Source organism: Amblyomma americanum, chromosome 8, assembly GCF_052857255.1.
Source record: "Amblyomma americanum isolate KBUSLIRL-KWMA chromosome 8, ASM5285725v1, whole genome shotgun sequence".
NCBI classification, from domain to species: Eukaryota; Metazoa; Arthropoda; class Arachnida; order Ixodida; family Ixodidae; genus Amblyomma; species Amblyomma americanum.
The window spans coordinates 43,543,710-43,615,798 of NC_135504.1; the positions used below are offsets into that span (position 1 = coordinate 43,543,710).

A 72,089-nucleotide genomic window follows, 5' to 3' on the forward strand; every position below is an offset into this window, starting at 1 on the left:
CAAAGCAATGATTCAAAATCTACTCAAATACGCTATCCTCACTAAAGAAAGATCATATAAGGAGGGACTATGAAAACAAAATACATAAAAATGGAAACAACACTTATTAGAAATGGGAGTTAGTTGGGAAGGTTTTAAATCTCTCTGAACAGAACATTAGTATATTCGATGTTAATGGCGGTACGCGAAATTTAACTAGCTCTACGGAGATAGCAAATGCGTTTAACTCATTTTTTTCGCAGCTTGACGTAAAGCTTAACGTTGAATTTTTGCGGCCTGCTCGTTGTCATTACTCGTTTCATTTGCGTCCAGCATCACCGGAAAAAGTTATAGACGTAATAACTTGCTTAAATGCACCGGGTGTATAACTTTACACTCTATTCTTCCATCTGAAACTAAACTTTTACATGAACTGTCCCCCGTTCTTACTCATGTTATCAATGAAATATTTTAGTCAGGTAACTTTACAGATCAGCTTAAAAATCGAAATATCATTGTTATATACAAGCGAGGTTATTAACACAGTTTGTCTATTTATCACCTCTTAACTATTCTCCGATTTTTCAACAAAATAATCGAAAAACTCATCGCTGATCATCTGATGAACTACTTTACAAAAACCTTCTGATGTCTCATCAATTCACATTGCGCCCATACTATTGCTCTGAGCTCGCATTGAAAGAACAGGTTGATAAAACCAAACACTTCATTGATAACGAACTTTTGGGTGCCAGCTCTATTCATTGAAATTAAGAACGCATTTTGTAGAATCAATCATCATATACTCCTTTTAAAACTAGAAGCACTGAGAATTTGTGGGCCCAATCTGAGTTCACTACGTAATTTCAGCACTAATAGCACTCAGTTCGCTCGAATATCGAATACTTTATCCCAACCAATTAAAGTCATTCAAGGAGTTCCGGAAGGATCTGTTCCAGGCCCCCTTTTGTTTGCAGTTCATATTAATGATGTGCATAAGTGCCTCAACACCAACTGCATTGTATATACTGATAACAGTAAAATATTTTCTTCTAATGAATAAATAAGCGGCCTAAAATAAAAAATTAATGCTCAACATATAATGCCCTGTTGCCGCAAAAATTCTTTAAAAATAAACCCAACTAAAACGAAGCTAGTGATATTACACGACAACACAAACAATTTCTCATCGTTCCGGACGTGTGCAAAATTGACTACATCATTATCCCATCAAGGTCTGTAACATTCCACGGCGTGACACTTGATCCATATTTAGAATTTAACCTCCTCTCTAAGTGCATTGGCAAAAAAGGTGCATTTGGTATACGCGTACTAATGAGAAAGTGTTATTATTTTCAACAACACATACTTCGTTGACTTTATTAAGCATTCATTCATAACCACCTCAATTACTGTTTATCATAGTGGGGTAAACACACATTACAGCCATCTTTCTTTTTTATGTCGTCTTCAAAAGAAAACATTTAGAATTAATGACACTCAGCTCATACACCGCACCCAGTGCTCCCGTTTACATCGGACTCAATATCTTGCTTCTCCATTGTTCACTGCAACTGAAATAAGGTTTATTGTTTCATCGCGCCCGTCACAATAGCATTACTATCACTATCTTAACAGCTTCTTGTTTGAATGACGTCAATCATACTAGATTCGCACAACATACTCTCTTGCTTCCTAAAGTCAAAACTAATGATGGCAATCAGTCCGCTTTATTCGCAGCAATCACTGTCTGGAACTCACTAGCATTAATCATCAAGAAGCTCGTAGTTTTTAACTACCGCTATTACCATGCCAATGAACTCTGTAATATTGTGTTCGCCTTTTATTGCTTGATCACTTATCCATACTGCTGTGTTGATTTTTTTTTCATCGTGTTTCTAAATGTGTTTGTAAAATTGAGCATGCTGAATCAAATTTTGTATAGTGATTATTAATCCACAGACTGCGACATATTACTAGCGTTAAAATAAAAAGAACAATGAGCAGAAACACACAGGACAGACGCTAGACTTCAACTCAGCGTCTGCCAGCGAAGTCTAGCGTCTGTCCTCTGTGTTTCTGCTCTTTGTCCTTTGTATTTTAACGCTAGTAATATGTCGCAGTCTGTGGATCAAAAGCACAAACTAGCCCAACTTAATTATTTAATCGCGATTATTAATTCCCACTGCAGCTGCTATCTGCTATGTGGTTGCTATGGCCATATTTCAATCATGCGCCATATGCAAGTCATAAAAGAAGGTTCCCTTGACAGCTTCCACTTTGGGGCCTCCTTCTGTACTAATTAATGCATGTACCTCATACCTTTACTTCTTTTTTAATAAAGAAATCTAATTCCTAGGGTCCCATCAAATGCATTGCACTCAGAGCACGCAGAAGTAATACTGCACTATTTCGGCCTTTCTTGATTGTAGCCTCGCCACGCATACGGGCTCTTTTAAACATTCCAGTATCTTGGAGCCAGGGCTGAGCAATATTTATAACACTGAGGAGCACAATATTACATCGCGTTAAAACGACAGTACAGTTCAAATAAAATTTGCGACTTCGAAAAAACTGAACCAGCAGTGTAACGGATTGAGTTGCTGCCACAACGTCCGGTGGATAACATTTTCTTTGGACTGCGGTAGACCCAACAATGTTTCACGAGAGCAACTGATTTTTTTTGTACTGGTCAGAGAGTTTGTCAGTAAAATTCGTTTAACTTTGAATATTCCTTTCTGGCAGCGGTGCACATAAATTATATTCCCAACTTTTATTTTCCTATTTTCTGACAGTACAAAGTAATGTTTTGTGAATTATTTTGCCAGGAAACGCAAAATTTGCCAACAGAAGCTTTTTTTATGTTTGATTTAAAACAGAGCTCTACGAGCAACTCTAAGGTACTCTGCAAGAAGCGAATTTATTTTATTTTTGTGTCAATAAGTTGTACGCACAGCACGCTGAAATCGCCTCTATTTCCGCTATAAGAAAAGTGGTATAAATCTCGGCCTTTACCGCAAAGCGCCTGTGCTCGCTTCTAGCCGGCATTTCCACTTGTAAAAAGCATTACTCAAATTTCTTGTCGTATTTGCCATGAGGCAATGATTTCTTTGTTAAGGAATATTCTCTCTTTTGAGACCTTTCATTGACTGCATTGAGTATCCCCTGGCTGTATACGCAGTTTCTCACTTATAAAAAGCGGAGTAATGCAAAATATCACTACCATGAAGGCCACTTGTGTATAGGCGCCTTTTTTTAAAGCATGTGTTAAAAATACGTTCTCAAAAAAAGCACCTTGCAGTTAAGGCGGCAATCAACACACTGGAATCTGTACAGCGTTCTGCAGTTCAGAATAGTGTGAATGAGCGATGGAAAACTTGCCCTCTGCCGACGTCAGAGGAGCTCGACACCAATGCTCTCTCCTCCCGAACTTCATTGACTGCTCTTTTGCAGGCGCTTGTAATGCGCTGATGAACGCGGAGATGCACTCCGTGTGGGCGGTGTTTCCTATGACGACGGAAATATCAATCTTTTTTTTACTGCAGTGGGAGAAAAGTCATCGCGCTGGCAGTTCTTACATCAAATGCAAGGAACCGATACGCTTCAAGTGGAACGGCAAGGAAAGGTCATAGACATTTTGATGGTGCGTAGAAGAGCACATGACACTCAGAATAACTAGAGATGTTTCTTGGCGGTCAGTAAACAACGTGCCCTCTTGCAAAGGTAAAGTGCATTCTCAGAAAGAGCGTTTTCTTTCAGCACTTGTGTATGTTCTCCACTAGGCGCACAGAGCCTGTCTGCGGTGGTAAAAAGGTGAACACTGAAAGCACCGGAGATATCTCCTACGAGCATGCCACTTCGTTTCTGTAAGTGTGGATACTTATGTTTCAATAATCCCCGCATATGTGTCAGTATAAGGAGGTCTACAATGTCGATGTGAGCATGCCTCATTACGCAATATTCGTTTCGGGAAAAAAATAACGCGGAGTATAGCAAAGATCTAACGGCACGATGACAGCAGTGCTGTTGGCCGTGCTGTGCTATGTCTTCTTACCCGAATCTCCAGCCCTCGAACCCCAGCGGCAGCGGAACAACTTGACCAAAGCGGCAATCAGACCTGTGACGCAGTGGAGGGTGCTAAGAATCTGGCTCCGGGCACGGCGCCATGGGAATCTGAACCTGGCAACACTTATTGCTACAAGCTTATCCAGCGAAGTTACTTTAGCAATACTGTTGCAGGAACTGGCAAGTATTAAATGGGATGTCATACTGCTTAGTGAAGTTAGTATAGGGCAGATTAAGCGTATACTTTGTTAAAGAGTGGGCACGTGCTATGCTGTCATGGACAAACGGACAGGCGAGAACTAGGTATGCGATAGCTCATCAGTCATGATATAGCTGGCAACTTAGAGGAATTGTTCAGGTTGTTTCACCTAAGAATTTGCCCAATTTTTAAAAAAATGGTTTTTCAGTTAGAAGAGCGCTTTTTCGACATACGGTTGTCAGTGGTGTGGCACATCAGAATACATCCAAAATGTTCTAATTAGCAGACTTGCTAACTATTATTGAGTAATTAACATTTTAACTGTTTCTGCTAGGATCCTTAACTACTCAGGAGCGTGTAGCGCACTCTAATTAATATCCTTAGCATTTTCTAGAGTTTCGCAAGCGCGGTTCCAGTCTGAGCTGTGACCCAACAAATTTTGGCTACATCGAGCTTAAATGCATGCGCTTTCGAGGAACTTGCAGGCAAGGCAACCTCTCTAGTTCACGTAGCTTGCCAAACTAGCCAAAATTTGCTGGGCCACAGCGACGAAGGTGACCGCGTTTTCGAAATTCTAAAAACTGATATCGATATTAATTATGGTAGAAAATACGCTTCTCAATAATTAAGGAGCCTAATCATAATAGTTTGAAGTTAACTATTCCATAGGAGTTAGCCAACCTGCTAATTGGGAGATTACAGCCCCATTGTGATGTAATACTCCGCTGACAACGCTACGCCGAAAAAAAACACGGTTTTTAATTAAAAAGCCGATTTTTAAATATTGTGTAAAGCCTTAGGTGAAACACCCCGTATGCTGCTAACGGGAGGGTGGCAGCTATGGTAATCAAGTTTAATAAGAGGTACAGAGTGAATGTGGTAGAGGCATATGTGCCTGCATCTAGCTATAAGGACCAGATCATAGAAAGCTGCTGTGAAGGCGTGGTATTACTGGCAAAGCTATTAAAGTTATTCTATGAACGCAAAGCTGCCGACATAACGAAGTTGACTATTGAGAGATTCGAGTATACTCTGGAGAAAAAAGGCAGCCTAAAAGCGGTGAAGAGCAATCTAGGCGTAGGCAAAAATAAGATCTATTCGTTAAGAGACAAAGAGGGCATTGCCGTAAGGAATATTGATAGTAAACTCAAGAAAGATGGATAGGTGGGCGAGTTGGTAAAAGTTTATTGTGCATGGTACAGCGTGAAAAAAGATGAAAGTACAAAAGAAAGAGACACTGCAGACGACCGCTGATTCGCCAAAATATATACATTAAAGTCATGTGACATTACTGAGAATAGAGCACTTGCAAGAGCGCTTTCAAGGGGGTGACTCTTCAGGTAATCAACTGACACGCGGTGAATTCATACCGAAAAGAGCCTCCCCCCACACCCCTTCTCCGTTTACCCCAAGTTAAGATCAAGAATTGTCCAGAAACATAACTTCTTTGTCAACCAACAACAAGGAAGGCTGGCCTATACACTGTGACTGTTTTTTACGGATGAAATGTGCTTCCATTCATTCTCGGGTTGTCTTATCCCGGTGGCGAAGCAAAATCTTTTTGTTAGTGACTAAATGGTGGTATTTTTTTTCTTTTTCTTCTTTCCAGCAATCGCGGCAGTATTCTTTTAAATGGGAATATCTAGAACGTGATAGTGAATTAAGATGCTCTCGCAGACGTATGTTAATACAACCGCTAGCCTGACCTCTCTCTTGCATGACAGAGAAAGCTCACAAACAGCACAAAAAAGATTCAGCTTTAAGCAATAAGCCTAAAGTTCAAAGACAGGGAGAGGGCAGAGTAGGTCAGGGATGAAACACCGGTTAATAGAATCCTAGTCGAAATGAAGTATAAGAAATGAGCTTGGACATAGCATGTAATGCGAAGGCTAAGGGATCGCGGCAGGTGAAGGCAGAAAATTATATGGGTGGATGACGCTCAGAATTAAGTTTGCGGGGATAGGGTGGCCGCTGCTGGCACAGAGCAGGGTTAATTGGAAAGATATGTGAGAGGCCTTTGTCCTGCAGCGGCCGTACTCACTCTGATGATGATGATGACCCAATGTCTTGTAGTCACAATTGAGCGCCGGCTTCGCTGATGACAGCGGATGAATGTTTGTACAATTGAGAAAGCTGCGTGGCACATGTGATAGGTGTCACTCATATTTGGTGTTCGCGCTGGTGCAACAGTCACCGCACCGCCGCTCCATCTGTTCAGGGCAGAGAGTTTCTAAATTTTAATAGAGAAGATGTTTTCAGTGCTACACTTCACTGCCACGAGAAGGCGCAGGAATGCCAGGAAGACGAGAGTTCTTACTTGACATGGCTGCTGTTGGATATAAAACGTGGATTCAGGTGGGCAAATACGGCTCTTCTCGAGGCGAACCTCGTACAAGTGCTGTGAATTTTTTTCCTAAAAGTCGAATACCGAACTTTCACTAGCGTTATATCTGTTGAAGTGAAAACCACTACTTGCGTTAATTTGTGCATAGAGGAGAGTATCGCGACGCAGCTACCAATTTTGCGGTACAATCTACGCTTTCTGCTTAACATTAGCCAAGCCAAAGACAAAACTTCGTCTTCCCGCCATTCTCGCGGTGGATGAAGTGCTCTTTAAGAGAGTCGCTTGGATGGGAGTACCACCTTTCCTTGTAGGTGATATTTAGAAACTCAGCGGGTCAGGGGTCCGTGGGGCAGGACGCATTCAAACACTAATTCTTCAAGTGCACGAGTCTGCTGTAGATGGGTCGCGACTGTCGTCTGCGTGGTGGCGCCGCCCTTTCGAATCGCCCGCGTCTGCTGCTCTGATGCACGCCTCTGCGTTTTGTTTCACGGCAGCATCGACAAGCGGCGCGTCAGTGTGGCTATTTATTTGCAAGGAGAATAGCGAAAGGGGGAAGGCGATCACAGAGCCGCGTCGGCACTCAATTGCGAGCGGAGGGCGGGAGTACAGCGTAAGTCTAAGCGCAGCGTGCTCGTGTAGGAAAACCGCGCAAACCGAAGCAAATAAGGGGCGCTAGAGCATAGAGTTTCCTACTATTAACTAGAGGGAAAGCTGGCGCCCCGCCTATGGGAGTTTGCATGGAGCTTCCTCGAGACCACCTGTACCACCATGGGCGCTCTAAGCATCATGGCGCGGAGAGCTACCTACTGCAAACCTACAACTTTTGGCTCAAAAATAATGACAAAACGAACGTTGTTCGATAACTAAGAATGTCTGTCTTCTCATTCAATATCCTGTCCATAAACCGTAACAAACAAGCAGAAAAGCATGTAAATGCAAATTTTGCTCAAAATAAGCAATGGCTTGCTCTCCTATTGGCCAAGCATTGCAGACCACAAAGGCCAATATTTCGTGCTTAACAGGCGCACTTGTAAAAAGAAATATGTTTTTGAAAAAAAAATGTCACTTCAACATTTTAAAAGGATTTTGCGCAGCATTTCGGAACACAAGAGCCTTTTATTGGCCTCGTGTGCTATATCGTTTTCGCTACTATGGCTTTTGCACACTTCTTTTACGCCGAAATCGTCCGGGCGGAGCGCGCCGTGGATACGGAATGGGACATCTCAGTAACACCACCCTGTGTTCCTGAAAAAAGCCTACTGTCCCGCACCAAATAGCTCATCGCCCCATGATGCTTTGCGTGCCCATGGAGGTTCAGGTGCAGCGCCGCCAGCTTTCCCTCTAGTTAATAGTAAGAAACTCTATGCTCGAGAGTAGGCGCTCGTATTTCTCTTGCTCAGCCCCCAGGACTGCGACGGCACCAAATTGTTTAAAACAGCCCTAGATGATTTTTCCAATCCGGCGGCCTCCTTTCATATCAGAGGTTACAAACGTAGGCTCCAGCCTGAACAGCGACCTTTCCACGGCGAGAGCGTGCGTTTCTGGCATTTCTCGCACGTGCTTTTGTTTGCACTCTCATGTGCTTCCTGGTTTCGCGTTTGTTCCTGTGTGATATTTTCTTGTGCTCGGTCGTCTCGTCGCATAAAATGAATGTCTGTGCTTGTTCAAAACTTTGCATGATTGTTATAGCTGCCTGACCTACACGAAATGTAATGCATGAGAACACCACAAAAAAGAATGTCAACATATACATACGCTCGCGCCTAAACGCTCAAAGCTGGCCAAGATTCCCAGTATACATACCGCAGACGCTACGTACGTCACCGGCTTTGCTATGTTAATGTTAAGTGCTGTAGCTGCAAGCCTTGTAAATTATCTGAGGCGAAAGGTAGCTCTTTGCAATATTTATGTGTTGAGGATTTTGTCTGCGCCGAATGGCACGTTGAGCGCTTTTTGGGTGACATATGTAATAACCATAATTTTTCACGTTGGAAGTCATTCTTCTTTGCTCCTGAGCGGCCAGTGTTCGAAATACAATGTGCAGTTGAGGCTCTGGAGGTCTCCCAGGAAAGCGACCGCAGCTACATTTATTGGAGGGCTGCCAGAGAAGAGGCAGCAGCAGAGCGTCGGCGGCAGCGTCCGGCCTTGGCCAAGGCCCCGAGCGTCCCCCCCCCCCCTCTCTCCCCCCAGCGCGTGCTGGCGACACTTCGTCCTTTTTGCAGATCGCCACTGCCAGCCGCGCGGGTCGCTACAGCACCAGAGCTGCCAACGCTGGGTCCCCTTAGCAGCTTTTCTCACCTTCTGCACCTGCCTCCGAGCGTCCGTCGCCCCCCCCCCCCCCCCCCCACCCGAGAGCTCGGTCGCAATGCCACTGCCAGGGTCGCCCGCCTGAGCCTCGCCTTCGGACCCCGGGCGCCATGCATGGACCTTTTGACGCATATCGACTGATCGTCTAGGTCGAACACATCCCATAAGACCCTTCTAACCACGATGGCCGCCCTCGGCCCACTCTCGGCCGCAATGCAAGGCCACTCCTGAGGCACTCCTATTACCCTTTTTTTATTTTTTTCCCATGCCTAAATGATGAAGACTCCTCTCTTTGGCCCCACTTGGCACGCGGGCGTGGGGCCTTAAGGTCGTTTGTTGGCCCGCAAGATCGGGACCAACAAATCTCATTTTCGAGTACTCCTCTCCTTGGCCTGACTTGGCCCAGTCGGTATGTGTTAAAAGATCCGTGCAGGGCGCCCGGGGTCCGAAGGCGAGGCTCAGGCGGGCGACCCCGGGGGGCGGCGAGGGACGCTTGGAGGCAGGAGCAGAAGGTGAGACAACCTGCTAAGGGGACCCAGCGCTGGCAGTTCTGGTGCAGTAGCGGCCGGCCGGCGCATGAGGTGCGGCGCAGCAGAGAGAACCAGATGCGTCGCGGGTCCCGAGAGTCGTGCAGCTGTCGCCGGTCCGAGCAGCCCAGTGGTCAAACGGGCGGCTACGGGAGACGCAGTTTGGTGTGAGGCGGGGGAACCGCTGAGGTGGACAGCAGGAGGCTGCGGAGATACGCGCACAGCCAGCCGTGGACTGATTGGCTTCAACGTGGCGGCCGGCTGCCTGAGTGGTGCCCTTGCCAAAGGCTCCGAGTCGCTCACGAAGGGGAACGCTGATGAGGTAGAGGCAATCGGAGGTGGCTTCGGCACCACAACAGCAACAAAGGGCACGTCCGCTAGCCTGGTGAGCCTAGACAGCGCGCTAGACGGCGGCTGATGAAGCTGCAGCGTAGTTGGAATACGAATCTACAGTGGGTGAGGGGTTGTGTGCGGTGCACTCCCGTTAATCCAGCGTTTGGCGGCGGCCGAGCCACTGGTGTCAGGTTGCTTTGAAGGTGCGGACACCGTTGGGGAGTAAGAAGGGCCCACAGCGGTGGCATGGTTTTGCTTGAGGACAAGCGTCAGCACTGGTTCAAAGTCCTTCGGATGCAAAATAGAGCGAGTGAGAAACGCCATGCTTGACACTGCTATCACTAGTTTGGCCTCCTTAACCAGCGTCGTGGGACTTTTAGTGAGTTGCGGGCCTTTGGGATGAAGTAGCAGGCAGGCGTGGGCTTGGTCGAGAGCGCGTTAGGAACAGCTGGCCGCGGCTGGGACAGCGCTGCAGAGGCCTGTTGAGCTGTTGGCCGATGTGGCGAGGCAGAAGGAGATACCGAAAACAGTGACGCGCATAGCCGCTGCAGAGCGCGCCTTGTCGTCAGGAGGCAGTGGCGACAACGAAGGAGATCCACAGGTCGAAGAACCAGCCGGAGATATGGGACGCTCTATCTGTGGTACCTCAACCGGTAGTAGCGCCTGAGGAGTCACGGAAGTGTGCGAGGAGGCCTGGGCTGGAGCCGCTGTCGGACGGGTGCTTGCAACCGTACTTGCGTCCGTTGTAAAACTATGTGGTGCAGTGCTGGCAGCAGGATGATGGAGTGGAGCATCATAAAAGCGGAAAAGTGCTTCCTTCAGTCCATCGAACAGGTGGTCGTCCGGAGGCAGAAGGCCGAGCTGGTCGAAGACGTTGGCGGGCAGCTTCCACTTGACAAGGAGGAACCGCCAAAGCTGAGACGACACGCCGCTGACGTAGAGCCGGGCATCCACTTGCGCGAGCCATGCAATGGGGCTGTGCGTGCGGAATGCCATCAGCTGTATGTGGGACGGGTCCTGGGGTGGGATCGGGCGCCACTCATCTCACGGTAAGTCCATGGCGAGGCAGGAACTAGAAGGTAAAGCTACGGTGCTCCGAATGGGAGGGCGTTCGGGCTGTCCGAGGGCACCACAATGTAGAGGTCGCCCAGGAAGGCGACTGCGGCCACATTTATTAGAGGGCTGCCAGAGGAGAGACAGCAGCGGAGCGGTGGCGGCAGCGTCCGGCCCTTGTAGGAAGGAAGGGAGGAAGGCCTCAGACGTTGCTGGCACATACCCACTACGGTGGAGTGGCCAAGACACAGGCGGTTAATTGCTGGATACAGGAAAGTTTTGACGGGAAAAGGAGTGGTAATAGTATGTAGTCTGATAGATTGGAAGACGGAAGGACAGGGGTCCTGTTAACTTGGAGATCGAGGACGGGACAATGGCTTAATGTGTCAAGGTCCCGAGCGTACACCCCGCGCGTGCTGGGTACACTTCGTCGTTTTTTGCATTTCGGCACTGCCAGCCGCGCGGGTCGCTACAAAATATTGTAGTCCTTAACATGCCAAAAGCAAAACTTATGTGATACGGAGCAAAATTTCGCCACCCTTCTTCTTTATACTTTTTTCTTATTATGGCTATCTTTTTATTTTCTATCCCGGTTTTCACCCCACACAACTGACTGCTTTCAAATTCACCGTTATGGCTTATACCAAAAAACCTACTTTGCACTCGAACTCCTCCAAGTCCGCTCTAAAAAATTCTTTACAGAGGTCTAACAGCCGGAAAAGTTGTAGTTTTACTCAACCATTAAACCCCATTGCCTCAGCGGTAGAGCATGCCACTCCGTTTTACTGTACATAACTGCAGTGGTTTCGTCGTTTTCACGTGAGAGCTTGAGATGACTGAGAAAAAATGGACACACATGGCGCTGGTTCTAGAAATCCCTGGCCTGTGTCCGTAGCACTGTTTTATAACTAAGTATCAAATGATCAGAGCTGCACAAAGCCGTAGACGCGAAAAGAGGTGAGAGAAAGGGAGACGTCAACATCTTTACCCGCTTTGAATAAGTTTGAACCAACTCGGCGCAGCTTTCAGTTTGTTCTGAGATTACTTTATTTCTATTGCTGGAACTACCTAATATTGTGAAGCATCTCTTCTTTCTCGCCACTAATGTCGTAATCAACCTGAATCTCTTTTACAGATGCCTTCGTCTTTCTTTGGATATTCATGGTGATGATCACAGGTAATCTCAAAATATCTTTGTCCAGAACCAAACTGAAGAGCGGGGAGGTAACACTTGACGGTGCATTATATTGCGTGAAAACATGGCCCAGTCTGGTTTTAGGAACTCAACTCCCGGCGCTTACTGTATCATCAGACCCCACCCGGTATAAGTGGCAAACTACTTGGTTTTTTAAAATGCGCAATTACGCCTCACTTTGTCAGGAAATATAGCATTCGGTTTTTCATCCCGACTTCAACCAAAACATTTTAGGAGCTGGAAAATTATAGGGTTTTAGGCATCATCGCGAAATTCTGAGTGCAGCCAGGCATGACTTGAGTACCCCGGCGTTGACACTGTGGCTAGCCTCGCTTTCGCAGTTGTCAGTCACATGGGAGCCAGGCAGATTTTTACACACAAGGAATATCACATCTATATGCAGCGGTGGCCAAGTGAGTATGGTGCTCTGCTCCTGAGCCGATAGAAGCGGTGGTTGATCCTGGCTGCGGCGGTTTAATGCTTGAGGGCGGTTCGTGTTTCAGTGCGATGTCAGTGCCCGTTACAGGTAGTCGAAATTACCCGGAGCCCTCTACTACGGCGTCCCTAAGAGCTTCAGTCGCTTTGGCTCCTTTAATCCTATAAACCAAGCATGTGATGCCCATTCTCAGTGCAAAGCCTCCAAGCTTGAATAGAAATTTTTATATGGTAACGTCGGTTTTAATTCAGAATTTTACGTTCTATGATGTAGCACACTTTGCAGGTAAATTTTGGACTCATCTGTTCCTACCACCCCGAACGCTTTCAAAATTAAAGTCTACGTCTGTGGCATCTGAAATTCATCCTTCCATGTGGCCACAATGGCTTTGTTTACATGTACGATTTGCCTAATTTAATTGAACTAAAGGTTTTGACTGTTTTTGGCAGCCATGGAATCCGTTCAGTAGCACTCCTTTCCTTTTTACATTCAAGGTACAGTTCCGGAAATGTGTTTTCAGTGATTAAACTTGCTTAAGAGAACTAAATTGATAGAAAGCTGTACTTGCATATCTTATAGCGAGAAGGCCCAAAAGGGTGCCCTTCTATGTTTCACAATGTACTCCAGGGCAGTGTTATTTGTAGGTACCATACAAGTCGACAGTAGAGAAAGGAGCAGCTTCTGATCAAATCACTTCTTATTATTAACGCAGTCCACACATCAGCCGCTCTCAGCGGCGCCCTTTAGTGCACGGAACCGTTTTCTGGCGCCACTGACAAAGCCGATTTTTTTTATTTCAATGGCCCGGTTTCTCCGGCCTTTCCACCTGTCATTAAGACGTAGTGTCAGAATTTTGGTTCCTTTGCTTATAGGTGCACTTCACAACCTCGCCCACGATACTCGACTTAGCCCCAGCACGTCCTTCCTCCGTGTTTTCCTTGCGTAGAAGACAATGTTCCCTAGGAAGACACCTTCTCTTTTGACGCTATATTTGCTTTACGGACAAATTACATGCGTCGCTGCAGTCAGAAGCGCTGTTCGAAACAAGCTTTCGTATCTGAAGTTGTGCGTCTGCTGCATCTTAGAAATTGCTGCCGCTGAAGCAGATAGTAGTAAATTACGACCATCAGCAACAACCCAAATACGTCTACTGCAGGACAAATGCGTCCCTCATATCCCTCCGAATGACCCTGTCCACTGCCAGCTGCGTCCAAATTATCCAAGGAGTAGAGTGTGATTTCATTCGAAAGAGTGAACAAATCCTCATTAATTTACTTTTGCACAGCGCCATACCAAGCACTACGCACCAAAGTCGAACTTGTTCATTTAGTTGTGCTCGCAGGAGCTGAAAGAATAACAGAGCTTTTAAGGCCACTGCACTGGCAGCTCTTGCATGTGTGAGCTTTCATCCGTACAGATTGCTCTCGCTTCCGTTATTATATAGTAGGGTATGGTGTAGTGTGGCATTTTGCTGTTGCGTCAACTGCTTAACGTCCCGAAATGGCACACAGGGGGCAGTCAGAAAGGCCTTTCTAGATGGCTCTGCATATTAATACGACCTAGAGTTCTTCACAGGGCAACCTCTGTGGAGTTTATTTGACATACATGCATTTTAATGAAATGTTCACAACTGTTCTCCTGGATCATCTGATTTTGTGCGCGAAGTATCGCGCCAGTGTGGCGCTTGGTTCCTACGCCAAGAAAAACAGTTAGACTTTTCTGTTTTGCGGTCTCGATAAGGGCGATTTCTATACGTATTCCTGCGTTTTAGACGTCACGAGCTATGCGCCCATCGATTGATATTCGCCTTGAGAAAGCTGAAGAATAAATTTCGAGCTTGAATTTAGTCATTTCGGGCAAGTAATGATCGAAGCTACTAGTTGTAGGGACGTGTTTAGCTTTCAGCTTGCTCACAAGTGAGTAATTCTGTTCTCTATCGAGGCGCTACTAAGTTGCCCGAGCCCAGTTTTTGTTTCGGTGCCCTGGTTCTTGCTCTTCTGTAAATGTTTCGCCCCTAGTTTGAAAACCCGTCTCATCAACTAAGATACGAGGGTCCAAGAAATATCGTAGCGTAGTGAACTCGCATGTTAAAAAATTACTCCAGAATTGCCCTTCAATGAACAATGAGGTCACACAGCACACGAACACAGCAGCGGCCTGCGCAGCCAGCAATCTATTCTGCGTCCTTAGCTCAAACTTCGAATGCATTGAACCCTGCGCAAACGCTGCGGGTTAGCTGACGTTAATAACAGTTGTCTTAAACCTAAAGTTCATGCTTGCAGACCTTACACGCTCCCAAAGACATGACCTTAGGAAGTTCAACTCCCCCTGTTTTGCTGTTTTTCTTCTGCGCGGCACCTTTGAACGAAATGGCAGCAAGAAATCGGTGAACGCAAGTTTTAAGCCTGATGCGTTATGCCAGGCGAGGCTATCCGGAGTGTTGCGACTCTGTCGCCGGTACCCTATACTTTGGAGAATTTTGAAAGAAATGTTCAGGGCCTCCTAAACATATTTTGTCCCTTCGGGGATAATTACTACACATTAAGGTAAAGATATGTTTTTTTATCTTCACAATGTGGTTAGAAATTTTACTGGGCAATGCGTTCAAAACCAACCGTATTATAATGCATGACACTTATGCCGGTGATTGAATGTAAACATGAAAATAACGTCAGGTTGTGAAGGCTTATTCACCTTATAATGTGCCCTCAACATAGCAGCAGTATCGCTCTGCGCGGGAGGTTCAGACGCTCTGGATTTCAATCCTAAGCTCCCCTTTGGGGAACTACTTCTGTGATTCTGAGTACACTATGAATGAGTACACTCAGAATTACGGGCCCTGAATGCAGAGCAACAACATTACAGCCGTATCCTTGCGTCAAGGAAAATTAAAGTCACTTAAAGAAAAAACGCAACAAAACAGTTTGCTATGGTCACGGCTGTTAAAAAGCATGGCTCTGATCCACAGTACAATAAAAAAAACGAAAATGTGAAGGAAAATAAAGCTATAGATAAAAGCTAGTGTCCATTACACAGAGTTTGTTTGACACAAATGACCGGCCGCTAGAGCATTTGGCTGCTTCATCTTTTCGCTACCCCGTATTTGGCACCGTCTAGGCCATCCGCTGCAGCCACACGGCTTCTGTCAAGCAGCTTCCCGGGTTCATGATCAGTGCTGTTCATGGACGTAGCTCCTGATTATATGCGGGTATCACATAACGTTTGGATTACTCACCCTTAAACCGCCACTTCAATTAGTAGGAATTCATAGATACATTCATAGATACCTGGAGTCCTCATAACACTCCTGGTGCAGTGGTACACCGCTTAACCAGTGTGCCACTGCACCAGGAGTCGTATGAGGACTCTCAGGTTTTTTGAATGCTAAGTAGAGAAAGGCTAATTCTGCATTAATGGGCATTCACCCATTAGCTGTCGCGTCACACATACCCTTAGAGCGGAGTGCGGGCCGCGATACAGACGCGAATGCTTTCACCAAGTTATCGAGCAGATCAGAACGGGGTACGGCACCGCCACTGCCCTGGATTGGCAGGTGGTGCCACCGGTGTGACTTGTGCGATCTATGTTCTCCTCAGCAAAACACATAGCGGGGCAAGTTGATGCATCACTTCTAGAATTCAAGTGGAGCAAAGACAACACACAGAATAGGAGAATGACGAAACACGAACGACGGAAGCGCATGTCTCGTCGTTCTCCTATTGTGCGTGCTGTCTTTGTTGCACTTAAATTCCCGATTTCCCGAGCAACCTCGTGCAACGAATCCTTACTTTAACCGCAACCTGCCAGGTTGAATGAAGACGCCATATTACTGGGTATCATGGAGTGTTAATTATCAAACACACACACACGCACACACACACACGCACGCACACACACACACGCACGCACGAACACACCCACACACACGCACGCACGAACACAAGCACACACACACACACGCACGCACGCACACGCACGCACGAACGCATACACGCACACACACACGCACGCACGCATACACACACACACACACACACACACACACGTACGCACAAACACACACACACACACACACACAAGGACGAGTTTTCGCACAATGGGGCAATTAGGCATAACGCCTTAGATACAACCTCATACCGGCAACAGGGTGCGACAACGCACCTTCTGATCGAAACAGGATCTGGCCACACTGGCGTATTAATTCGCAAAAAAACACCTATATGAATGCATCATACATAGCGCGGGTGGTTACTTCAGATCCGCACCAGGAGAGTGAATTAACTAGAAGAATAAGAATGCACTTCAGTGCATTTGGCAGCCACTGTGAGCTGATGGATAGCCTTTTTCCAATATCCCTCCTGTCAAAAGCATCTAACGGCGAAATTTACCAATAATAACCGCAGTGTAGAAGAATGGTGGCTAGCATAAAGGATTCAATTTAAATTTAGGACACAGAGCGGCTTATGGAAAGGAAAACTTTCAATGCATCGTTACGACAGAAAGAGTGCGGGCGGCAAGAGAGCAAGTGCGAGTAAACGATATTCTTGAGAAATCAAACACACGAAATAGCCGCGGGCAGCATTTAATGCGAAATGAGGCTAACTGATGATAGTTCAGGGTAACACACTTGACTCCAAGGGAAGCCAATGAAGCACGGAGCACCATTAGGTCATGTCGAAAGTTAGGCAGTTTGCGTGGATAAGGTCGCCGTAGCTGGCACAGGCCAGAATTATTTGGAGAGAGACGTGAGCAGTCTTTCTCTTGCAGCGGACTTAGTTTTGCTGTTGAGGACGATATATAGCCTCCATCTGCTGAAAGAAAGCATTTTACTCAGTCGAAGCCACAAAGGTCATGCAGGCATTGCCCATCTAGGGTATAGTAGAGCCATGCGGTTGATCAGCAACCAGAGAGCTTCAAAAAGAAAGTGAAAAATGCCATTGAGGAAAGCTTTCAGGCAAGGAGACATGAGCTCCCCTGCGCTATTCACGGCGTGGTTATAGGAGATATTCAGCGGACGAACCAGAAGAGATGAAAAGGCAAGCTAAAAGTGAATACGTCAGCAATCAATGAGTTGCTGACGCCATTGTTCTGCTAAGTAAATCGAGGGCCGAATCTCAAAGCATGATTTTCGACCTTAGCACGCAGAGGAGAACGCTGGGTATAAACTATTATAAACAGTCTTAAAGCATTATTCATCTGTCTAGGATGGGAACAGCTGTTTAGGATAGACAGTGAAGCATTGGATCAAGCAAGGGAATACATCTAATTAGGGCATAGTAGGGACCACAGACCCTTTACACGAAAGAGAAATAAATACGAGAATAAGAATAAGGGTGGAGTGCGTGTTGCAAACAAGGTGATGTTGTGAATACTGGTAAACCAATATCCCTCAAGGGAGAAGCATACGGCTGTTGTACCACCGACCATAACCTATGGGAAAGAAACGTCGAAGATACAGCCTAGCTGGGTAAGGAAAGCAAAATGATATGTGCTACGTTGAGAGAGCGAGTGGAAAAAGCGAGTTTATGACACCCTAATCGAAAATAAAAGAATGAAACAGCCATGGGCAGGGCATGTAAAGTAAGTAAAAAATAACCTACCAGATTTTGGCTATAAGAGCGAATTCCAAGAAGCGCAAGCGTAACAGGGCTTAAGAGAGGATAAGAAGGGAAGGTGAGGTTAGGAAGTTTACGGAAATAAGGTGACCGAAGCTGGCACAGGAAAGTGTTCAGTGGAGAGATTTGGAAAGGCCCTTCTCATACTATGCATCTATTTACACATGTGGTGGTGATGATGATGATAATGAGACGGGCTTTAGCCTGACTGGATAACGTCAGTTCTCGAATAGAGATAGGTATATTACTGAAATCTATACAAAGCAGTAGACTACACTGCTGATTCTGATTGAGGGAAGCCTCGCGGCAGCGTACAATGCTTTGAACGCCGATGTTGCATTCCTATGCGGCCTATGTGCTGTGCCAAAAGCTGCATTCCTCCCACAATCGCCAGATACTAAGGTACAATTTCACCGCGAGAGCGCATAGGAGGCATGTTTGAAGTAGTGCAGTTGCACGGCACATTTGGCTTTAAGCATACACGACTCATCATTAAAAAGCCTATGAGAAAAAGGCCGATCTTTAAAAGTTATGCTACTGCTTCTTACAGGTGTGCACGGATCCGCGAAGACGCCATCTGGTATGCATTTTACGGTTTTTTTTCTTTCGAAGTACGCGACTTGAATCTATCATATCTTTTAATAGGATATAAGCGCGACGTAGTTCTCGAAATGCTTCTCTTTACACCAATGTTGTGCGCTATGCCCTGAAGGCAAATGAAAGCATCGCGCAACTATCACGCGGTCAGCATCGCAGAGTGTTTCAATTGGGCCTTTACGTAAACATTCAGCAACCAATACCCAGCAAGCACCATCCCTTATGCGTGGCATATTGAACAGCTCTTGGAATGCAGTCCGTCACTGGGCGTGATTTGAGAGTGTGCATATTCACAATTTCTCGGCGGATGCATACCGGTTTCCACTGACGGGCATTTGCGGCTGCGTTCTGAATTCGTACCCAAACACATGTCAGTGCAGCTGCGAGCATTGCACCTAGGTATTTCGCATTATGTAGATTTCATATTGTAATTTTGTTTACTATATACGATACAAAATGATTCTGCCTTTAGAGAGACGGAGACTTAGACCACTACAAATAAGACTTAGTGCGACGCGGACGAAGCAAACAGGCAGGGAACTAGGTGTAGACTACTTTGTTCTCCTTGGCGCCTTGTTCTGCGGAGCCGGCGCCAGCGCGGTGTGCTATCCGAAGCGGCGCAGCACAATGATGGCGATAACGCCGCTACAGGGCTCTCCCCGCAGAGATGAAGGAGAAGAATAATTGCGGTCAGCAGTGTGGTAACAAGCAGACATGCTTGTTGACAGCACCGACCGTGTAAGGCGAAGGACTTGGACTTGCTATTTCTGGTGGGGGGGTCGAAAGAGAAACATGCGCGATGAAGACGGGCTTTTCTCAGCCATTTGCGAAGATCTCTTCTCGCCCATCACTGGCCAGCATCCAGAGTTTTCTGACTGTGCTGAGAGACGGGGTAAGCACCATCGTAAGGAGTGGTCATTGAAGGCTTGACGTTGTCCTTACGCAGAAGGACATGAGCGGACGTGACGACGTCTCTTCTAACGAAGACTTCGCGAGTCGTGTTCCGGGAACAGGATGCAGGCGCCTGAAGAGCAGGCGGAGAGGTGTCCTCGGTTCGCGCAGAAAAGAAGAACTCGCTGGGCAAACGGAGGGTAGTCACATAGACCAGCTCAACCGCCGTGCACTGGTGTCATCTTTAAACGCTAATCGAAGGCTGAGCAGAACTAGTGGAAAGTCGTCGGGCAAAGAAGTGCGGGCTTCGCGTGCAACAAGAGTGGCCTTCGATCTGTGCCGTTCGCGTAGGTATGATAGGCGGTGGTGTGAATACGGTGCACGCAAAGCACGCAAATTTGGGCGCGAAACAAAGCGCACTCAGACTGGCGGCCACGATCCGCGCTGACTGCGCTGGGGCAACCGAAGCGGGAAACCCATAGACACCGTGATATTAGGCAGCGGTAAAGCTTCGCGCACCGGGTGTAATGGTTGACATACGTAACGAAGCATGCGGAAACCTCTTGATGTTGCAGAGGGCCTACACTCTGGAGGTAGACATTGTCGATTCGACAGTGGGAAGAGCAGTAAGGGTGGGCAGGCGACTTCATGTGGCGCGTCGTTTTCGCGCGCAGACAATCAAGCACTCAGGAGCCAAGCGCCGCACATCTCGGCTGACGTTAGTTCAGACAAACCTAGACGTCACGAGCCGCTGTGTAGCACGAATGCCGGAATGGCTAGCGTTATGCAGCCGTTCGAAGATTTGGCGGCGGAAAGCAGTAGGAACAAAAGGACGTGGAGTTCAGCTGGAAGGCGTCGCGCAGGGCGCTGTCTGATCAGAAGGGCAAAGGCATCGGCGAAATGACAGGCCGCCAAGGGTGCACTGGTGGGCCTAAAGCTCGCTGTTCAAACCATGTGCGGATCCAGCGCCACGAAGTCAAGCGCACCTGATGAAAGATCATCGACACGGAAGATCGCATCGGCGGGGCACTGTTCACGGACCCTTCGATGTATCAGATGTCCACCGTAAACTCAGAAATGAAGCTCAGGTGCAGTATCTGTCGTGCGGCCTGTGAGCTCAGATTTCCAAGAAATGCAAAGGCTAAGGGTTTTTGGTCTCTAAGCACAAGTAAAACGGCTGCTTCCAAGATGTCGAAGCCTCGTCATGAGACATCTTAGTCTCAATTAACCTCTCCCCACGGACAGCATGTATTGTTGTCCAAAATAAATAAAAAAATGCGGCGGAAGTGCCGACTGACGAGATGGGCAGTGGGAAATTTCAGGTGGAACATGCTGTAGCGCGTTCTTGAGGGCTTGAGCTTCTTGGAGAAGGACCTTGGCGGGCAACAGAAGTCCAGAAGGCACAGCGCATTGTCGATCGAGTCAAAACGCATGCAATACGCTAACCTGGGCACCGGTGTCCACCAGGGAGCGGCATCCCGAGATCCTGTCAGTGACGTAGAGCAAATTTCAGCGGCCGCCACAAGTGAGTCGCCGGCGCGTTTCCCGACTGCAGGAAAGGCTGTCGGCACTGGAGTACAGCGGTGCCGAACTTGTGGTGGTGCCAGCAGAGCCGATTACGGCCTGGGCTCGATCAATAGCTGGAACTCGAACGATGGCGCAACCGTCGATGAGAGGAACGTCGGCAGCGGTGAGGAATCAACGCTCGATGTGATGCAAAGGTGTTCACGAGCTGGTCGATTTTATCTTCAAGACTGGACTGCTGGTCGACGAGACTGGACGAGGGGGCGGACAGAAGTTCAGCCACATAACGCCGGCGGGAAAAGTCAGAGACACGGTGAGCCCATTCCGCGAGCTTATCCAAGATAACATCACCTGCTGCGGCCAGGATGACACAGGAGGTGGTTAGGCAGGTGCTAAAGGAGGAGCTCACGGAGTAGCGGGATGTTGACGTCCTGTGGGCGGTCGCCGACCAGCTGTCGCATGCGATGGAGGAGCTGAGATGGTCAACGGCCGCCAAGGTCATCAGCACTGCCGGGGTCCTAGGTCCGTAGCCTTGAAGTGGTCGTGTGGTGAGGAAGGGTCGGGCGTCTTCAAGTCATCGTCAAACTTGTCATTAACCTCAGCGTAGAGCGTCGACATGACGTGAAGATATTTCACTCGTTGTGAGGTGATGTGCCGAAGGTCCAAGACAGCCTGCAGCTGTGCGAACAACACGGCGAGGTTCCGAGGCCCAAATGGCGGCAGCATAAGGAGAACGCTGGCGATGTCCTCTGCAGCCGATGCATGAGGCGAGACCTCGGGCCTGGACGAAGACCATACGAGACCATACCAGCGGATCGGAGCTTCAACGCAAAGCACGAATACAGTGCGGGCTTCTTGCAAAATTTTATTCTATAATTCTTTCAGATTGTAGTGCATTTATAATCTATAATAATGAAAGTTTTTTTACCGCCAAATAATCTGGTTTGTTTCATCTGAATTCTGCTCAAATGAAAAAAGTCATTTAGAGTTCTACGAAAACCAGACTACTGCAAAGTTTTACTTTGGTATTGAACTTTTCAATTTAAAACATAGAAAAGAGATAAATGAACATTCAATTTATTTTTAAAATTGTGCATCAAGAAAAATGCTTATTTTTGTGGATGAGCCCGCCACATCTATATGTTTATTGAGCAGAGGTTGAAGTGCGCAAGACAAATTTGCAGTTACAAAATGCGGTCACAAAATTTGCGGTCACAAAAAGCGCTTGATGCATAAGTCGCCGACCTCTAGCAAGCTGTTGCCGACTAACTGCCTTCATTTCTTTGGAAAGCATGATATTCAGGTGCGGAACCTTTCTAGCATAGCGCTGGCTGCCTGTGCATTATCACCCGCTTAGGGTCGTTGCTTCGTTGAAATTCTGCCGTACATGTACGGCAACCGCGACATTAAACTTCGAACGCGAAAGGAAATATAACCTGTATTAATGAGTGATGGCTCTGTCTTCTGCGAAAGTTCAGCTGCAGTTCCATCACTGTTTAGTGCTCACGGACCACGTCATAAGTGACCGTTTCTTTGAATCTAGCGGGCAACTTGAAAATCAAAAGCAACCTTTTAGATGCGAGCTTCCACTTAAAAATTTGCGCTACGAACCAAGCACTTCGTATTTCTTGGTTATTCTTGCAGCTTTGGCGGTTATTACCGTACGAAGTTGTACGAACTGCTCTAAATACCTCTATAACGATTTCTATTGTGCTTAGTGATACATCAACAGCTTTGGCTAAAAAGGCTTCAGATAAACTCTGCATCACTTTCAATACCTCACGTGGACGCAGCATACTGCAGCAGAAAAACCTATAATCAACCCCAACAAAAATATTATTCACAAGCACACGCACACGAATAGTTCAGTTCAGCAAGAAAACACTGAAAGAGCCTGCCGAATATACTATGCATAAAATACAAACACCTAACTCTAGGCATTATTAGTCGTCCTGACCAAATGCATATATATTTTCCTATGCTGCACATGTCTACATTAACAAAGACGCAATTACCTAAGTTTATTCTTTAGCATCAGCGCAGAACTTTCCAAGAACACCACAAAAAGTTCGAGTAATGCCAATGTCAGTTGTTTTCTTAACAATTACTTGAACATGGCCCCTTTTGGAAGCCTAAAACAGAGCCGCCGGCGTGTAAAAGCTCTCCAAAGATAGTTAACTTCCGCGTAACGATGCTAGTGCCCTCTAGCTTACCCAGATTGGGGGAAATCACCTGAAAAAAGTTGTAATCCGTAAAGAAGCTGCCGGTTAAAGCGATGCTTATCGATGAAACCGAGCGTATTTTTATTTCATGATAATCCAGGTCCGGCATCGAGGTTTCCATGGAGGTTGGACTGAAGAAGTTATTGATCATAATTATCATCACCCTGACTGGTCCACAGGAGTGGAAAGGGCTCTCCCATATGTCTCCTATTAACCGTGTCCTCTGGCAGCTGCGGCAACCTATCCACGCAAGATTCTTAATCTCCTCCTTCCACCCGACTCTCTGCCGCCCGCTGCTACACTTGCCTTCTCTTGGAATCCACTCCGTTACCTTTGAAGAGCGTCAGTTCCCTAACCTTCGCACTGCAAGCCTTGCTCACGCCCAGTTATTTTTGATATCTACTAATAAGTCATTAGCCCGCGTTTCTTCTCTTAGCCACTGCGACCTCTTGTCTCTCTTAAAATTACACATATCATTTTGTTTTCCATAGCTCGCTTCGTTGTCCTTAAGTTGAATGCTTTTCATATCCTCCACGTTTCTGCTTAACATGTGAGGGCTGGGAAGATGCAGCTGTTACATACTTTTCTCCTGAGGGACGTAGATAAACTGTTGTTATGATCTGAAAGAACCTGCCTTGTACGCTCTACCTAATTCTTATTCTTGTTATTTCACTTTCCTGATCCATATCTGCGAATACTGCCCGCCCTAGGTAGACGTATTCTCTTACCACTTCTAGCACCTAGCTACTAACTGTAAACAGCTGTTCCCTTAGGAGACTGTTGAACATTACTCTGGTTTTCTGCTTAGTAATTCTGATCTACCGTTTTGCCCTTTGGTCTAACTCATTGATCATGTTTTGCCGTTCATCTTCTGAGTGAAAGAGCAAGGCAATGTCATCAAGGAATTGTATAAATTTTTATTCTTTTATTAATTTACATCACTTTCCGCCCTTTCCGGCTGTTAGAGCGTGGGAGTGAATGAAACAGGGAAAGGTTCGGAGGAAGAGTTTATAATATACGCTTCATTCAGAACAAGAATGACAGTAATACCTAGACAACCATTGAACTTAAAGGTACACAAAGCAGCATAAGTCTTATTTAACACACGTTTCTAATTTATACACAAAATTCTCTGCTCATGTAGTGTCAGCAAAAAATTGTGGCTAAAGATTATTCGAATCCCTTATTGTTTTGGGGAGAAAAGAATACTGAAAAGAAATCAACATGGTGTGTAGGTCATAACTGCATAAGGGTGATTAATACGAGGCGATAGTTTTCCTGGAGGTCTTAGATACAAGCTAGTAACAAGATTCAATTTGGTGTTATACAGTTGTGACACCAACTTTAGTCGGGCTATTTTTCTTCTAGTCCTAAGTCGTGGGAGTTGCGCTCAAGCGAGCGGCGCCATTGCCGATTGGTATCACTAGTAGGCAGAAAAAGTAAATCTGACTGCAAATCTTGGAATCCGTTTTAATATATCAATGAGGTAGTGTTAATTGGGGTCCAAGATTATGGCTGCATATTCTAATGATGGACGGATGATAGTTTTATGTGCTTTAAGTTTAACATCAGGTTAGCATTGTTAATTTTTGGTTAACGAGCTGAGTTTTTTTGTGCAAAGATACGGTTTACATGGTCACTCCAGTTTAGGTTTCTAATGATCGTGACGCCAAGGTACTGCAGCTTGCTGACGCGTTTTATTTCGGTGTTAGTCGTTGTATCTGGGAAAACTAGAGAGTTTTCTCCAATAAATCTTATTCGCAGCTGTTCCCAATCCAGGCGCCCGAATACCTGCTGTGAAGAGGCGGTGAATAGCATGTGCGAGATCGTGTCTCTCTTTCTGGCACCATTTTTAATTGGAATTTTATTGCTGACTTTAAGGACGACTATTGTACCGGTACTGCCGTTATAAATATGTTCCTGTGTTTTTACATCAGCCTCTTCTACATACTGAATCGTAAATTACTGCATGACTGCTGGGGTTTCGACGTAGTGAAATACTTCCTCGACGTCTGTTAAGGCTATATAAAGCGACCAGTTATGCTTCCCACATTTAGTTATCCTATTATCTATTTTCTTGTATCATTTTGCTGATCATTGGTTGATTAAAGTCTAAGGTTGTCTGGACTCTGCTGGCGATCACCTTAGTTAATACCATGTAGGCAACAGACAGTAAGCTGACCAATCTGTAATTTTTCAAGTCCTCGACGTCTCCATTCTTATAAATTAAGATTATGTTTGCTTTTTTCCAGGCTTATGGTACAGTCGAGGTCAGAAGACATTGCGTATACAGGGTGCCTAGTTTCTGAAGTAAAATCTTCCCTCCGTCCTTCAACAGATATCTGTTGAAGGTCGGAGAGAAGATTACACATATATATATATATATATATATATATATATATATATATATATGTATATATATATATATATATATATATATATATATATATATATATATATATATATATATATATATATATATATATATATATATATATATATATATATATATATATATATATATATATATATATATATATATCCTCGTACCTTTTTCTCCGCAGCTGCTTTCCCTCTCTGCACTGCTCCTAAGAATTTCGTTTATTCCTCTTCCGCTAATGGCGGGAAGTAATTGAAGCTATACCGTAAGACGACGATGGTGTGATCGCTCTCTAGCTCCAAAATAATGTTTTAAATAAACAAAATGCTCGTGCCATTGCGAAAGTATCGTTTCGCGTGATGGTTAGCTACAAATTAATTGTTATGTAATATCCTTGAAAAGCAAAAGCCATCGTTCAGGTCATGCTTAACTGCTTACATCAGTCGCAATATTATTTTCGCAGCAAACTTTCTAATAAGACCTGCACGCTGCGTTCAGCGGTGAGATTCATTTTGAACAACGCTACATAAACAACTAATTGGTTTGTTTCCAGGAAATGTTTGATAAAGTGCGTTATCGTCGAGCATTTTAGAAACGTACACTCCTTAACCAAAAACTTTTTGTCCTAGAGAGCCTGTCGGTTTGACCAAAAATAGTTAACATAATACCGGAATAAAGTTAGCATGGCTCTTTTCCTTGCACCAGTCGTGCACCATTCGAGACTGTCTGTTGACTGGAAGGCTAGTCGCACCTGAGGTGCTCCGTCGGTGAAGAGGTAATGACGGCTTGCAGCGGCGGTCGTTAACGAGACCATGAACTCAAGTTTAATACATGAGATTTACAAACTATACAGCATATTTACACAGAGTGGCGAATGAGATGGAGCTGTCTGACAGAGAAATCTTCCCTCCTCGGCATAGCCGAAGATGCATAACTTCTAAACTTAGTCCAGAACGACGGATTGCGCTCCAAGGCTTGGCTTTAAACCCTCGAGAGTCCCTTTCGCACATAGGAAGCATACAATAGCAGCAAGCCTCAACACTTTTGGCGGCTTGCTGCGTGCTCTCCACTTCCACTTTGACAATTGTTAACAACTCGTCTCTAAAACTCGAAATCTGAAAGGAAAAGTAATAAAATTATTTCCAAAATGCGATGCACACAGCGACCTCCACAAAAGCGATTGGCTCTTCGAATCGCGCGCCCCACACTACCACCTTGGTAGTGCACGCCAAACCCTATCTTAAGGTAAAAAAAGCAAGCAAACAAACTACATGGACCGCACAGTCCCTTTCCGCAGGGGTCAATCCGCGCCTTCCTAAAACAACCTCAGTTATGACCCCTCGTGCGCTTCCCATGCTTACGACATTCCGAAGAGTCGGAAAGGTACTGTTATGCAGTCTCCACTTGGAAGGGAATGGAGGGGGTTCTTTGTTGCGCCCCGTTGCTGCCAGCTGTTTCATTGAAGGGGCTGTGACTGGTCGAGAGAAGATCTCCGATTGGCAGGCGCAAAGGCTATGGCCGTGGCCTTCTGGCGAACCGCTGACAACAGGTCACACGGTGGTGCTTGTCAACGGCCACCCTACCTACATAGGCAAATACCGCGAAGGAGCGCTGTGTTTCTTTCCACCGTCCCACGTCCCTCTTGCCGTCTCATCGACCCCTACAACCCGCCAGATTGTTTTAAGCAGTGAAAATCTCAATGATTCACATGCTGGATTGCTCTATAAGGACTTTGACAAAGTATCACATGAAGAAATTCTAATAAAACTGTCTGTATAAGCTTAAAACCTTATGTACTAAAGTGGATCCAAGCATTAGTAAAAAAAAAACGCTCTCAGTCAGTCGTCGTAAATAAGTAGTCTTCCAAGCCACTTTCTTTTATATCAGGCGTCCCACAAGGCTCAGTTCTTGCCGCTGTCTTCTTTCTGAAATATATTAATGACGTCCCGCAGAAATTTGAATATTTCCTGACTGCTCCGTAACCTTCCGCCCAATACCTAGCTCTACTGATCAAGAATACTTGCAAAAGTCGTCATCATCATCAGCCTGACTACACGCACTGCACGGCAAATGCCTCTCCCATGTCTCTTCAATTAACCGTTTCCTTTGCCTTGCAAAAGGACGTTAACCATATAAAACAATTATATGAAAATTACCCTATCACCCTTACCCCAAGAAAATGAGTTATATCTGTCGCCTGCCGTCACACTAGTCTTGACTTTCAGTGAAAAAACTTTTAAGGATATCACGGAGTCCATATCATTTTTCGAGTACTTAGGCGTCACATTATCTAAAAACGTATGATGGAATGCGCATGTTCCTAACGTGATATCCTCAGATGAAATAGGTGTAGTTTTCTAAGCGTTACTTCAACCTCGCCCCAAATAGCTTCAAATTGCTCGCTTACGATTCCCTTGTTCGACCTAAACCGGAATATGCATCCACGTTACGGAAGCCGCAGCATGCTATCTTCATAAACGGTGTGGGAACAGTTCGAAATCGCGCGGCAAGTTTTATCCACTCTTCCTTTTCACTTGACGTCAGTGTTCCAGCTATAAGAACTACTCCGCAGCGCCACTTTTTCCTCTTCGTCGTCGCATAGCTAATCTATTAGCATATCAAACATCTATTACCCATCGCTTAAACCTACACCTTACACCCTGCCACCATCGTACATGTCCCTCCGCAACAGCCATTCACTTCAAGTTTTCCATCCATGCGCCCGAACTATTGCTTTTCGGCCTTCTTCTATCACGTGCAGCTAAAGATTGGAATGTCTTTTCCCTGCAAATTTGGCTAACCTCATACTGATGTGAAAACATGTGGCATTTTTGTTTTTCATCCTTTCTGCTGATTCCACCCCTTATGTGTTACCGCACCAAAAGGTGATTTAAAAAGTAAAATGAAATGAAAATAGCTACCTATGAAGATGAAACAACCCAACAGAGAACTCTTTTTATAAGGGAGGAGGAGGAAGAGGAGCAGGAGGAGGAGGAGGAGGAGGAAAGGCAGGGCGGTCAACCGGAAGAATAGCTGGTTTGCCACCTTGTACGGGGGGAAAAAGGTGAGGGGAGAAAAAGATGAAGGAGAAAAGACAGTTGCATGAAATTGAAGTCACTATGCAAAGTCACAGCGTTCGGTAAAGTCACAGCCTATCGTGCAGGCCAGAAGTTCTCAAGAAGCGGAGCTGTGCCATGGAAGCCTCCTCCGCCGATGATCGCCGCGGCCAGTGGCCGAAAATCTTGTTTTCCGTCAGTGGGAATGAACCTAGACGCTCCAGCGCAAGGCAGAGAGACTATTTCAGCGCTGTAGGCAGGGCATTCACAAAAAATGTGGGCTATAGTCTCGTCACACCCGCAGATGGCACATGCAGGGCTATCAGCCATACCGATTAAGAAATAGTAATGCTTGGTGAAAGCTACACCAAGCCAGAGGCGACGCAGCAAATCTGCTTCAGGTCACGGTAGGCCGGATGGAAGCCGGGCCTTCAGATCTGGGTCCAAGGATTTTGAACGCGAATCCAAGGATTCATAAGGGGTGTTTTAATGACGTGCAAATCCTGCACAAAATTTCTATGTATTGGCTTATGTATTTTGGTCTCCTGATAGCTAACAGCGTTAAATGTCGGTTTTGGAATATTTTTGAGCTGTGTATATATTGTTCTCCTCCATTATATGTAAGTACTGCTTTTGCGCAAAAAAATTTTGACGGTCTTTTCTCTCTTCCTTTGCACTTGTAGATTTTGGGTACAAGAAAGAAATAATGCTGAAAGTCTTGAGAAGTCTCTTTCCAAAAAAGGGGGTTCCGAAGCTTCCGGACCATTATGTCGCATTTCACAATCCATTCAACAAAAGTGGCACGCTCTTCAGGTTCAACATAACCAACGGCCTAATGTTCATGCGGGGAACCCGTGCCGTAAAACCCATGGAGGTCTGCAAGTTCATGCTCGCGCCGATGCCTCATGCATACTGCAGGCTTCCGATTCCTGGTTCCTTCGCCACATACAAGTGCAAGCTCTCATACGGAAGAGCTGTCACGGACGAATTTAAAATCAATCTATCCATGCAAGAGTACGAAGGATGGAACAACCCGGCAGATGTATCAGGGTACTTCGACGTCATCGATTATCCAAGTATGTTATTTTACACTTCATTTGCCAACGCAAAATTTTGGCTAAAGGCTGATCACTGTGCTCAGGAATTAGAACCGAACGGCAAGAACAGCTAATGTGATTGAGCGGATATGAACCAATAAGGCGATGCATTTCTGTGCCGGTGGTAACTGATCAAGTTAGTCACAACAGTGATCAGACCAGCTGTTTGTGAACCTCCGAAAAAACTGTAAGCTTTCCTGACTGCACAGGGGACTGGTAGAAAAAGACACGGAGAAGCGTATTTTTTAGAGCAATGTATTTTTCCTGCTCCATCCTTATTTCCTTCACTGCGGAACGACTGATAATGTCAAATTTTCTGGTTAAAAGTTTTAAAAATTTTTTTATAATAACTCCCAGGTGTTATTACTATAGCTCTCTAGTATATACTAACCAACGTTACGAGGAAGCAGATTATACTTTTTTGCGGCAGCAAGCAGCGATATGCAGATGCCCTAAACATAGACTAAAAGGCGAAAATAAACTTCGTTCTTTAATATATTGCCGACGAGGTGGTAAAAAATCAAACGAGAATTACAAATCTGTAGCGAGGCTGGATAGTGTTTATGCGCCGTTTTGTACATACAGGAAAAAATAAATGGCTTTGATATGAACGCCTTACAGGTTGCCCCTGACATTACATGCCGTCGTAATTTTAAGACAGCAAATAAGTTCTAAAGCTCGTGACAGTATTATCAGTTCGCTACGTTTTCAAGTTGACTTTTCCTCTCAAGTGCATTTTTTAAATAACGACTGCATAATCTGGCTATTAGAATTATTTTTCATTTATTTCGCGGAAGTTGTGTAAAGTGTCATTTAACAAACTGAACGATATGAATGCTCTTAATAATGGATAACACCGCTACATCGCTGGGAGGGTCTGCAGTCTCAAATTCTAAGGGAACCTAATATTCGCTGCAGGCACACATCGAGCGAAAATTCGGATCAAGTACGCTCTAAATTTTCGCCGATTTGCCGATTTGTCAATTTTGTTATAGTTCTCGACAAAACTACAGTTAAGTATAGAAGCCAGATACATCAAAGGATTTTTCTGCTGAAGAGCCATGACGACTACGGTTTGGTTTTTCTGGTTGGTGAGATATGAGTAGTACTATCACACATTAATACGGTAACAAGTGTCCCTTATTCGCGATTATTCCGTTTGTAAAATGAATAATCACAACGAAATAGCAGGTACCATTGCCAGGTTGCATCGATCACATGTCATCGGCTTCGCGCTTGTACAGAGCACTTCTAAAGGACCTAATTTTGCACCAATATTTCTCATGCACTGCCAGCAACACGCAGTGTAGTCAACTCTTAATTAGGCATAGGTCCCTAAAATTTGTTTGTTCACATCCATGTTCAAGTTCGCGCACTTGCCTTTCCGCATTGGTTAAAGACGCCACGATTGCTTGTCACTACTGCAGTGAGCAACGCAGTCGGCGAATATAATTCGCACGTTTCTCGGTACCTACCCGCGCTTGAGTCCTCGCGCATAGAAATGACCGATCGACGGTCTTTCTCGCCCTTTCCAAGCAAGCCAGCAGAATTTTCTGCGCAAGGACAAGCGCAGAACCGTGGGGCTCTTGATTTTTCAACAATTTTGTGTAGTGGCCGTTTTGGAGTAACCCAAAAAATCGACATCTAAATACTAAGGCGTACGCGCACTCAGCAATTTTGGACAAAAGCATTTTTGAGCAGGGATTCATTCATGAACGCAATTTTTTTATATAATGTAAGGTTTCACTATAATTTTTTTTTCTCTTAACGTTCTTGCTATCGTCAAAAGCGTTCCCATTGGTTTTATATGGCAGTCTTAACTGTTCGAAGCGATCACTGGAAACACTTTAAGCGAAATATTTTCCAACATATCATAATAATGAACCATTTCCTTCAATATTGTTATAACAGTGTCTTCCAATTTTCCAATTTTAAAAATTTTTGCACGAGAAAGCTGGACTTGTTTTCTGCATTTCACACAATCTTAGCCCTCTCATGTTGGGTGTGTACACAAGCAGTGAAAGCACAATTTAGGTCTCTTGAGTTGCTTGCGGGCGGAATTTAATTAGAAAAAAAAACACCTTTTAATTGTCCTCCCTATTATGTTCGCACTATAACTTGCGCGAAGTTTTGCGCGTTACCAATTCCAGCCATTTCATGCATTGATACGGGTATACTCCCAGCCTTCAATAGACGCCTTGCGTCAGATGGCACAGACACCTGCACATAAACTTCTGATTGGCATGCGCGTTTTGGACGTGCCGTTGACCTTCTGCGGCGAATCCGCATTTCACAAAAACCACTGCGTGCTGGACGTGGCAGACAGGAAAGCCAAACTGGCGTTTGACGCTTTGTCATTTCCTAGATTTATCACCGGAGCCTGTGCTCTCAAAATTGGTCTAAAATTTAGAAAATTGCTTTTTCCAGTTGTCTACAACTTTCGACCAAAGGAGATTTATCACTTAGAGCAAGCCCTCCTGATTCTGAATAGTTATTTCGGTTCCTCTACCAAAGTATTTGACGTCGTCCGAGACACCAGGTTTTCTGCCGAATTATGAGCAGCTTTCAACGGCCGAAGAACGGAGCCGAAACTTAAAAACTTGTCTAAGGCGATTTTCGCAAGCGTTTGGTTCACAGTGCTGAGCTCTTTCAGAAAAAAAAAAGATACTTGAAGGATTATCGACTAAAATCTAATTCTGATCTTTTTTCTGCCAGTATTGCGAATCAATATTCATGTTTTGCGTTTACTTTCTTTACGAAAATAATGATATAAAATAAGAACCAATCAAAAACTTTTGTCATGAAAAGCGAAGAGAGTGTTAGTTTTCTAATAACTGATAATATTCTCGCACCTGTTTACTCAAACACTATCTTCTCTCTCTGCGTCTATCAAATTTGAGAGATTTAGAGCAGTGTGTTTCCTCTAGCGTCGCTGTGCCGATAAAAATAAGTAATAGCGGTCTGCGCGTTTCCAGTCAGGGCTGTACATTATGCCAATATATATCTATATACCATTTCTTGTATTTAGCGCCGAGACGGAGATTTTACGGGAACATGCTACGACAAATGGAATCGTAGGTTTATAAATAAAAACAGGCCTGTGCATTTATAATAAGGAATAAGCCAAATTTCTGCAAATAGAATAAAAAGAAAATTTCCTTACCCTATCCGTAAAACGCACTTTTTAAGAGGACATAGTCGGAACAATATCTGAGAGAACAGGAGACGTTAAAACAAAAATCAGGGTATCTTGAAAGTGTATGTACTGCCCGTGTTTCCTGGAATGATTCTGTGCGCAAGGAAATAATAGTACACAACCAATAGCTCTCAGCAAAACTGCATTTAACTGGATGTAAACATGAAGCTTTCTTTTGCCAAGAGTACAACACTATCATGAAGGTAGCACTATTTAAGGACGTGTGGTCGCCAGCGTAGAAGTTCGTTTGAAAAGTTCCGTATGCGAGGAGCGAAAAAATGGAGGTAAGAAGAAAAAATTTGGTAAGAAGTGGAGCGTTGAATGACAGTATGAGGGATACAGATTACAAACCTAAGAGTCTTTCATGTTGCATTAAATAGTTTTAAAACGTCGTCCTCATTTTTTTTTTTTTCAGAACACCCACGTCTGACACTTACCAGCGTATTCGTCACCGAGTTTTCAGTAGACACGACATCATCACCGCCATTCGAGAACTTCACAGTTTTTAAAAAATTTAATTTGAGCCGAACGTTGTTAATTACGAAAATATGGGACAACTTCACAGAATACGTGTTTCGAAAGTGCAAGCAAGATATACGAAATGTCACCAAACTGGTCTACACAAGGAGAATGAACCACGTCGCTCATGCTGTGGGAGAATTTGATATCATTAAGCTATTGCAATAATAAAACACGTCAGATATGGCTGTTTGCACGTTCCAGTTTATTAATAAATTTCTAACAGAGTCCTATGAAGGTACTAACATAACATGTCAGGCGCAGGTGCTCACCCACCAAATGTAGACGGCATGCTCGGTACTCATAAATTATTGAATGTGAAAGTATGCTCCTCTTATTCTTTGAAATCATGCGCTCTTGACATTTTGAAACCATTAACGAAGAAAGCGTACATGATGCGTAAGATGCTTATTCACACCTGAAGTTCAATTAGTTTTACCAGGCGTCCAGGACGGTCGATATCGCACGTAAAGGGGAGATACCACATCCGAAACTCGGCTAGCTTGACAGATTTGTACTTACCGGCCTCGTCTGTCTAGAAAAGAAGTGGAATTCCCGTCCAGAAAATGTCGCTCCATGGGCTCATCTCTCGTTTTGTATGTGCGGTGAAACGTACTTTAAAGCTGGTCGATGAAGTACTTGTGTCTGTTATTGTTCAGGTGTCGTTTATTTATACCAGTTCAACAGCCAACGTGATAATAATAATAATAATTGGTTTTGGGGGAAAGGAAATGGCGCAGTATCTGTCTCATATATCGTTGGACACCTGAACCGCGCCGTAAGGGAAGAAATAAGGGAGGGAGTGAAAGAAGAAAGGAAGAAAGGTGCCGTAGTGGAGGGCTCCGGAATAATTTCGACAGCCAACGTGCGTAATATTGTTTTCTGGACTGTTTCCAATGTGTAGCGTAAACTCCAAATCCAAGCTAGCCGCACAAAAGATACCTCTGCAAGGGCTTCCATAACTTCAGTGTATTGCTGCGTCGACTTCTGCGTAACGCAAAGGTAAGGTACGGAGTTAACCGTGGAGAATATAACTGTGATTGTACTTTGAATTTCGTTCATTCCTATAAAGCAATTTACAGTATTTTGAGTTATGCTGACGTTACTGCGAACAGCACACCCGAAAAAATATACGCATCACACTTACACTCGTGTTTGGAAAGCGCCTGCTCAGCGCTCCTCCATGTAGCAGATTAGGAAATCTTGTTAACTTTAAATTACAGGTTTTGACTTCTAAAAGCGACACATGAGCTATGAGGCATGCCGTATTCGTTGACTCCGGTAATATTTCAACCATCTGGGGTTCTACAGCCACACAGTATGATGGCGTTTTTCACTGCACCTCCATCGAAATGAGGCCGCCGAGGCCTGATATCGATCCCGCCAATTGGAAAAATTTGACGACAGCCAGCTACAGTGAGCGATGATGTGTTCGAATAGTCAGCAAAGAAGCGGCGTCGTGTACATAGATCCTGCAGGGGCTTGCTGCATTTTCATTCTGCCCTTCTGTTTCTTCTGACTTCATGAGCGTTCTTCTGACGTCAGCGATGCGTACCTGTTCTCACGTTCAAAATATTTTTGCTTTTTAATCTTTCTGCCCTTTAAGTACAGCTATTTTCATTCATTTATTTGCCCATAAATATCTAACACGTGTGAGTGCCGCTCCCCAGTATTAGCTCAACCATTCTTTCTCACCTATCAATTTAGGAAAATTTCACCTTGGTGGAAATGTTTTCTTCAGGGCCTCATTGTTACAAAGCCGATGCATGTCCAGTATTGCCTCACTCTAGAGGTCTCAATTTCGAGACTGTGAACCTTTCGAGGCAATTACACAACTGGCACAATATTAATCAGACACAGCCTCGCGCCTTTAAAAATGCTGTTTTAAATATGCTAATGTCGTTAAAAAAAAAGAAAAAAAAAACAGCCTCACGACAGCTGCTTACGAAACATTAATTCTACTGTAAAAAAAATTGGCGCAAGAAGCTTTACTGTGAAAAAAAATGGCGCAAAAAGCTGCAGTTTTGGCGTTTCCTGACGGTAGTTCACGCCACTGTGCACTTGTGGTGCACATTCCGATTTCAACAGAGAGATGCATCCAACGGCTTGCCCAACTTTTGCATCCAACTTTTATACCCAACTTGCTGAGCTTAGCTACAAGACTGGCCCAATGCAGCGCTCACCTGGATTTCAATGAAGATTCGCGCTACCCTGCAGGACGTAATATAGAGGGCCCTGTTTTTAAATGTGTACAGTGCATGCCTGGGGTAATATTGTCCTCGAGTAAAACTTAATTGCATAATTCTACTTGAAAACTAATACCCATTACGCAACAAGAGACAAGGGAAGAGATGATAATGACACCGAGCGGGAAAAATGGTGAGGAAAAAAAACAAAATGTTCTATAACGTCTTGTCTACAGCCGGTGCAGGAATGAAATCATTTTCAGGAAAAGTGTGGCAGATTCGAGGCAATTTCAGTGGTCACCTGTCAGGTCCCATGGCTGCTAGGCGTGCCACCTCCTGCACCTACTTCATTTCTTCTAGATGTATGTCACTCTTCGTCTCCCTGAGTGTCCATGTGCCAAACCCATTTTTAAATCGAGCCTGTCGTTTCCAGTCCATTTACTAGGCTTATCGGGTCACCTGGTTTTTCGTTCATCTCATGTCGCCTATAACAAAGCTGGTGAGCGATAAATTGCTTTATTTTTTAATTGGAGTGAAGATTCCGCCGCTTCTCGGACTATGAATGAAAGTTGGTTTCTTGAGAAAAATAGTTCCGGTGCTAACACTCAGACATCGTAACTTAGCTGAGCTTGTCGTCTCGTCTCCATCTGCACACTTTTAACAAAATGTGCCATTGCGAAAACATTTGTGCAACAAAATGCTTGCGTTTAGAGTTGATTCATACTCTTTACCAACCATATCTGCGGACACCGCTAGTAGAGGACGAGACATGGAGGAACACGCTTTAGATTTCAAACGCCGCACTATGAAGCAATGTTTCCAAGACGAAAATTCCGACGAGAAATCACGTATGCTTTCTACAATAAATGTCAAAAATTGTACAAATATTTAGAATGACTGAGCATGTATTTTATTATGTTCCATTTTTGGAACATTGCCGTTTGCCACACACAGGATGCTCTTGAAACAGATTTCATGGTCAGTGCAGTGCGAAACTCTACATTTGGCCTCCGAAGACAACGTTATAGCTGCCTGAGACGTCTGTGCAAATTAGAGGAAAAACCGTTATGCTTCAATTATAGTGTGTTAGCATTGAGCCATTTGCGCGTCTCCTTGCTTAGCAGAAGAGCGGGTCACGAGAGCGCATGCGCAGAACGCTAACAACGAAACAGCGTTAATCTAGGCACGCAGCTTCCAGCAATTAGTGTGGCGGCTTTTGCGCCCTTAGCGTGAAAACATTGCGCCGTCCATCCAAGCAAGAGCCACCCGCTTCAGCCGGATGAGCAGTCGTTGCGGTTGCGGTCAGGACGCTTACCGTTAACTGGTGGTGACGTTATCTTTCGCTATGAAAAACCTTGCTTCGATAAAAAAGTGCGAGCTGTAATTCAGCCAAGTTTTTTAGATGCACTTTCGATTTTGGCACTCCTGGGCCTAAGTGGGTCACCTGCTGCTGTGGCTCAGTGGCTGGGGCGCTCTTATACTAAGCCGGAGTACCCGCGTTCGAATCGGGCCGCGGCGGCCCCGTTACGATGGAGGCGAAACGCAAAAAAGACGCCCGAGTGCTGTGCGATGTCCGTGTAGGTTAAATAAAAAAATTTGAAAATTGAAAAATTGGTTTTTGGGGAAAGGAAATGGCGCAGTATTTGTCTCACATATCGGCGGACACCTCAACCGCGCCGTAAGGGAAGGGATAAATGATGGAGTCGAAGAAGACAGGAAGAAAGAGGTGGCGTAGTGGAGGGCTCCCGAATAATTTCGACCATCTGGGGATCTTTAACGTGCACTGACATCGCAGAGCATACAGGCGCCTTAGCGTTTCGCCTCCATCGAAACACAGCCGCTGCGATCGGGTTCGAACCCGGGAACTCCGGAGCAATAGCCAATCGCCCTTAGCTCTGAGCCACCGTGGCGGGTACGTTAAAGATCCCTAGGTGGAGGAGGAAGAGGAGGAAAGGCAGGGGGGTTAACCACACGAATAGCTGTTTTGCTACCCTGCGCGGGGGGAAAGGGGTGAGGGGAGAAAAAGATGAAGGAGAAAATACAGTTGCAAGAAATTAAAGTCACTATGCAAAGTCACAGCGTTCAGTAAAGTCACAGCCTAACGTGCAGGCCAAAAGTGCTCAAAAAGTGGAGCAGTGCCTTGGAGGCCTTCACCGCCGACGAGCGCCGCGGCCAGTGGCCGAGAATCTTTGTTTCCGTCAGTAGGCGCAGGTTAGATGCTCCAGCGCACGGCAGAGAGACGGCCTTTCGGCTCTGTAGGCAGGGCACTCACAAAGAATGTGGGCTATACTCTCATCACTCCCGCAGATGGCACATGCAGGGCTGTCAGCCATAACTATTAAGAAGGAGTAGTGCTTGGTGAAAGCTGCGGCAAGCCACAGGCGACTCAATAAAGTTGCTTCACGTCGTGGTGGGCCGGATGGAAGCTGAAGCTTCAGATCTGGGTCCAAGGTTTTTAAACGCGAATGCGAGAATTGGCATGAATTCCACGCGGCAAGCGAGAGTGGACTAAGCCTCCCCGCTGCGTCGTCTCTCGAGATGGGGATGGACCCGCAATCACCCTCATGGTGAGCAGTTCGCGTTGCCTCGTCTGCGCGGTGGTTGCCTGCGATGCCGCTTTGTGCTGGCAGCCATTGGTAAACAATATCGTGCCATTAGTTGCTGGCCGTGTGGTGGAGCTCTCGGATTTCAGCGACAAGTTGTTCATGGGACCCATGACAAAGGGCCGATTGTAACGCTTGGAGGGCTGCCTTTGAATCAGTAAAAACAGACCAATGCTGTTTTTTTTTTCACTGATAAGCTCAATGGCGACACGAATAGCAGTAAGTTCTGCACCAGTCGATGAAGTCCGGTTTGATGTTTTCACTTTCTTAACTATGGTCCATAACGGGATGACTACGGAGCCCAAGGAACTTGAAGGGGTGACTGAGCCATCGCTGTATACGTGCAGTCGGTGTCCGTATTTCTGATGCAACTATTCTAGAGTGGTCAGTTTTAGTGCTGTCGTCGATAAATCAACCTTCTTTTTGATGCCCGGTATAGAAAGAAGCACACGAGGATGGTGCAGACTCCATAATGGAGAAGACGGTCTAGAGGCTGGTGTAAATTAGGTTGGTAGGAAGAGTTGAGTTGAGGTTGAGTTGAGGTATTGAATGCTACAGGTGGTATTAGCCTTGCTTATTCTGCCCGCAATTGCTCTACCGTAACGTCACTTCTATGTTTATAATGTCTTAAAACCTGTCGAATTCACCCCACTATGCGCACAGTCACTTATAATAACACATATTGCCCTCCCACAGTCACCATCTATGCAAACACCCAATCCACACAGTCTACATCACACTCCACTCCAGAAGTCACCATCTATGCTCATGTTCAGACACAGTAGATCACAATCAATTGCAGTGCAACAATCCATACACACATTCACTCGCAGTATAACATAGTTCACTCCAGTAGACAGCATCTACGCACACATTCAATCACAGTAGACCACAGTCCGTTCCTACTGTCACCGTTTAGAAGCAAGATCAGTGTCCTGCAGAAATATTCAAAGAAAGCGTGCAGCCTCCCTTCTGCATGTCCGGTTTCCACTCGGTTAGACGATGCCCTGAACTATACTGTGAAGGGTTCCTGTCTTCTTGAAGTAAGCGAACATCACATAGCTTTGCGCGTTGTACTCTGGGCAGTATATAATATAATGCTTGATTGCTCCGCACACACCACATAAAGAACATAGCAGAGACGATGTCATGCCCGTCTTATGCATCCAGGCAGGAGTGCGAGCAGAGGCCGTGCGAATTCGATGTAGTAGAGTCGCCTGGGATCTTCTCGGTCCTTTGGGCACACATGGCTTGTGGGGCGCACTCCACAGAGTACGGAAATGATCGAGCACCGTTTTCCTGTAGAGACTTTTTCCATGTTGAGGTAGTTTTTTAGATGGATTCCTTGACAGAGCTTTATGGGCGAGACTATCTGCCACCTCATTACTATTGACTCCTATGTGAGAGGGTACCCATTGGAAATATAGAGTAAAGCCTCTGCTGTGCAGATTCTGCACCAATCGTAGAGAGCTTGTATACAAGGCACCAGTAGGGAATCCGCGCTCTAACCTCTGGAGGGTAGATTTTAATAAGTTAGGATGACAACAGGTTGAGCCGGACAAGACCCTAACTTTCGTAAAGCCGCCTCAACTTTCGGCCATTTGTGGACGATGCGACAGCAGTAAAGCGTACAGACCACTTAAAATCTAAAGAAAGAATGTAAAAAGCCGCTGCGCTAGCTGGTTTGACCTTGTCCACAGAACCATCCATGAAAATTTTAAGATGGAGGGCATGCTATGTTTTCAAATGTTTAATTGCGAGCGAACGCATTGGTGCGAAAGTACAGCTGCGCTTTGCGCTCACAGAGGGAATTGTGACCTTACAGTCGAGGGTCGGAAAAGAGCAGGGGGATTTCAACTGTTCCCTTTGCCTTCGGACATTAAGGCCTAAAGAACTAAGAGTATTTGTGTTACTCTCACCCCAGACGGCATGATGGGTGTTGAAATCACTGCAGATGGTTCGAGGAGCTGGGCAGCGGTCGCAGAGATGCTTTAGAAACAAATCGAATGCTACCTTCTTCCGCGGGACCCGTACACGGAGGCAATAGAAAGGGTTCGAAAGCCGAGCTGTATTCTCAAGCCGCTACCTCAATCTCATCCGTGCAAAGATCGGTAAAGCTTAAAAAAAAATGTGCAAGTTCCCTTCTTATGTCATGCGCGACACTTCCAGCGGGAAATGACTTTATGCTGCTCAGTGGTTAGGGCGCTCGACTACTGATCCGGAGTTCCCGGGTTCGAACCCGACCGCGGCGGCTGCGTTTTTATGGAGGAAAAACGCTAAGGCGTTCGTGTGCTGTGCGATGTCAGCGCACGTTAAAGATCCCCAGGTGGTCGAAATTATTCCGGAGCCCTCCACTACGGCACCTATTTCTTCCTTTCTTCTTTCACTCCCTCCTTTATTTCTTCCCTTACGGCGCGGTTCAGGTTTCCAACGATATATGAGACAGATACTGCGTCATTTCCTTTCCCTCAAAAACCAATTATTATTATTATTATTATTATTATTATTATTATTATTATTATTATTATTATTATTATTATGCTGCAGTTTTTATGGGCGACATATCCAGTCAAACATCTCCCCCTTGGCAGGCCAGCTTCCGACAAGGCCAATACTGGAACACATATCTCTTTCAAGAATAGTTTCAGTTACGCTAACCGATTTAAAATCCCAGCACAGTTCCATTGCAATATAAACGGCACTTCTCGGTGGATATTAGATCCACGAGGTTGAACACCTTGCTTATTATGTCGAATGGAAGTTCGCTGCGAAGGTGGTAATTAGGGACTCAAAAGAAAGCACCAGCTGTACGTAGTTCTTCAGGTTACCAGGCGGCATCACTGGAACATGTGAACGCAGGGCCCCAAACAAAGCCTGAAGAAGGTCAGACACACTTTGATTTTTGAGCTCCTTATTTTGCGCAACGCACTCACTTACAACACCGACAAAATATGCCGACGGGGCTGGTTTTTTGTCACTTGTGCATATCCCCCTTGCTGCCGAGTCTGGCTGTGATTCGGCCGCTCATAAACATGGACACATTTTGCTGGAGGTCGAACAACCGACTCGCACGCAATCGACTTTGGTGTCTTTCTGGACTCAAGTCTCGTAGGGACATTGTTGGGTAACGCAACAGCTTCAGACTCCAACACTATGAACTCGTCTAATCCTGGCACAGGCGTCTCAGTCGGTTAGGTTTTGGGAACAGCAATAAAGGATATTCGATTGTGCAGAGCGCTCACATGGAAGGGGCAGCCTCCGAAACTCGCTGGATGATCACCACCGCAATTGGCGCAAGCAAAATCGACCTTGCAGGTTTAAAATCGTGGTCGCCACAACACCGCTTACAGCGTCGATCCTTTGTGAAACCTTCGGCCACATGCCCAAGCCGTTGGCATCTAAAACACCTGGTGGAGCTTCAGTGAAATCTGCAACTGCGTGTTTTGTTAATCCCAGATAAATTTTATCGGGGCGCTCTGAGTTGGGAGCAAATGTCAACAGGATAGAGTTGGCAGGTTTCGCAGCCCATTCTTTTTCTGGAGACTCCACACGACGCACGAGTCGTTTCACGTGCAGAACACCTTGTGGTTTCAAGTAATCAAGTAGGTCGCTTTCTGCATACCACTATGGTACACACTTAATAAGACAGGTGTTCTTTATGTAGGAATGGGGCAACCGCACGTTGACTTTGATGTCACCAATCTGATTGCAATGCAGGAGCTTCTCGAACTGCCCTTCCGTCGAGACATCCAGCTGAAGAGCCCCTTGCATGGTTAACCGACTACGGATCGGAGCTGAACCGAGCAGTGATTGAATGGCCGCGAAAAGCAAGATGAAATTCCTCTCTTACATCAACCCTTTTCTCTGTGGGCTCAACCACTTCCGGGATCCGGACCGTTCGTTGCTTGCGATGACTCACCAACTTGAAGCCCTCGTTGTCCACGTCAGCCATTTCGGCCACTGACTCTTCACTGTCCACGATCGTTGCCTCATCCCTACTAAGCAATGAGGTCTCAATGGACGGGTGGTCGTCTCCATGTTCTGGTCGCTCCACAGCCTCGAAAGGCATGTCCGCCTCTTCCAAGCCAGCCTCCTTAGATTGGCGTGGTCCCTTTAGACATGCCGGCGCCGGAGTAGCCGTACTCTTCCCATAGCGACTGTACCTCCTTGAAGATGCAGCCGTCCTGGAATGTTCAAAGAAGACTAGGTAAATTAGGCAAAATTTGGTAAAGAAACAGAGCTGAGGCGACAGTAGGTCAGACAACGTCTTCGTCTTCCCCTTATAATTTTAGCAAACGATGTACTCGGCCGGTTAGCAGGAAGACTGGCAAGATGGTGTGCGGGAATGCGAGAGAGGTGACGAATATGCACTCCCAAGGCTTTGATTGTGACATAGGCAGTCACTTGATTCTCCTGAGTGATGAGTACTGTTCCGGCTGTAGACGCGCATTTTGGCAGTCCTAGGCACGTCCGCAGAGCTTGAGCCTGAACACGTTGCAGACACCGTATGTTCGTTTTCCTCAAGTTTCCTAGCGCAGGGATATTGTACCGAAGGAATCCCATGAATATTGTGGTGTGCAGCTGGAGCATCGACTGCACTGATGCTCCCCACGACTTCCGTCCGAGAAAGGAAAGAACGTGAGCGATCGATGTCAGTCTCCTTTACATGTACGACACATATGGGGTCCATGTTAGATTACGATCGATGATTACGGCAAGGAAGCGATGGCTTCTTTAGTAGGGTATTGTTGACCCATGATGCGTACGGGGTAATGGGACATTCTTTTGCGTGTAAAGGCAACAACGCAAGATTTTTCAGTAGAAATCTCCAGGCCTTGCAGGCGGATTTAGGCCGCAATATTGGATATGATTGTACATGATCCCCAGGTGGTCATAATTATTCCGTAGCCCTCTACTGTGGCCCTACCCTTTCTTTTTCACTCCCTCCTTTATCCCTTTCCTTACGGTGCATTTGGAGTGTCCACCGAGATATCTGACACAACTGCTATGTCATTTCTTTTCCTCAAAAACCAATTTTCTTTTTTTACAGCTTACCTGTGTATGCTCGTCTCACGATTCAAGCGCTTCTCCAATCCATGATAACTTGACCAAAAAAACATTCAATGCCTTTTGAGGGACGGAAATGGCACACTAACTGTGTCACTAGATAAAATGATTTTTGGGGACAGCAACTTACGCAGTAACTGTCCCACATATCTCGGTGGACTCCCGAACCGCGCCGTAAGGGAAGGGATAAAGAAGGGAGTGAAAAAAGGAAGAAAGGGGTGCCATATTGGAGGTCGCCGTGATAATTTCGACCACCTGGGGATCTTTAACGTGCACTGACATCGTACAGCACACGGGCGCCTTTCGCTTTCCGGCTCCGTCGAAACTCGGCCGCCGCTCTCGGGTTCGAAACCGTGTTCTCCGGCTCAGTAGACGAGAGTCTTACCCACTGGATAAAGCTGGCGAACGCACTCTCCTTAAGCTCTTTACAAACACCCTTCTGTACCCGGCGGTTCTCGAGCACTTTGATCCTTCTTTTGACGGCCGCTGCTCATTATGTGGGGAGGTGACCGACACAACCCACATGGTTTGGACATGCAGGCCAAATCCACCTCTCCCCAAACATCCCTTTACCCTACCCGAGAAGACTAGGAGGCGTCCCTGTTCGGCTGCCAGGAACTATCGGCCTAACAGGCCCTGGTTCGGAGGACCTGCGCAATGCTCAAACCCAACGGGATCCTCGAATGGGAGCCTCCGCCTATGTATTGATGGTTATGTAGTGAAATCTTACAATGTACATAAATATTGTCTCCACCGAAACCCTGTCGCCACGATTGGGTTCGAACCCGGGAACTCCGGATCAGCAGCCGAGCGCCCTAACCACTGAGCCACCGCGGCGGGGATGAGCATGCACTGTCAATTGAGACGGAGACGGGGGTTCATTATGGAACGCCGCTGACTGAAAGTGAAACGCTATCTTCTGAAACTGACACTTGAATTTTGAACGCTTCCGACGGTGATTGGATTGAAACGCTGCCAATCTGGAACAGAACGCTCACCTATGATTGGAAAGCTGCCGACTGAGAGAAACGCACTGCCGAATAAGACGCTGCTGACAATTTTCTGGTGTGAATTGATAAGATGGAGTTTGCTGAAATGAGATTATTGCTGACTCTACAGTGAAAAAATTTTGAAGGCACTTAAGTGTGCTTACGTGCAGGAATGCGAAAGCTTGGAACATTCTAGAACTTCTTAGAACGCGTGGTTTTTTCCACGGCGCCTGCAGGCATAGCAATTTTTGTTTGTTATGTCTTGTTTATTTTGGCTCATTTTATTTTTTAGTTTATTATACATAAATTTTTTTAAAGTTGTTGTTTATGTTTATGTTCAAGATGTTGGTTTATTTCTATTTCTGTTTCTATTAACTTTTATTTGTATTTGTACTAATGACTAAATAATGACTAATTACTGATCACTCATTACTTAGTAATTGCTAAGAGTATATGGGTTATAGCAATTATGCCATTGATGACGACATGGTGTGACAGATTGCGCGGACGCACGGACGGAAAACGGTGAGCCATTAAAGGCTTTCCCCTTAATATACCTGCACTGGTTAGACGAGCGGCGGCTGCTGCACCGGAATTCTTGATGGAAACATTTAGCTCCATTTATATGTCGCCATGAAAGCAGCTGCCAAGCCTACTGTGTGGGCTGCAGAAAATAATAGTTTTCCACGGGCTATGTTAAGCCCAACTTGTCTTTATCGTCTCTGACCGGTAATGGGTGCTTGATAAACACTTCACTTTCCAAACTGACAACTACTTTTGCATGCACTCAGGACGGTGAAAACATTGCTAAGTTAAAACTGCAGATGTTTCCGTTTGCTTCTCTGCTTGAAAAAAAAAAGTTTGTGAGGAAAGAAAATCGCGCAGTAACTGTCTCGCATCCCGGTGGAAACCTGAACCATGCCGTAAAGGAAGGAATAAAAGGAGGGAGTGAAAGAACAAAGGAAGAAATAGGTGCGGTAGTGGAGGACTAAAGAATAATTTCGACTACCCGGGGATCTTTATTGCGCACTAATAATAATAATAATAATAATAATAATAATAATAATAATAATAATAATAATAATAATAATAATAATAATAATAATAATAATAATAATAATAATAATAATAAATGGTTTTTGGGGAAAGGCAATCGCGCAATAACTGTCTCATATACAGCCGGACACCTGAACCGCGCCGTAAGGGAAGGAATAAAGGAGGGTGAAAGAAGAAAGGAAGAAAGAGGTGCCGTAGTGCAGGGCTCCGGAATAATTTCGACCACCTGGGGATATTTAACGTGCACTGACATCGCACAGCACACGGGCGCCTTAGCGTTTTGCCTCCATGAAAACGCAGCCGCCGCGGTCGGGTTCTCACCAGGGAAAAAAGTCGCCACTTTATCCTAAATAAATAATGTGCACTAAATCCTGTGCACTAAATAATGTGCACTAAATGCGCTGGTTTGGGGGCAAAGTAATACACCTGTCACACGGGACTTCTTCTCGGCCTTTGCCGTAAAGTTGTCTTATTGCACTAAAGGAGGAAACCCGAAAAGGAGCAGCGACGCTGCTACACGGCAAATCCAAAGGAGTTAGAACGCGGCCTCCGTGAATGCCAAAAGTCACCGCTGTGTGTGAAGCGGCGCTAGTAAAATTATGAAATTAAAGCAGACGGTAGCACTTCAGCTAAGAGTGCTTGCGTTTATGTTCGAAAAAGTAGTTATCACGATAATAAACGAGCGTTCTGACGGTGAGAAACGGATATTTTGAAACAAAGTTTCTTTTTTTTTTTCATCGTTCTCGGTCCGACCACGGTAGGCGCACTTTTCCGTTCGGCTCCTCGTCGTGTTCGAGAAGCGTGCTTTGTTGCTTGTGTCTTTGTGCACACAAGCAAACTCAAAACACGCACACAACAAAGAGCAAACGAAGAAAAAACAGCAAAGCGAGATGCGCAAGCACGTGTGTGTCGATGCGGCTGCTGAAAAGCGTTCAACTCCTTTCTTAGCAGTGTGGATGTCTTTAGTCATAGCCTCCTCTATGGTTAAGTGCACTGTAACGCAAAATTAACCATTAAATAAGATAATTTAGATATTTTCTGACGGTTTCAAAACTAAAAATTGCGTCAATTTTTTATTCTTTGAGCTCGCTAGCTGGCGCTGCCGTCTGGGTTGCTCCTTTAAGCAACTTTAGGGCCGCTGACGGCCGCCTTTATTGCTACGGACCTTTATCGCAAAGGTCTTGACGCTTTGCCGTGTAGATGCGCGTCACGCGCCTTTGGGGCAAAGGACCTTAATTTCTAAGGCCTTACAAGTGCCCGTGTGACAGGGGTATAAGAGGGTCAGTGGAACACCTCAATCGCGCTCTGTGGTACTGGTAGCGGTGGTGACCACCTGCAAATACCATGCTTTCACGCAATATTTCCTGCTTAGCAATGCTGAACTGCCAGGCATTTTATATAATTATTTTTTATAAACATTATTAATGGAGATCATATACGCAGATAATTTTTGTAAATACTTTCATCAAAAGGAATCCTCAAATTGCTACAAGAAGTGTCTTGTAGAGGGTATTTCGGCATCGTGGGCGCTCTATGTCTCCGCGGTGGCTCAGTGGTTATGGCGCTCGGCTGCTAACCCGAAAGAGGCAGGTTCTGATCCGGCTGTGGCGGACGCATTTCGATGGAGGCGTATTTCTAGAGGCCCGTGTATATACTGTGCGATGCCAGTGCACGTTAAGGAGCCCCAGTTGGTTGAAGTTTCCGGAGCCCTTCACTACGGCGTCCCTCATAGCCTGAATCGATTTGGGATGCTAAACCCCCATAAACCAACCAAACGAGGGGCGCTACGCCATTTCCCAATTTGGGGGACAGAACAGGAACCTGGACACATTTCTTATTGTATAAATACTTTGTACATATTACATCTCCCTCTATCCTCTCTTCCTGTCCCCTCACCTCTTTCATATAATTTCTCCATTCTGTCTGCTATCCTTTATTTCCGCTGCCCCAGCTCAGGTGCTTCAGTATCGATGGCAGATGCCGGGGCTAGCAAAAATCTTTTCCTTCCTTTTTACTATTATTTTAATAAAAAAAACACTACCACCACCACCACCTCCTCCACCTATTATTGTAAGAAGTGAGACCCACTAGGGGCCTCTCCCCAAGCACCTCTCTATAAATATGAGCAAATAGATGCTTTTTACCACCACACCACTACCACCACCACTGCGCCAATGCAGCGGGAAGCAACATCACAACCGCTTGCTCGGGTTTCACGTTCCCTTTATCGTCTTCAGGTGGGGTGTAAGCTATGGGGAAGGAGGAGGGGTGCATAACACCCGGCATGCACTCTGCCTCTAGGTTAGCGCTTTCTTTGGTGCCATTGGGTGGGAGGAGTGCTCTTGAAACGTTACTGAGCCGGAGTAGCCGTTTCGAGCCCGACCGCGGCGGCCGCGTTTAGATGGAGGCGAAACGCAAAAGGCGCCTGTGTGCTGTGCGATGTCAGCGCACGTTAAAGGTCCCCTCGTTGTCGAAATTATGCAGGAGCCCGCCGCTACGGCACCTCTTTCTTCTTTTCTTCTTTCACTCCCTCGTTTACCCCTTCCTTTACGGCGAACTTCGGGTGTCCACGGAGATCTCTGAGACAGTTTCTGCGTAATTTCCTGTCCTCAAAAGCCAGTTTTCATGTAACTTTTCCTAACCGCCGCGGTGGCTCAGTGGTTAGCACGCTCGGATACTGATCCGCAGCTCCCCGATTCGAACCCGGCCACGGAGGCTGCATTTTTATGGAGGCAAAACGTTAAGGCGCCCGTGTACTGTGCGATGCCAATGCACGTTAAAGATCCCCAGGTGGTCAAAATTATTCCTGAGCCCTCAATTACGGCACCTCTTTCTTCCTCTCTTCTTTCATTTCCTCCTTTATTTTTTCCCTTACGGCGCGGTTCACGTGTCTCACGATATATGATACAGATTCTGCGCCATTTCCTATCTCCGAAACCAATTATTATTATTATTATTATTATTATTATTATTATTATTATTATTATTATTATTATTATCATTTATTTTTCAGAAAGGCTAAAAATGCTTCAGCCTGGATGGATGAATGGAAACATTTATCAGACGAAAAAAAAAACAAATCTTTCAGGATGGTCCCCTGCTGGTCCAGGACTCCAGGGGCTTGTGCTTCACATAAATCCCGATCCACCAGCCATTTCTGTTACAACCTGTACACATTTCTTATTGTGTAAAGAGTTTGTGTATATTACCTCTCCTCCACCCTAACTTTCTGTCCCCTCACCTCTTTTATTTAATTTATCCATTCTGCCAGCTATCCTGTATTTCCGCTGCCCCAGCTCAGGTGCTTGAGAATCGATGGCACATGCCGAGGTTAGCAAAAATCTTCTCCTTCTTCTTTTTTATTATTATTTTAATAAGACCACTTGCTACTAGTCATTTCTGTACGGCGGGCTGAGCGCCCTCATACGCAGCACGTAACCGAGTGTATTAGTAGTAACTTTAAAAAAATAATAATAAGGAAGGAAAAGATTTTTGCTAGCCCCGGCATCTGCCATCGTAACTGAAGCGCCTGAGCTGGGGCAGCGATAAAGGATAGCAGGCAGAATGGAGAAAGTAGCCGAGTGTTCAGAGCCGAAATACACGTGGAAAGTCCAACGAGCGCTGGTCCAACATTACAATGCGCATGGGTCGCTGCCCAAGACTGAGCTGCCGGAAAACCCCCAAATCTCTGCCTGCATGTACGTTTGATACAGAAAAAAATGCTGGATTGCACTTGACTGCTGAAGAGCGCAAATGCGAAATCATTTCCCTGTCCTCATTGCCCTTTATTTTTTCATTTTCATGGCTTTTGTTTTCTTTTGTTTCTCGTTTATTGTTAATTTTTGTATTGTTTTTATTTTATTTTAATTTTTCCTGATTTATTTATTTTTTATTTCAGGTTTATTTAATACCCTGGTTAAGAACAGCTGCTTAATCAACTTTTACATTTTTGTTTTATCTGCCACACAACTTATGATTGACAGTTCGTGCGGACAACTTCCGTCCACGCCACTCATGAGCCAAGAAAGGCTCACACCTTAAAATGAGACAGCGTTGTCAACGGCCGGGTGAATTCAGGAGGCTCTAAAACGACCCACGGTTGGCACTGTCCCGGGCTCACAAGACCTCCATATGCACTTGCCTCGCGATGCCTTCGTCGCTTTCAGGAGAGACGCACAGTAGAGGAGTAAAGGTAGGGAGCGTGCGAGACCACACGCTGCATACACACACCCCACCTCTCCCTTAGAATTATCTTCATCGCCCGGTAGTATGCACGGCGATGAGACGCCCCAGAGGCTTCGAAACACATTTAGGACGCCACACGTTGCCAGGCAGTTACACTTAGTGCAAACTAGGTAGCATGCACTTCAGACGCTGCCAACGGACGTGCTGAACGAAAACATCATGAAATTTGTGCGCACATATTGGAGCGAAAAGCTCTACTCTCCGCATGCAAAGCTCAAGGTACAAACCGCTTGACAATGACCTTTAACCATAAAGAGGGGCGGAGGTGTGGCTGTGACGTCAGATCATGTGCCTCGCTCGCCGCCTCGCCTTGAGTTACACCTGTGCCGCCGCTCGCCGTATCACGTGCTGAGAGTGGAGAGGAACAAAAAACTTTGAAAGCACTGCAGGGAACTGCATTGGATGAAAGCGAATGCATACGCGTTTGCTGCGACCTTGGTTGCTCCTAGACGACATCGCAAGCTCTTTAGTAATGTTTAGTAGTTTCCATGTGGAGGGCTGCGTATTTCCTGCGACTAAGTCGGTGGTAATCTCTGATTTCACCATATGTTAGTAGATACGAAGGCTCGCAGGTGCACAGGAGACGAGGCTCGGAATGTATGGCCTCGTGCTATCCTCTGAGCCGCCTATGCCTTGGTGGGCTGAGATCCACACAATACTGTGAAGGGTGTGTGTACCGGGAGTGTGACTCCTCATGGTGTGAGCGGCCTCTCGGCAGAGATCCCCATTGAGGTACGCATTGCAGGCTTGCTGCGAGTCGCTCATGATTGTAGTCATTTGCTGTGTGGTGTGACCGTAATTGATGGCAAGCATGATTGCGACTTCCTTAGCGTCCGCTATGCTGTTTCGGTTTTGAACCGTGGCGCTGGCTATCTCCTCCCCGAGGTTGGTTTTGACGGCTGCTACCGCAACCTCCCGACCTTGGTAGGGGCTAGCGTCAGTGTAAAGAATATTTGCTTTGTGACGTTTGACCATATGTTGTATTTGCTTAGCTTGGACCTTTCGTCGTGCACCGTGGTTTACGGGGTGCATATTTGTTGGAATTGGCAGGAAGTGATACGGGCGCGAGAGACTTGTGCTTCTCAAAGGTGATGCAGGATCTGATGTATTCGCGCCAATAGTAACGTTGAGAAATTTGGATTCACGACTTCAGCAGACCGACGTGTACGCACTGAGGCTCGGCAGGAAAAGAGGCACAAATTTTTGACCGTAAACGGCAAGAGGTACGGGTATCGAGACCCATGCTGCTCCACGATTTAAAAGGTGCAAGGTGCATAAGCCAAACTATGCCCGTCAAATGACAAGAATTTCAACGGCGCGTGACACATAACACAGCCAGTCCATAGACACCAGCGACCTCGCTCAACATGGCGGCGCTTCGCCCTTTTCATCTTCATCTGCCAGGGAAAGATCTGGTGCGTTCGTTATGCTTCGCTACAGGGTAATTATTTAGGGATCGAACCCATGACCCTTGGGTTGAGCGTCAGACGCGTTACACTAAGGCCATCGAGGCACATTCATTCGGCTTGGCTAAACGGAGAACTTCTGTGCCTTGTAGTGTAACACGTAGTCTAATATGCAAACTGATGTATGCTAATTTTTTCATCTAATTAAAACTGGTACTAATTAAGAAAGCAGGAAACAACCATTAGCGCTCTTGTGTCACAACCTTAAGGCGGAGCTAAAGTGTCCCCTTAGCTTTTCTGAAATGATGTTTAGTAATTAGAACGCTGTCTTATCTGTTTGTGTAAAGTCCGACCGCGCAACCTCACATTTATCCTTTATCTGGAAACTTGGACCTCACGGTTAATACGGCTGTATCAGACATCACTACAATTCCGCGTACTCGATGATTATTACACTTTAAATTGCTTTGCCGTCACAAAGAATACTTGCGTTCTGTACCGTGCTGGCCCTGGGATAACCTTCCGAAGGAATACAGGCGGTTTGTGTGCTGTTTCGTCAGGTGTACGTAGCGAGTAATCGACCGAGAAGACAGCTGAACAAAATTTTATATACTCGTTTTATTGCGTCGGTAGTCAGCACCTATAGAGAAACAACGTTTAAGAGGGCCTTGTGTTATAGAATCTGCATAGAGTCATTTCCTGTTGCCGGCGTCTTGGTCAGGCAATTTGTTGCTTATGTTAAAAAAAATTCTGTGTGGCTACGTTCCAGGAGAGGCCGTTCATGGAAAATGAAAAATTGAGGCCGCCAGCATTGTCTCACGGACATGCTTTTATTGCACAAAATGAGACCACCAAAATAAAAGAAACTCTATCGCCCATGAAGGTTAAAAACTTGCGCACTACAAGCACGTTCCAGCGCCGATAACCGCTCTGCGGACGAGGTAGGCCACAAACGCGTTATCGAAAGTTGCAGAGATTGCATAACAAAGAAAGACACTCAGCGCGTTACAAAAGAATAAATTGCAGTTTATTTTATGAAATTGAAACCAACTAGGTTATATTCCTGGTATCTAGCAACCAACAAAATTTAAAAAAAAAACAAGTTTGAATGTCACTTTGCTCACGGCACGGTTTACCTGCCTTTTACCGTCAGAGTGCGTCATAGGAGCAGAGGTCTGCAGCGTAAAAGGTGCTCGGGTAAAGGTCTGCTCTGCCAGATCGTCAAGATTTGCTCGGGTAAAGGTCGTTGTCACAGTTGGCCTTACGGTAAAATACAGCAGGTGCGTCAGAAGGCAACACGACCGGAGATACGTCCGCTGAGCCTCTTCGACCAGTGTTGAAGCACCGGATGAGAATATTCTGTAAAGGACGGCCACAAGCGTATCCTTTCTCGTGGCGTTCCAACTCATTCGCTCCTCGTAAGCGCAAGGGCTTCGTCTTGTTCTTCTCTCGCGTCATTTGCTTTTGATGCGTTCGCATTAAATCGGTTATACTAACGATAGCTGGGCGGTTGCCATCTTTCGGTGACCAGTCTATGAGAAAGCAGAAAAAATACATACCGTACATGCGGCCTCGAGCGCGATTCGAAATCCGCGGAGATGCGCACAGATCAATCACCTTGGTCCGCCGCTTTTTTAGACCCTTCGGTCATTGGCGCAGCCTTTCGACATTTTCGGCCTATCTATCGCGTTGTACGTGAAAATCGTCGTGTTCATCAACTTGCATTTGTGCTTTCGCGCTGTAGTTTGGATATCGTCCTCTCAATCAACATTCACCCGTTTCCAACCGCAAAAGTAGTGTCTGTCGCATGGCACAGCGGGAAATCTTGAGAGTCACTGGACATATGAGCCACCGGTGCCATCTCACGAGCATGGCAGAAGTCGTACAAAACGGCGGAAGATTTGAACCATCACAACAGGAGAAAGAACTCGAAATTTCATTGGGGTGAGAGAATTTAGTTCGTATGTATTCCCTACACATCAGCCGCATTTATCGCCCGTCAATTTTTTATTTAGTGCCATTCGGCTTGAATTGTTTTTCCTTCTTATCTTTCGTGCATACAATTTTTTCTTCTTGAATCATGAGAAGTGAGCATTCGTAAAACATACAAATCCTCATTTCATTCTTAGGTCGATAGAAACATCACGGAGAAACGTCAACTGCAACCCAGTGGCAGTGGCTGAAATTACTTTTTGTTTGAGGAAAGTGCTTGAAGTGACAGACTTTAAATCAGTGGCACTACCTTTTGGTGGCATCCACAGCCTTACCTCCGGTCTGGTGCTGTGTGTACTTCTCCGTCTCTTTTTGCGATGCCTTTTATGCGGTTTCCTAAAGGTTTGTCAATAGTTCATGTGAATTTCGCTCTAATGAACACAATGTTAAAAAAAAGACTTCGGTCGAGTGAGCGCAAAGTGAAACCTTAGCCAGTATGGTGATTCGCTTGCATTGCTCCTCACAATGATCCACAAAGAGCTTCGCACATTAGCTTACCATCCGCACTTTAATGCAGGTACTCAGATGTTTAATGCAGTTTTTTTTGGCGTATAAAGTGATCTCATAACGGACGAAAACAGGAAATGACAGAGATCTTTGGGGTGGCGCTGGCAGTGGTGAAGAGGCAACTGAAGCGGTACCTAAATCTGTACACGCCAGGAGTATCTTTGCAAGGACAACGCTCGCATTCTATAAGTGTCATTATCATTTGCAACTCACTGCGCAAGCCCACCGTTTTCTAAGCGGCGGGATACCTACCATACGGTTAGCAAGTGTGCTAAATATTCTAATCCCTAAGTATCAGCTTCATCGTCGTAGAGTGCGGACAGCGGGGTGGAGCGCATTGGTGTGCGTGTGCGCGTGCGTGCGTGCGTGTGTGTGCGTGTGCGTGTGCGTGCGTGTGTGTGTGTGTGTGTGTGTGTGTGTGTGTGTGTGTGTGTGTGTGTGTGTGTGTGTGTGTGTGTGTGTGTGTGTGTGTGTGTGTGTGTGTGTGTGTGTGTGTGTGTGTGTGTGTGTGTGTGTGTGTGTGTGTGTGTGTGTGTGTGTGTGTGTGTGTGTGTGTGTGTGTGTGTGTGTGTGTGTGTGTGTGTGTGTGTGTGCACTTTAGGCAATGCGTTCCACCACACTCGCTCGTTGGTGAAGTTTGCATGGCCTCCGTACGAAAGGGGGTTGCAAAGCGCGAAATGTCGCAGCAAATCGCGTCGACAGCGCTCCGAGCGCGTATCCCTTTATTAGAAGAACTCTAAAATGCAAAGCGAAAAAGAAATGTTCTTTTTTGGCATTCATGATAAACAGTCATAAGCAGAGCGAAAAGCGCTTTGACAATATCTTTTAAGAAAGCGTCCCACCTAACATAATATGAGGTGATCATGTTTTGCTTTGTCAACAATAAACATGCGGTGAGCCTCCACGCATATCTCAGGAAAACTTCACACGAAGGCGTGCCACATCCACTTTGTGGTGGACGTGCCACAAAGATTCTATTATAGGAAAAAAAAAACATATGCTATCAGTAATTTTGCTTGCGTTTTCCTTCGTGGAAAGGTGCTACTCTTATCAAGATATATACTTGATAAGAGTTTCCAAAACCACAAATGGGCAGCTGCAGTGCGCGTATCAAGAAAACGCGCACGATAGTGTGTGAGGTGACACAATTTTCTTTAATTTGTGCACTCACAGACAGTGTCACTTCCCCCGATGTCCACACCAGTGATACGAGTCTGGCATATTTCCGCAATTTCTTCGCTCTAGGATAACAATTATGCACCTATCATAGCCTAGTTTAGTTTATGGGGGTTTAACATCCCAAAGCTACTAAGGCTATGAGGGACGCCGTAGTGAAGGGCTCCGGGAATTTCGACCACCAGGGGTTCTTTTACGTGCACTGACATCGCACAGCACACATGCCCCTAGAATTTCGCCTCCATCGAAATTCTACCGCCGCGGCCAGGATCGAACCCGCGTCTTTGGGGTCAGCAGCCGAGCGCCATAACCACTGAGCCACCGCGGCGGCTGCACCTACCATAGCATAAGGTCGCTTCTTTAAATACCGGATTTACTACAGTACAGCAAGGATCATTGCAAGGAAGAAAGGTTGATTGTCATGAAGGGTGTAGAGATCGCCTACAGAAAAATCCTGTACCTGCTAATTTGCACTGAGCACACAAGGGACACAGCAGTAAAGAGTGAGTGTGGGTGGCGACACCGTATTACAGTGAGACGCATGCAGTGTGCAAGATGTTTGCTTTACTTGCCCGACGCAAGTAATTGTTATTGTAATGCTCATGTCTACACTAGATTAAATAGTGCACGTCACAAATAGCCTGCACATGATTTGAGGCCAGGCACCCTGGCCAGTTTTGCACGCAAATTTCAGAGATACAACCAAGCGTCACCAAGGAGTTAAGATGCTGATGGAGAACAAAAGTTACTGTAAATTAAAGGACCCTGGTGATGAGGAATTTATTTCTTTGCATGCTGTCAAGAACTGAAGGCATTTGCAAAGAGTATTCGATGAAGATATCAAATTGGCAACCTTTTCTATGAATTGAATACAGCCAGAGGCAGCAGCGATCGAGGCAGGAACACTGCAGGAGAAGCACAAGCCTGTACGAGGATAAGACAGGAAAGAAAAGAGGCGCCAGACTCAAGACTGATGTAGCACAGAGCACAATATTTGCGAGGCAGCATTCCTGACAGTGGTAGTGTTTTGGCAAAGGCACTACTGGGACAACAATCTTTAGGTCTCACAAAAAGCAATTTAGTCGCACAGGTTTCACTTTTTCCAACTACCACCACATTTAACTACCACACATAAGCGAACATAAGTACAAACTCAACCTCCAGAAGTGTGGCCTCAAGCAGCCCTCTAGTAACAGAGCTGTTGACTTCTTTAGTTGCTCCCTCGCCCTGACGATTTTCTTGCATATTGTTACACCCGATCATGAAGGTGGAATCTGTGCACTTCTCCAGTATTGCCCAACAGGCTCCAGCGATGTTTCTTGTCCGGTTTGCGAACTTTTGACCTTCTTTCTGTGCACTCCTGACAGAATGGCACACTGGAACGCAGCAGAGAATAGACATAAAGGCAGATCATTCAATTTCTCTCTTTGGATATCTTAAACATATATTCTACAATTAAGCCGTGAAACCAAGAATTCAATGTCAAAAGGATCCTGCTAGCAGGCAATCGCTTGTTTAAATGTGAGATCGGAATTATTTTCTGTGTGCGTCTGTTTTATTTTCGCAGCATCCTGCAGTTTCACCTGCGTCCTTTAGTTCGTCCTCCCTGACTCAGACTGAGAAACAGTGCCAAGATCACATGTGGCATTCCTTGTCAATTCTATTGCGGTAACTCTTGGCTTTTAATTTTGTCGGTAGGCTTTTTTTTGCATGCGAACTTCATAGGAGGTGTTCATTATGATTAAAATTAAAGGACCACGTTCCAGAAAAATAAAATAACTTCACAACGGCTTACTGCACGCTGTTTAAGAGGAGAGATTAATACAAACAGCAGTGATCCAGTGCGCGTACATCTCCCTGTGAAAAGTATTCCAGCCACAGGATTTGCTTTATAGCTGCGGTTAGGAGCATTCCAGGGAGTCGTCATTCTCCAAACTTCTATAAGGTAAGGAGGACTTTTGTCACAGCCTTCAGTCTCTTGGACTTCAACGATACTGTGAGTGCCACACTTCGTGAATAAAAAGCAGAACTTGTGGACTGAAGACTTTTGACTGCGTCCATACAATTAATTGCATAAGGAGACAGGTGACACAACCTTGGTAACCAAAAAGGAGACATCAACTGCGAAGCAGAGCAAGAGTCCAACTTTTCATCCAAGTATTGTGCAGACAGATGCCGCCGCAAAGGCTTCGATGTATTGGCGCTCGGCTGCTGACCCGAAAGACGCGGATTCGATCCCGGCCGCGAAGGTCCAATTTCGATGGAGGCGAAATTACAGAGGCCCGTGTACTGTGCGATGTCAGTGCACGTTAAAGAACTCCAGCTGGTCGAAATTTCCGGAGCCCTTCACTACGGCGTCCCTCATAGCCTGAGTCGCTTTGGGACGTTAAACCCCCATACTCTATAAACCATAAACATGCATATTAGAGTCATTCTTGAGGAGTTGTTGACTGGCAGAGAAATGTATGCTTCAACCACAAAAAACACCCCATTTGGAGTGCGACGGATGCTAAATATATTTGAAATGAAGAAATGAGTGATAACTATAGCAAACTTTGTGAAAAAGGTTACAGTTCGCAATGAACGCAGTTGTGAACAAAGTACCGTAAACCGTTAAATGCAGTGTTTTTCATGCGCCCCTCGTCTCTACCATCTTTCGTTGCCGAACAGACACGAGTACAGCCATGCAGATGAAAATATTTTTACACAGAGGTGGTATTTGACGTTGGTTACACTGATACTGTTAGTGGCGAGGAAATGATTGCAGCGTTAGGTAACGTAGAGGATGAGCTGAATGTTATGGAAGATATACAGTAGACTCTCATGAATTCAAACTTCAAGGGACCAGAAATTTTTGTCTCAATTATCAGAGGTTTAAATTATTAGCTGCGCACCTTATTGCGATCCCAAACTAAATGTGGTTTATCGATCTATTGCATCAAAACTGTATTTCGGGGTTGTTTCTTTGAGCAAATGTAGTAAAACCTTTGGCCCAACATAAAATATGGCTATACAGCGGTGATATGTATACTCAAGTTAGGTTGAAAAAATGTGGACAAATAGAGTACAGCCACATAAAGGCCTCAAGGAAATGATAAAAAGGTAAGAATTTTCCCAAGGTCTGACAGTTCAATGGCTGAAGAAAACTGCGAAAAATAGTTTTGCACCGAAACTAATTTAATTGTTGAATAAATAGGAAATGGTTACCTGCTTTTAAGAGAAAACTGCCTGGAAGTGAAGATTTTCTGTACTATCATCATTGTGTACAGCATGTCCACTATCGGGCATATTGAAGGAGAACTGCTTGAGAAGAGTAATCCCTTCCGCGGCCTCCTTGAGTGTTGCGACGCTGTAGCGGCGAAGCCTCCTCCTATGCCTGTGCTCAAGGAGGGTGCGCCACCCAGACAGCAGCTCATGATTGCTGCACATTATTTCCTTTAAAGACCACGCGGACTGAAACAAAAAGGAAGGCAAATTTGCGCCCGCCGCGGGACGCCTTGTAAAAAAAAAAGAAAAGGAATACCAGCGGCGCGCCAGTTAGCATCATAACAGGCGCGCCGCTAGCCTTGAGTCGCTGAAGCGTGGCTCAGGGTAGATAGCGAAGCTCAGAAATCAAAATAGGCGACGACGGGCCAACTCCGATCGCCACGCCCCCCCACCCCCCTTCCCCCCGTCGTGCCACGTGTGAGTTATCCATTTGGAAGCCAAATTCCGAACTCTGTCGCCGCTATTAGTAGCGTAGCGTAGAAGTAGGACAAAAGGTTTAAATAGCCGAGTTTAGGAGAAATCGTGGTACGAAATAGGAGACCTTAAAATGCATTGAAAAGATAGACGGCAAATCAAAATTCTGAATTTTGTTTGAATTAATCGAAAGTACGAATGATTAAATTTTAAATGATCGCGAGTGTACTGTAATTAAAACCGTTGTGGATCGGTCTGATGCATATTATAAACGAATAAACAAGTCGGCAGTAATACGCTTCAGAAAACTCTAATATGTATGCAACAGAGGTGCATTGGAAGTGCTTCTGGGAAATTTTATGTCGCCAGTAGAACCAGCTTGTTACACACATACACACAAAAATGCCTGCTATCCTGGCATTTTTTGTTTGTTTTGAAGGTCAAGGACTATTTTGGAGAAATTCACCTGCACAATAGTTCCTTCCGCACAAAAAAAAAATCGATTTTTTTTTCAGAGTGCAAGAAAATATCATCAGCGCTGCAGGACGTGTGATGGCAATGGCAGTAGTAAGGCAATTGATTCTGCTTCAGTTTTGTATACTGCACACATCAATGTCACAGATTCAAATTTCTTCTAGAGAAAGACAAATTCCTGGACACAAAAGAAATGAGATTAATGTGCATGTACATGCACAATAATACTGCCCAGTTCACAATGTGGGAAATCCAGTTGTACCTGTTAAACCGAAAAATATAAACACGTCAACTGATGCCCTAGTCACACCAAGCGTCGAGAGGAGGAGGCGGTTGCCTAGAATTTTCCTTAAATACACCTAACCGCATTACCAGCAGCCATGAAGCAAACGCAGACCTGTGAATGTGGGGCCTAACACAGCGCAACCGTTGGACACAAGGACAGCGGCCTTGTCTTCCATGCAAAAAAGTTTGACAGTTGCCTCACATTCTGCCTCGCGGAAAACTCGTGTATTTTATCAGTATACGCAGTGTGTACATGCAGTATGGCACACGCAATGACCTAGATGATAAGACTGCATCCTTGGGGAATATGTGACAAATGAGTGCACACACATCCACTGACTTGTGCATGTCAAGAAACTTCACTGAAGCAGTAAGCAGGTCGTATACTGCTCACTTTTAACAATTGCATCAAGGCACACTGCTAAGTCCTGGTGAACACTTGTCCTGTCAAGGCTCTCGTGGAAGGAGACAAAACGTTTTGCTGTCTTCTTGTCTTTCACAGGTCTGAAGCACCCAACAACACGCACATTGCGAACAAAGTGAATGAGTGAAGTGCATGAATGATTGGCAACAACATGTCTCTAAGCACACGCTCTGCACATCAGGCCCACCTGTCGGTGAAATACTCAAGTTATAAACTGAAAGTAAAATGTGCTCCTGTTTAAAGAAGAGCAACCTCCTTGCACTGTGCAATTAAGCCTGAAGCATAAAAAAATGTTCACGTAGATTGCCTAAAGCATGACAAAATGAGAAAACGATGAGAGGGAGTCCTGCAGCTGAGTGCGGATGCATACGTTGTGTCACAGAGTGCAAGCTTTGATCATATTTGAAAAGAACCCTGGACGATTTGCAGAGCGCTTGATACCTTCGAAGACACCGGATGGAACCTTTAAAAAGAATAATGAACCGCTTAACAAAAGGTTAACAATGGTGGATAATGAACAATGATGAGGAAGCCTAGCAATGTAATTAACTCTCGGTCCTCAATGACTATTTTTTACGATTGTGTCGATAATTTTTGTGTCCTGCATCTAATAGCGGCTTTTTAGGGCTTCCCTTACATTTCATTATATGTAGTCTTACTTAACTTTGTTTATTTTTTTTGCTGTGAGATAACAGCATAATGAACATGGTGCGTTTTTTTATGATGTGTATTATGATACCATGACAAACCGAGGGCTTGGGTAGCATTGCAGTGTGCAACATATGCACGAATGTATGTACAATAATGTCATTAGTTGTGTCTTAATGCTTGCAAAATGTCCCTATGTACGCCTATTAATAGTAAGCTTGATTGTGTCCAATGAGTGCGTCTACAACGTATGTATAAGTTATCGTCCCGGCTTCTAATCAAGACATCTATATTTGTTTCAATGGGAAGCTACATGATAGTGCACTTAAAGCTGTCAAATATAGGGGCCGCAACCTTCGTCAAGCTGTTAATCAGCAGCCTTTGTTGCTTGCCCTCGCATTTTTGTACTCTTGTAACAAATGCGAAATAAAGTGAATTAAATTGAATCTGACAGAAGCACTCCCCAGCACATAAAGTTCTAAAATAGGATTGATGCACCGAGACTGCACAATATACATACTGCTGCTTGGAACGCAATCAACTCTCTGTTTATTATGAGAGCTTGAGGGCATTACAAGTTACACAAATGCAATGCAAGAGACTGCCAAATTCATGCAATTAAAGAGCTGGAATTATCAAACTAAAGGAAGCTTTCGCATATAACTGTAAAAGATGCAAAATCCATCACTATTACCCAAATAAACTGCTTTCGTAAGAGCTTCTTTTTTTGGAAATCCGTATCAAAACGATCAAGGAAGTAAGACAAAGAGCTTTGAAAACAGTTTGACTGCAGCCTTACCCCGTAAAAAGCAAACAGCGAGCTCTTTGTGCTTTGTAACAGACGTGCCAGACTGAGTAAAAATAATTGGTACGTTATTTTTTTGTTGTGGTAAAGTCATGACAACTGCTAAAAGACACACTGCAGAGAAAGGCCGAAGCTTAACTTCAAACACCTGAGAATATTTAACTGCCCCAACCCCTGAGCACCCGAATGCCTTTGCATTCGGCACCTGCCTAAGTGGCGCGGTTAAGTGACTGCGCAATAATAGAGAGCCACAGACACGCAGCGAACCTACAAGACCCTACGAGTCACCCAAACTTTTTTCGCAATTTCCAAACTCAAACTGCGTTTTAGTTCTTACTGAGACCATTTTGATACGCTGGTTTAGTTACACTAGACGTCCTCATTCAACGTACTCCGAGATTACTAGCTGCATTCAAGTGTGCACACAAGGGTAAGGTGATGACGGGCGTGTTATCAGACACATCCGAAGAAAGCCGACAGCATCAACACCGAGGAGTACATAACAATACCCTTATGCTTTCCTCGGTTTCGGTGGGTGTTGCCCTTCTTGGTATAGCTGTATGCAAGAATATGCGTATTAGTACATCGCCCCTTTGTGCTTTCCACAGCGTACGATGCGGACAGAAGTAAACGGAATACAGAGCACGGAGCACGGCGCACGGGCTCAAAGTGCGGTTCAGCGCTGTCTGGCCAAGCCGGACGAAAGCTAGAAATCTCCATGCGCAAGCCCAAGCCCCCAACCGGGGCGACCATCTCATGGCTGCGCTTGCCTCCCATTTGGCTGGCGTCATTGTCGTGCTGATCATGATCATGATCGGATGGTCGCACCCCGTGTAGCGCGCGGGCATTTCAGAATGCGCAGGCCGCTGGCTTGATACGGTAGCGCCCGCAGGAACGGCGCTCCTGAAAGCCCGGGATACATGGAGCGTTTTTTGGGCGATTTTCGCCAGACGGCGCGCATTTGACGCCCGGTCTCGAAAAAAACGCCCGCCGCCGCCGATCTGGCCCCGCCAGATATTGACGTGCGGCGTCCGGAGAGACCGGAAGCGGCAGCCGGAGCAAGCCAATAGCAGCGCAGAAAGCCCGCTCTTCCGGTTTGGCCGCCTCCGCCGCCGCCAACATGGCCGCCATGGCCGACGAGCTCTGCTGTGTTTATTGCACGAAAATGTTGTTATCGTGAAAATAAACGCTTCACGAGACATGAAATGTCACTTTTTTTGGAGAACAGGACCGAATCTTGGATCGAAATGCCCGCTTTTCCTCCCTGAAGCGAAGGTGCCGACGAAAACCGCAGCCGATGGTAGCCACGGCTGAGCGGGCATCGAAAGGTACGCGACCGCATGCATTCGAGCGCGCAAAACCTTGTAGATATCTATGCACGCGTGCTGCAATCAGTACAGTGGTGTCTAAATGAACAATTTCGTTATTCTGAATAAGGAGTCAGCGTCGCTGCTCTCAAAGAGGTCCCCGCTCAATGGTATTTGCCACTCGTTGATCATATTGCTTTCGCGCTGAGAGATACGCGGCGGCGGGCTGCCGCTTTTTCGCTCCATGTATCTCCGGCCGGGCGTCGCGCCTCCGCGACGTTTTCTGCCGCGCGAAAATCGTCGGAAAAAACGTCGCATGTATCCCGGGCTTAATGCCGCATCGTCTGAGAGAGCTGTAGGCGCGTTTCCACCGCAAATAACTCGCATGCATCGAAATTTTGTAGCCTCTAGGACTAAACTGCGTGCCGTTAGCAACCAAACGCTCTCGGAACACTGCACATGCCGCTGCAGCGTCGGGTTCGTTTACTATAGTTAATATTGATGATTCGCCTTGCCCCCGCAAGACGCCGACGCAGCACCGAGTGCATATGCGCGGTCTGTCTCGTGCATCACACTGCTCCTGTAGTGACACCTACTCTTATCACCGTAGCTTATCGCCGCCGAGCAAGCGCGCTGCGTATCGCGCTGTCATGTGCGCTGTCATGTGCGGAATTCACGTCAGGTAGTGAGGCTGTGTCGTGAGGCACTGTCGTGTGCAAAATTCTGCTACGTGGCCGTGTGCGCCCACTAATGCAAGAATGATGCACGACACACACTAGCCAACGCTGTCCAAGGTAAGTTATTGCTTCGCTGCTGCCTGGTCACATTTGAGCATCGATCTGTTTTACAGCATACGTGTTGCAACGAAGCCACAGCATCTAGCATCTTCGGGAGCATATTCACTATCCTCGTGATGCTGGATTGCGCTGAAAAACGTGCGGCGGTTTCCCCTTATTTTAAGCTGAGGCACTAGAAGAGGTACAAGGAACAATGTGCTGCAGACATAAAGCGAGCATGCATTGTTGCTGCGTCGTGCCTCGCAAGAGCAAAGCGAAAATCAACGGTAAATATAATAAACGAACCTGAAGCTGCGGTGGTATATGGAGTGCTTCTAGCTCATTCAGTCGATAGCGAGATGCAAATGAGTCCCAGAGGAGACAAAAGTTCGAAGCACGCGGAATATTTGCGGTGAAAACACGCCTGCACCTGTCTAAGACGAAGCGGAATAAAGGTAGCGCCGCACTGCGGGCTAGGGGGTGTAAATGCGTCTGCCCGTTCGTAAATGCCCGCGCTCGCTATGTATGCTCGCAAGCATCCGACCATCACCATTACCACGACACTGACGCCGGCCCAATGCAAGGCACCCATATCGATGCGATAGTTGCGTCGTTTGGTGGCGTCCACTTGCGCCTGGTGATTTTGAGCTTTCGTACGGTTCTGCTAGGCGGCGCTGACACATAGTTTACACATAGTTGACTCTGTTTACTTGTGTCCGCGCTTGTACTGAGCCCACTATTTTGAAGATTTTTATGTGAAGCAAAGACGAGAACTGCAATGCTCATGCCTCACGCCTGGTTCCCAGTACTGTCGAAATTAAATAGAATCCTGAAACCTACAATATCTTGGAAGACGTCGGAATCATCGCCTGTTTAAGATACGTAGATGACTTCCTCTTATGCTTCCCTCTTGAACATGCGGAAAAAGTGAACACAAAAGCAATCGCACAAGCCTTTCAACACGCCTTTGCCGAATTTGACATCACGCACGAACTACCCGAAGGATAATATTCCTAGATCTCGAGATCACCGAAAGCAGCCTGAACACCTGTTTGCAATACAGTACTAAAGGGGAGAAAGCCATCGTAGGATATGACTATGAACATTCGAATTTCCTTAAGAGGTAATTTGCATTCACCTGCATGTTGCAAGCCACCTAAAAGTCCTATGAACACATGGTGCAAAAAAGCCTTGATGCCCAAGTTTCCAGGCTCAAAGAAAGCGGCTATCCGGAAGATTCAACAACTTTAGTCGCAGAAAAGGCGCTGCAATAAACAATTCGAATGAAAAACTCGAAAACGCAAGAACCTTTAGAGAAAAAGGTGTGGCCGATTGTTCCACCGTAGATTCATCGGAGAAAAAAAACGCGCATCGTCTGTTCTTGTTATGTGTATGGGCTATATGAATACGTTATCACGATATCTCCACTATGAAGCACCACCTAGCCCATGCTCTTGCTTTGTTAACATGGAGGTATTCCACGCGAATGAGTCAAGCATGGATTCCGCATAAGCTTTCGTGAGCTAGAAGCTTCGCTGCTATGAACATCAAACCTCTAAATAATTTAACAGACGCCACAGATATTTGTGTTCTCCATACATTTTACATGAAGAGTTATTTCTTCCTGCGGCCGTTCCCGCGTCACTGCTGTGTTGCCGATGTAACATAGCTAAGAAAATTTCAACTTCAGTATATATAGTTTCTCACAAATGCTCTTTTCGCGACAAAGGTTGTAACATAAAAAGAAGTGACTGAATGATGCTCAGTTCATTTAAGATTACGTTGACATTGTTGTCATCTGAAGTTAAAAAAACGCACAAGCAAGCTCAGCTTTCTTGATTCAGTTTCGCGCGTCTAGCAATAGAGGTATACCACACTGCGCCGTTGATGTCGTAAGGAAAAAGTGATATAAGGCGTCGAAAACAACTTCTGCCTTCGCTGCATATGTCCTCTACTTCTTTGTTTACTGTAAAATCATTTAAAACCTGCAAGAACCGGGAAATTTGAAGCCATACAAACTTACACCACTACAGCTTTTGTAGCTGTTTCCCTTCCTCACCAGTGCTCGAAGCGTTGTGCTCGGTATATGTACGCTGCCTTTCTGACACTGCTCCCCTCAGAAACCACACTGACGCACACAGACACTGGTGCACTGATGAACACAGTACCGTAGACAAGCCCGACACATTCGTGGAGCCGGTTACCCAGCCTGCAGGTGGCACTGCTCACTTACCGTGCCCAAAGTCACTGGAACGGGAAAAGTACCGCATTCGTTTTCTCTTGCCGCCGCGCCGGCGGGCCAGCGCGCGCGGACCATTTATGGCGGGAATGACCACGTCACCGCCGAGAACGAACCGGGAGTGCGCGCGCGCTCCCGATTCGTTCTCGGCGGTGACGTGGTCATTCCCCGCCGTAAATGGTCCGCTCGCTTCTTTCTCGCGGCCGCCGGCACACAGATCGTCCGGAGCATTACGTAGCACTTGCTCTTATGGGCCGAGATAAGCGTGCACAGCATTTCCAGTCACGTAGTGACACTTGTGCAGTTCATGCCTGCGTCGAGACTGCGCGCGGCCGTCGCTTCAGCGGCGCTGGACCAAATATGGCGGCTCCGGTGATGGTTGCGGTACTTTTCCCGTTCCAGTGACTTTAACCGTGCCAGCCTCTCTTCTCTCACGACGCACGGAGTCTCCGCAATTGCCAATCAGGTCAGTTACAACGTGAATAGATAGGCCAGCACTTCACTAAATGGTAATCAGGCGTTCACCGCCACCGATCATTCCTTGTAACAAGCCTGATCAGAGCATTGGCCGGAGTACCTGCAGTCATTTATTCATATCGCCTCATAGGCCCTAACAACGGAGTATTGTGTAGGAGGGGGGGGGGGGGGGGGGATTGCATACTTCAGGACAATAACAGGGGCATGAGTAACACGTTTGTAGAAGACGTATTGACAGTACCGGTCTCTGAAAACTAGTATCATCATTATGCAATGTTTAGTGACACGTTATAAACTAAAAAAATGGCCGTTATTTAGGTGCTAAACCTAGCTTTATCACGAATACTCACGATGTGTTCCGGAAGACGATTCCAGTTAATGACAGTGATAATGATGATGACAGTCTGACATGTAAGATAGTCTTTGGTGCGCACGTGCTGCCTCACGCCGCGAAGCACTTTCCACAGCCACCACACCATATCACTTTTCTGGTCGTTGCACTCAAGAACCGTACGTCAGAGAATTCCGAAACCAGCGCGGTGCTCTCTAAAGACCCACGCTTCTCGCTGCTCGCACCGACAAATGGCAGCGATGGACACCGCCACTTCCGCGATGTAGCAACCGCGAAGGACGATGATTTCTCACGGTGAGCGAAGGGTTTGCAACGAAAGAGAAGCTAGTGTCCTCGAGGGGCTGCAAATTTACGACGTCATTATTAATGCTAGGAAGGGTTGCTTATATAAAAAAGTGTCTTATGACGCCATTTGAATGCCTTCTGCAATCAAAACAAGGTGTTTCTGAAAAGTGTATTACTTAAAATAGATGCGTTCCAAATTGCGGTGAGCCAACAGCCGTATAAATTCCATTCGGCACTTTCTTAATAGCATAACTCGGCCTCCCCGCGTAAGTCGTAAATTATGGTGGTCAAATGTGGCGTTTCCTTCATTGGTTGCACATCCTTTGCGTCATGAATTGTAAACTTGACTCCACTTTATATTTCTGGCGTATGACGTGATTCGCGTGACAGACCTCCAGACAATCAGATTTCGGGAAGCAGTATTCTCAGTAAGCAAGTATTTTCTACAAACTGTTAAATCAAACGCACATTCGTTCCTCTGTGCTACAGCTGTGACTTCTTTTCCTTACACAATCACTTAAATTTACCAGCCAGACAGCGAGAATAACACTGCTAAAAATCAGTATTTAAGGTCACGTCATTTTGACCTCCCTACAAGAACCCATTTTGAAATCTGGCGGTTTCGCGTCACATATTTTAAACTCGTGATTGCCGTTGGATCGCTCCCAGAGCCAATCAAAGAGGCAACGTGGCGCTGAATGGCGGCCATGCGTGTCGAGAATGAAGCCCCTGCCCCGTGACCAGCCCTGCCCTGTTCCCTCGGATGTCCACCTATTCTAGCTATGGCTAGTAGCGTAGGCTGCCGCCTTGCTGCAACACGTCATGGAGACTGCGGCAAGAGCTGTCCTCTGCCGTTGCCGGACTGCGCTTCGGACTGCCCTGCAACGCTGATGCTATCGGAACCGTCGTTTGGAAGAAGCGCGCCTTGAATGCATTTCTATTAATTCTACTGCTTTAGCCGATTCAACTAAAGCGCTGCTCGTTCACAAAGGAGCTACTCTGAGGCCATCGAATCGTCTTCTCATGGGCATCACGTCGTCATCCCAGCGATAGGTGCATCTAAGTTTCGGGGCCGGCACCCTGCCTGCTTGCAGCTTCAGTCAATGGCTGCTTTTAGAACGAACGCGACATCGGCGCACTCACGAGTTTTGTAGCAGTGCGAAAACTGAATGCATCGTGCTTGCTCTCCAGGTTTTGCAGCTAAAGTTTTAATTATCTAGGGGGCCGTTTCTGATAATACTCTGCGCTCTGCTGCCAAACTGGTACCTGACTTGAATCCTGTATTGTAGCTTGTAGTTCTAGAACACGTCAAAAAACCTCTTTGTGAGAGCTCTTGAGGTTTTTAAAATCGACAAGGCATTCGAGGCATGTGGCTCGAATTTCGCTATATGAAGCAGAGTGTCAAATTTTGTAGCGGTACTTGTTACGAGACTAAAGTGATTAGCCCTGATATTAAACAACTCAGAGGGGAATTTTGGGAGATTTTGAAATGTAATGAAGGTCAGGGAAATTGAAAGACGCGTCTATATGACACAAATAATGGATGAACTCGGGCAGCCTTAGTAACTTGCAGATTGAAGGCGGAATTTCAACCGCGAATCACGATAACGAAGTGATTAAGGGAGCTAGTCGAAGAAAGTCTCTGCAAGGTGGACATTGATACCTTGCATTGATACCTTGCATTGATACCTTGGGATCCTTTTCACATACTTTTCCGCCTACGTCCAGAAAACGCAATATTTAAAATAAACGGCTTGGTTTACTAAGGAAAATCTGGTGTTTAAGTGCATCTTTTTCTGTACCGAACAAAATCGAGTGCTCATTGTGAGTTTTGTTGCGCCGAAAAATGTCACCGAAGAAGTCTTAGTTACGCAATTTTTCCTGTAACACGATTTATAGCGAAGATTTAACTAAAGGAATTCTGCGGAATCTTCCCACACTAATATAGGGAAAAATGAAAGATGAAAATGAATGGCCCTGCACCGTATGCAGCGCATGCAGGTAAAAACTCGAATGGTGCTTATTGTTGTAGAAATGAGCCTACACGATGATTTTACCAGGTTAAAAATGCAGTTCGGAAATAAACTGGCCGCAATGTTTTTTTTGCGGTAGCAGCACACTATACTTCAGCACTGCGAAATATGAAACTATAGACGTATCGTAGCGAGAGATCACAGACAGGAGTTTACGGACCACAAATAGTATTGACGCGCAAACGTCCCACTGCTTTTCACCACTCCTCTCGTTGCTGTAAATATAAGCTCTAAATCCCAGCAGCCAGCTGCAGTTCTCCCCTTCTGGGGAAACTGACGAAGGTATCAGGCAGTTTTAGAGCCGCAAGGAAGTGTTATATGGTAACAATACAAAATATTTTGTTAAAGAGCCTGCATTTGTTTGGAGGAAACGTGCGCAAATCTGGGGATGCAAGTTAACATATAGGGCTTCAGTGCTGTACATCGAAGGCATCTAATGAATAAAAGCACCATCAAACAAAGCCTCCTGTGACGGCGGTTTACTGAACTTTGGTTAAGATGATATGAAACTACACGAAATTGTCTTTCATGATATGTGTAGTTTGGTTTTTGCTTTTCATTGTATGAGATAGAGGCGGGTAACAAAGAGCCCGACAGGGATCCGGGGCCTGTAGCCTAGGAACATATCATAGAGGAAATTGTGGGCAGCGTTGTATACAGAGAGTGCTTTCCTTCGTTGCTCGGAAAGCTATCCGCCGTGGCGGGCTGGCAGTCTTCGCACATACTGCCTAAGAGAGGAGGGGAACAGAGTACCGGAACCCGTGCGCTAATAGAAACACTGACAGACCACAAGTGTTTCGACGCAATTGCAACATCATTAATCCATTCACCACTTCGAAAGAACGGTGCACAGGGCAGTAAAAATAACGCATTTAATACCATTTGTAGGGTAGTTGCGAGTGGCTGATAGACGCCAGGAGCTTTTGTTAGTGCTCTCTGCGTCTGAGCACTAACTGATCGGCTGACTGGTTTGTTTAAGAGTTGAAGTAGAGTTTGGAGCCCTTTGCACACCGAAATTTCCGCGTTTGTTATTTGTTGCTGTATTATATCGAACATGTATATAGTGACCCAGGTTGCGGTCTCCCTTAAAGTAATTAACCTGTATCTGAAGCGCCTACAAAATATTAGCCTCATGCTAGAAAAAGAAATGTGGGCAGAGAATGTTTAAATGGGAGTGAACCACTATTGCTAAGTAGTCAGCCATGCAGATCATATGTCTCGCAAATTCGATATAAGAATATGTGCAGAAAAAAACTCGCAACGAACTGCGCAACTCTGTTCTGATTTTTAATACTGAACGTATGAGCGAACGCGTAGGCACGAAAACCCACTGTGATGTAAGTTATTATGTTCCTTGGCGCTGACATCCCCATACCAAAGATTTTGACCACATGTCTCTTTATCAACAAAACCTCAATGTTTTAGAAGGAAAACTATGATCGGTAATGCAACATACCTGTGTAATGCTGAATGCGCATGAGGTATCTGCAAAATTATTTTAAAGGTTGCATTCATTGCCGCATGAACTAGCTCGTTTGCTCATGTTTCGCCCGTCAGCGTTTACAGCTCGTTCGGTCGGAAAGCCGTCGCCGTAGTGGGCCCCGCGTGTCGGAAGTAATCGGGGGCCACGCAAGTAAATTCGTATTACAGTAATTCTTGGTTATATTGATTTATGATTGACTGTTATGTGATAGGCGATGACTAGCTAATGAAATCATTGTATTAATTGCTTATTAAAGAAATGACAAAATTAGAAAAAGGGGCTCCTAAGCTGTCAAAATGTTCAGAACGAAAAGCCAATGCTTGATGATTGAATTAAGAAAATTTAGAGTGTGTAACAGATCAACTAACTATATGACGCAAATGAAAAATTGAAAAATGCGTTCAAAATTGTCAAAATGCTAAGAATGGAATGCCGAACCCATTACGTTATCGCGCGATACCCTTAAAGGGTCCCTGAAAGGGTGTCTGTGGTGGTCTATAAAACACTCGCATTATGTAGAGCACAGGCCAACGAGCGCTCATGCTGCGTACAGGACCTCAAAAGCAAGTCGATAATGTACAATACAATATTTACAACTACCGCTTCCGCGCCTAGTGGCCACCTGCAGAGCTGGGCTTTGGCCCAAAGTCGCGCTCGTTACGTCATGTAGAGCTCGTTACGTCAGCAGCGGACTGCTTGCATTGGTTCTATCGCGTCGGAAGCCGGCGGAGGGGGCGGGTGCGAGGGGCCGGCGGAGGAGCGCCGACATTTCGGAGTGCAAAAAGTGACGAGAGGACAGGGAAATGCGGGAAGACGCGGAAATTCAAATTTTGACTACATATAACTCAGATTACTCAAAACGCATCTAAAAAATTCTTGCTGGAAGATATTTGTGAAGCGACGTCCTTTAGCATACTACGCACATCACATCTTTGTTGAGACCCTCTTTCACAGCCCTTTTAAGGTGGAGCTTAAGTGTGCTCTCGAATTTTGATTAACAACGTTCTAGGAATATTTTTCTCCAGAAATATAACTTTGGATTTATTTGGCAGGTTTTACCAGATTATTCATTTAGCTTTATGGATTTATCAAGGATTAGGAGTAAGAGGAGGAGGAAAGGCAGGGAGGTAGTGGACGCTCGCAACTAGGGAACGGTAACTTGTTTGCAATGACTGTAACGAACTTTTTGCCTATTCAGGATGAGAATTTCACCCCGCCGCGGTGTCTCAGTGGTTAGGGCGCTCGACTACTGATCTGGAGTTCCAGGGTTCGAACCCAACCGCGGCGGCTGCGTTTTTATGGAGGAAAAACGCTAAGGCGCCTGTGTGCTGTGTGATGTCAGTACACGTTAAAGATCCCCAGGTGGTCGAAATTATTCCGGACCCCTCCACTACGGCATCTCTCTCTTCCTTTCTTCTTTCACTTCCTCCTTTACCCTTCCCTTCCGGCGTGGTTCAGGTGTCCGCCGATTATGAGACAGATACTGCGCCATTTCCTTTCCCCCAAAACCAATTATTTATTCAGGATGACAAATCTGTACCCACGAATATGTACCTTTGTTTAGTGCATCATTTAAAGCAGTCTGGCCGTGATTTCTCGGTCACGCGTTCTGATAGGAGGGGTATATTTTATCTAGACACTCTCTGTTGTGAGCATTACACCTTAATTTTCTTCTCCCGGTGTAAAGCACTGCTCCATGCTGGCGTTATATTAACGGCATTTACACGCTGTCCATTTCAAGCTCAATAGGAGATCCAGAGGAGGCTTGGGGGAGGAAAGACAAGAGCAATCTCTCAGAGCCTGCCTTGTACGGAGTAAAATAAGCGGTAGCAGTTAAAGAAGAAGGGCTCCCTCCGTTGACGCAACCAAACCATAGCGACGAGAAGGTATGCTTGCGTGTTTTCTTGACATGCATTTATAGCGGCTTGTATTTGTCGATCAGGGGATGAGAAAGCCCGAACCCACGACTCTGAAATGTGCGGTCAGAAGCCGGTATCTCGGGACGAACGGAGCCTATTATTCGACGGAACCTAGGAAACGGCCTTTGTTTCGACATCC

The 72,089-nt window shown here is 45.8% G+C and overlaps 1 protein-coding gene across 1 annotated transcript; it reads left to right on the forward strand.

The window, feature by feature from the left end:
• Nucleotides 1–3,676: 3,676 nt before the first annotated feature.
• LOC144101521 (uncharacterized) lies at nt 3,677–33,721 on the forward strand. The gene is made up of 5 exons (XM_077634693.1): nt 3,677–3,845; nt 11,943–11,984; nt 18,604–18,633; nt 29,407–29,799; nt 33,432–33,721. The coding sequence occupies exons 1-5, from the start codon at nt 3,830–3,832 to the stop codon at nt 33,701–33,703; spliced, it is 753 nt and encodes a 250-aa protein (XP_077490819.1). The 5' UTR covers nt 3,677–3,829; the 3' UTR covers nt 33,704–33,721.
• The last annotated feature ends 38,368 nt before the right edge of the window (nt 33,722–72,089 follow it).

Excerpts from the sequence above, each read along its gene's own strand:
- LOC144101521 (XM_077634693.1), top strand. Across the intron at positions 11,985-18,603 it reads ATTCATGGTGATGATCACAG|GTGTGCACGGATCCGCGAAG; the intron begins GTAATCTCAAAA and ends TGCTTCTTACAG. Across the intron at positions 18,634-29,406 it reads ATCCGCGAAGACGCCATCTG|ATTTTGGGTACAAGAAAGAA; the intron begins GTATGCATTTTA and ends TTGCACTTGTAG.